A 71617-nucleotide genomic window follows, 5' to 3' on the forward strand; every position below is an offset into this window, starting at 1 on the left:
GTTCAAAAGTTATGGCCAAGGTTAAAGTTTTACAAAAGTCGTTCAAACTCCAAGGTCAAGGTCAAAGGGTCAAAATTATTGGTACCCAAAATGAAAGGCTTGTCACAAGGAACACACATGTATAATATGAAGCCCTAGCTCCAACCATTCAAAAGTTATGGTCAAGGTTATAATGTTTTTGGCGGACAGACAGACAGACGAACAGAGCAAAAACTATATGCCCCCGAATCTTTAATTTTTCCATTTTTAAACTGATTGTACCAAACTAAAGACATGCGCAAGGGACTGATGGAAACCATATATACACTTGCGTAATTTGCAAAATTTGAAGAAAAAAAATCTGAAGCGATTGTGATTCCCGTGCTGTACAAAAAACATTCGTGTAAGTTGTACCATTTTTAACCACCTGCATGGTTCTCGAGAAATCAAAAACATATATACTTGGTACACAAATGCACTCCTATTCTTCTTCTTGGTCAATGGTATTGTGATTCAGATGATTACAAATAAAAAACTTAAAACCTCAAATCTGACTGCAATTATTCGCTACATTGACAACTCTAATCTACATATTTCATCAAATAATACCTGGGCAGCATATTTTATGTTTACATTTGGTAATGAATAGAATTTAAAACTGTTATGAAGTTACACTTTTCAAGAGCATGAATTGGTTGTTCAGCAAGTTTCATACATTTCAATGTCCCTATCAATGAAATCTAAAACGAGAAAGCCATTTTTTAAACATACGTGTCATATACATATATTGGTAAACTTCAATCGCAGACTTCAGCAAATTAATATTGCATACTAATACCTCGAAAGAATTTTTAAAACAGAAACAGGTGCATTAAGTGCTGGAACAAAGTTGTGTGGTAACTACAGATTCTATAGAATATTAAACTCTCATTTCATGTTCTATCATTTCCTTAAGGTACGACCATTTGATTATGAAAGGGGAGGGGGATGGCAAATGTTGTTGAGTTAGATTATTTTTATTTGCAGGACAGAATATCTATTTCCAAGATGACCAGAGACAGGTTATTAATTTTCTTCCACTTTGTGGACAGATCGACAGATAATCTGCCCCCCCCCCCTTCAGAATCAAATGGTCGTCCCCTTATTATTTATTGCAGGAAATATAGCCTTATATAATGTAATGTCTAAAGTAAAATTCCAAAAGGGAAAAAAATAGCTTTTTGAATTTTATGAGTTCATTTGGCATGGTTATCCCAAATAAACTGATATTGAAATATTTGAAGTACGAGTTACTAATTTTTCTTCAAACACTTTTAAGACTACGACAATTTTCAAGCATCAAACTGATTTACACGTTCTAGACACGCCAAAACAAGACAATACTTTAAAAATAAGTATGTCTGGTGATAATGAACGAAAGTTTACTTTTCAGTATTTAGATGGAAGAAAATTCCCTTCTCTCGAAAGCAAGGAGAATAAGGAATTATTGATGAAGTGGTTAGTATAGCTTTGTTGCATGTTGCTAGAGACGCTGTGTATCACTGTATGATGACTCTCGGTGATCTTACCGTAGTCCGAAATATCTGACGTTTTCCAGGCTTTTTTCACGATTTTGATATTTTACGTGCAAGGAAAACGTCAGAACCGGCGCCATTACGAAAACTGGAAATTCGCCGCCTCCAACTGGAGGCGGCATTCTCGGGTTGATTTTCGATATTTGCGAACCGAATTAAATGCTGAATTCACAACCTATTAATAGTACAATGCCTTTAGTACTCGCCAACATCGTTTTTATGGGTTTGTTTATGAAATATAGTTTGGTGAAAACATTTTATCAAACGGTCGACTTTTCTTTTCATTTCGTGCATTTTAAAATCTTGCAAGATCTGTATCGAAATGTGGAGTGGTATTTTCTTTTCATCGATATTGGTGAGTACTAAAAGCATTGTGCTACTGATAAATTGTAAGTTCGACATTTAATTCAGTTCGCAAGTATCGAAAATCAAATCCGGTTGGAGACGGTGAAATTTCCAGTTTTTGTAATGGCGCCGGTTCTGACGTTTTCCTGGCACGTAAAATATCAAAATCTTGAAAAAAGCCTGGAAAACGTCAGATGTTTCGGACTAATCTTACCGGTGCATTGATTCTCTGCATTGTTAATAGAGTTTGATGAAAAAAGAATATGAATTAACTATGAACTAGAGTCTTTTGTAGGTCAATGAAAGGAAGAATTTGTGCCCAGATGTTTAGTTTTGACCAACCTTTTCAGTCGTATCAAAAGGATGACTTTGCAAAGGTAAAAAATAAAAAAAAAGATCAGCGAATCATATAGATTATGATGTTGTGATAAACAATGATAAACAATACGCAAGTTTCGAGATTATCTCCCTTGGTGTGCTCTTTTGTTACGGAGGGGAGTTAAATTTTGTTTCTGTGTAAGCAGGCAGGTGGGACAGTTATTTATATATTGGATATAATTACATCATCTATATACCATTATAACTGATTGTCGGGATGAACTTTTCAAATCGAAAATTACCGAATTAAAGTAAAGGCGTCAATTTTTTTCCTATGAGCAAAATATTGGAACAAAAGAAAATAAAAATCGGAACAAAATAAAGTATCAGTGGATAAGAACTTATCAAATGAGGGAAGATATATGACAATCTCTAATAAATACACATGCATGTGATCATTGTACGTCAGCATTCTGAATGACTTTTTCCCTTATAATAACTTCAAAGAGCCCAATAACCTTTTAGAAAAGGTTTGTACAATCAAAGAATTATTTTTCTTATAAAGGCTATGACGGTTCTTTCGTTTTCAAGTATCCTAATTAAAAGTAAATTTTGTAAATATGTATAGTAGAGCTTTATAAAACCATCAAAATGTTCAAATGTTTCTCTCTAAAACATTAAATGAATTGTAAAAGCCATAGCCATTGTTCATTTATTTATGCACATTTGTATACATTAACAACCTGTCCCACTTCCATGCTGATATGGATACTTTTTGCGCCTCTATCATAGGAGAGTTACAATTTCGAAACTCGCATATTATGTTATTAAATACATGCTGCTGTTGCAAAGTATGTCATTTAAATTATCATTGCATACCACATATGACCATATTACTCATTTTATTTATGAATGAACGATCTTATCACATCTTCATTTACTTAGTGACATCTTTATGTCTTTGGGCTTTGACATAACAAACACACTCATGATTAAATAGAATGTTCTATCATTAAAATGATACTGTTATAAAATGTGGATGCAGTTAAATGATAAAATTCATTCAGTGTGTTGGCAATGTAGCAAATTAAACAGGGGCAGATAATTCAAATCTATGCTTATACTAGCGAACAATGCAGATAGTTCCAAAGGTCAATATGGTGTGCAAATTTGAAGCGAGAAATAAAAAGTTACATAATTATGTTGATTTTTAGCTCACCTCGACAAAGTCGAGATGAGCTTATGCTATACCCCCGGCGTCAGCGTCGGCATTAGCGTCGGCGTCCCATTTAGAGTTTTAGGAGAAAGTCCCATTCCCAAGTAACTATTAGCCCTACCTGGACCAAACTTGCATGGATGATGCATCCAAAGGATGGACACTACCACACTTGCTTCGGATGCTGGATCTGACCTAGATTTTCCAGATGAGCAGATGAGCAGGTCCATTCCCAAGTAACTATAAGCCGTACCTGGACCAAACTTTCATTGATGATGCATCTAGGGATGGACACTAACCAACCTGCTTCGGATGCTGGATCTGACTTAGATTTTCAACATGAGTGAATTTCAGCCATATTTTAACCAAATTAGCATGGATGATGTATCTAGGGATGGACACTACCAGGCTTGCTTTGGATTCTGAATCTGACCTACATTATCCAGATGAATGACCAGGGTAATTATTTTGGTGTAGCTATATAATATTATGGCCTGTTATGATTAAACTTGCATAGATGGTGCATCTAAGGATGAAAACTTCCAGACTTGCTTTGGATGTTGGAACTGACCAAAATTTTCTTGATTACTTAACAGGTTAAAAGTTTTTTTAGCAGGTCTATTTCCAAGTAACTACAAGTCCTAATTAAACCAAACTTGTAAGGATATTGATCTTGGGATGTTCCCTAACTAGAAAAAAAATATGATGTGAAATTTGCCTTACTTATAGATAACATTCGTTGAGGTGAGCTTCGTAATCTTTGATTACCTATGTTTTTCTTTATATTGATTATTATTTTGGGTAGAAGACACATATATAAGCTAAAAAATGCTTGCTGTGATTACTTTACTAGAACTGCTTTCAGTGCAGCTTCATTTTTATTCTCCAAAGCCATGCCTTAGCAATGATTAATTGTTTTTTTTTTCAGGATTTTATGAAGGATCCAAATGTAATTTCAAATTTACGCATGATATCAGGGGACAAGTGGACAGTTGTAGGTAAATGCATTTTTAAATTTCTCTTGTAAAATATCTACACATCAATCATTTGTCAAATATAAAATCTTTTTATTGAAAAAATTGGATACATATTTTGGAAGAAAACAAACCAGGGTCGAAGTTTTACATATAAATTGACAGGAAAAATGTTTAAAATCTTCCCAAGAACAGAAAGATATTAATTGCAGAGCTGCCAACCCTTACGATTTTGGCATAAGGCTTATGGTTTGAGCATTGAAAATATGCCTTACAATTATTCTATTTATCCTTACAATACCCGTTTATGTCCGTTAAAAATTTGGAATACCGGTATTCTCCATCTTCTCAAGTCAAGGGTTTCTGATTCACTTCACTCCACATAATATGCAGAAACGTTTATGATAACGTTTATGTGGAGTGGATCAGAAACCTTTGACTTGGGAAGATGGGTATTCTCAAGTTTGTCCACCTTCAGTTTTCATTATTTAAGTAAAAATAATCATAGTCCTTACAGCACTTACTTGTATTGTCATTGTCCATTTTAATGAGAACAAAATGGAAAAATATCCAGCGACCGGGGGTCCAATTGGCGGGTCAACTTAGTCTTACGTTTTTTAATTTTATAAAGTTGGCAGCTCTGTAATTGGTAATTTTTATGTACTACAACTGACAATCCATGTAGATTCATTTACCTTGTCCAAATCATTGGCCACAATAGGAGTCAAACTTAAATAAAGGAATCAGATTAGCATGATGGCCCTTGGGCTTAATTCTTATTACATGTACTGCTATTAATTGGCTTTCTTCATCAAACTCCCTTTACTATAAATTTGTAATTTTTTGGATTTTCTCCCAGGAATTGCGGCTACCAGTGTAACTGCTGAGGTTGTACCATGCTCTGTCCTGTCCATGACTCTCTTTGACAGACTCACAGACAAAGGTGTAGTGAGGGAGTCAGGACACATCAGCAAATGTTTTGATGAGTTTTATGGAGAGTTCCAGATCTCAGATGAATTAAGAAAAGTAAGTAAATATTATTTAAAAAATAATCTTATTTATAATACAGTTGAACCTGGGTATCTCAAACACTGATATCTCAAATACCACGGATATGTGGAAGTGATTTGGAAGTCCCAAACACTTGTTCTTTAAGTATTTTACCCTGGATAATGGATATCTCGAATCCTTGGTTATCTCAAACTTTTTTCTCGGTCCCATTGAGTTCAAGATAACTTGGATGACTGTGTTGTCAAATTCTGCCTCAAGAAACTGTTTGTGAAAAGTAATGATATGATGTTTTTCCAAATTAAATTGACTCAAGTTTTGTTTTGAAGTACATGTAACTCAAAATTTTCGTTTTGTGTATAGGAATATAATGCACCAATGTTCTTCAGAATCTTTTAATCTAGATGATTAATAGAGTTGCAATGTAAGCAATTTACATTAAGCATTGATCTGCATTGCTGAAGTAGTTTGCTGCTTAATGTATTCATCTTTTACGTCTTGTTTGGATGACATTTAGCAGGATGATGGCAAACAAAGCCAAAATATTGTTCCTTAATATTCATGGTAGAATCATATACTACTATATCAAAAGTCTTTTACATACAAATTATGTTTTAAGTCTTTTTGATTGGCTCCTTTTTTCTACCTTAGTTTACATACCTATTTAAAATCGTCATTTTAATCGCTTTATTTCAGATGCTGTTAATTGATGATTCTGATAACTATTGTCTGTACAGTGATTCAGAGAGAGATGAATTTTTATTCCGAATATTTTTCCATCTTTGCCTGGGGGGTAGGTTTAATCAATTTGAAGATGAAATACAACCTTACTTGGATGTCACCAAACAGATCTACAAGGATTTGATCAGGTATCCTTTATTATTAGATCTTTGTTTACCCACTTTCCCTGTATTGAGTACGTACAGGCTAGTATAATGCATAATATGTCAATCATGAATGTATAAGTCAAAATTAATGAAAATTTTCTCAAAGTAATTTTCTATACTATACTAATCACATTTTGAAGAAAAACAAGCTAATTTACTGAAAGAAAGATTATTTTAGATATAATCCACAACAATTATAACAATATACAAGTTTGTGAACCTTGACCGTTGTCCCTTTCACCTGACCTTAAAATCAATATGGATATTGAAGTGAATCTGAAAACCATTTCATACAGTTGATAAACTTGTGACCTTCACCTTTCCCCATTGGCCTCAAAATCAATTATAATTTAATCTTTTTTTTAAAGTTAGAGAGATTGTTTACCTTAAATTTCATTGCAAAAGTTAAAAGAGAACAAAGTTATTATCTGGAATCCATTTTAAGCAATATTTGAATTTCTGTTCTTGGCCTTTGACCTTTTGACCTCAAAATCAATTGGGTTCATTTTAAGTCTTAGGAAGTAATGATATAAAATTCCTTTGCAAAAACTACAGAACTTTAAGAAATATGCAGAAACTAAAGTGACATTGAAATGACAGATTGACAGATGGGCCCAAATTAATATCCCTGCCTTTAGCCAAATTGGGGGACAACAATCTATGCTAGTGACATTTCTGTGAGATTGCTGTTTGTTCTAGAGATTTTACATGGAGTACAATTGATGCTCACTGATACATTAAAGAAAATCCCAACAAGAGGCCCAAGGGCCTTGAATCGCTCTTCTGATAAATTGTACAACCTATCACTTCTATTTGAAGCCTTTAAGTATCCTGCATGTATATTTAGATAAAGCCTTGAAATTCCAAATGTAGGTCATCATGACCTACATTTTAGGTAAAACATTCTGAGAACCTAAGATGATTCTAAACCAATTAGTACCTGAGAGTAGGTCATGGTGACCTATTTATCAGTTGTCATTCTCTGAGGACCCAAGATGCATCAACTAAGTTTGATGACTCTAAGCCAAATAGTAACTGAAATATTTATATAAAGCCATAAAATTTCATAAAGTAGGTCATTTTGACCGACTTTTCAGTTGACATACTCCAAGGACCCAAGACGCAACAACTGACAAAGTTTGATGATTCTAAACCAATTAATACCTGAAATAATATTTAGTCAGGTCACAGTGACCTACTTTTCAGTCAATGTACTCCAAGCACCCAAGATGCATCAACCAACAAAGTTTGATGACTCTAAGCAAATTAGTACCAAAAAATATTTAAATATAGCCATAAAATTCCAAAAGTAGGTCAGAGTGACCTACATTTAAGTCAACATACTCCGAGGACCAAGGAATAAAGCCATAAAATTTCAAAAATAGGTCACAGTGACCTACTTTTCAGTTGACTAACTATACGGACCCAAGATGCAACAACTGACAAAGTTTGATGATTCTAAGCCAATTAATACCTGAAATAATAATTAATCAGGTCACAGTGACCTACTTTTCAGTAGATGTACTCCGAGGACCCAAGATGCATCCACTGACAAAGTTTGATGATTCTAAGCCAAATAGTACCCAAAATATTTAAATATAGCCATAAAAATTCAAAAGTAGGTCATGGTGACCTACTTTTCAGTTGAAGATTTTTTGAGGACCCAAGATGCATCAACTTACAAAGGTTTTATCGGTAGGGGACAAATAACATCTTGTTAGTACCCTTATCCACATAGAATTAAGAAATTTTGTTTACTTAAAGTTAAAGCATGCTTATGGCCAATTGCAGGTGCAGTGCACAAGTAGACACTGATTTTCTTCATAATTGATTATAATTATTCAATTTTCTTTTAAAAGTGTTCAAAAGAATCCAGATACCAAAGATCTCAGTATTGTCTCCTGTGTGTTCAAGCTCATAGCAAAAGTGAGTGTTTAGAGACAATATAATAAAGAACTTCCTATCAATTAAGTACATTTGAATTTGCTTTAGTTATGGATAAATTAAAATTCTACAGGATTTTTGAAAGGGTTATCCTAGATAATGATTCATAAATACATGTATTAGAGTGGTATTTCATTTCCAAACTTACTCTGAACATTACATTAGTGAAACATGCCTTGGATTTATTTTCAATCTCCTTTCAGGATGGTGAAGAAATGTTTTACCCTGCAAAAGTGGACCACGAAAACACATTTTCATATCTTGTGGTTGACCCAATTAAAAGAACAGCAGCAGTGTTATATCACAACTTTGGTGCTAGTGAATTTGAGTGATATCTTAATTAAATTTACAACACAGGTGTCACACCTGATACCCATTCAAAGCAGCGGGAATCTCTCCATGTTCAGTGTGTCAAGGGAAATAACTTTGCTCTTTTTTTCAAATTGGTGTACAAGAGCTTAATCTGGAGTTAATATTCCTTCCTCTGATTAAGAACCTACACTCTAAGCCTCTATCTATAAAGGAAGACTGATGTTCTGCTTCTTAATAATGTCAACAAAAAATGTTTACAATCTGATGGTTGATAATAATTTATTGAAATAAAGCACAAAACCCTACACATGTATATGATTCTTCTTTCTTATTGCTGATTCTAAAATCATTTGTTTACATTTCTTTTCACTTTCTTCTATGAGTGAAAGGTCTTGTTTTGAGAGATGTTCAAATGACAGATCACAATTAAACTGTCCCTTAAAGCTCTCCAAAAATGGCCATAAAATATCTTGAACTTTGACCTCCAATCCGACTTCCTCAGTGATGGATGTGACCCCCTTGTCTTCTATTCCACAAGGTACAATATGTTTATACCAGTCTAAGTCTGTGTTACAGTTCAAAGATATCCCATGAGTTGTCACATAACGACTTCCATGTATTCCTGAAAAGAGGAAAAACAAATAATAGTAAATATTGCATTAGACATATTCTGCCTTTGTAACAGCAGTCCTAATATATTTGCTGAAGGACTGAGTAGTTTAAGTTGCAATCAGAACTTTGTTCAGCATTCAAAAATCACAAAGATGGAAGTGATTTTGATGAACCTTGCAATAGATCAGTCACTGAGAGTCAGGGATGAGACTAAAATCCATAATACTGAAAATGATGGATTTTTGTCATTTTTACAAACTATATGTTTTCATCATTTTTGTTCATATTTTGAGTTTTGCATTTAATTGTAGAAGATGAGTGTTTGCACAAAATTTATTTCATCCGGGTCACTAATTGCTGCTACATTGTGTACTAGAATTTTAAGACAGTCAAACCTCGTTATCTTAAACTCAATCGAGAATGGGACTGAGAAACAAGAGGCCCATGGGCCACAGCGCTCACCTAAGTAACTTTGGCCTTGCTGTTTTTCACCTGATTTCTCCCCCCCCCCCCCCCCGGTAGTACTTATTGTGACCCCGCCCTATCCCCAGGGGTCATGATTTGAACAATTTAGAATCTACACTACCCCAGAATGCTTCCACATACGTTTCAGCTTTTCTGGCCCAGTGGTTCTTGAGAAGAAGATTTTTAAAGATTTTTCCTATATATTTCAATGTAAAACTTGGATTCCCTATTGTGGCCCCGCCCTATCCCGGGGGGTCATGATTTGAACAATTTAGAATCTACACTACCCCAGTTTCAGCTTTTCTGGCCTAGTGGTTCTTGAGAAGAAGATTTTTAAAGATTTTTCCTATATATTTCAATGTAAAACTTGGATTCCCTATTGTGGCCCCGCCCTACCCCTGGGGGTCATGATTTGAACAATTTAGAATCTACACTACCCCAGCATGCTTCCAGATACGTTTCAGCTTTTCTGGCCTAGTGGTTCTTGAGAAGAAGATTTTTAAAGATTTTTCCTATATATTTCAATGTAAAACTTGGATTCCCTATTGTGGCCCCGCCCTACCACCGGGGGTCATGATTTTAAGAATTTAGAATCTACACTACCCCAGCATGCTTCCACATAAGTTTCAGCTTATCTGGAACAGTGGTTCTTGAGAAGAAGATTTTTAAAGATTTTTCCTATATATTTCAATGTAAAACTTGGATTCCCTATTGTGGCCTTGCCCTATCCCGGGGGGTCATGATTTGAACAATTTAGAATCTACACTACCCCAGCATGCTTCCACATAAGTTTCAGCTTTTCCGGCCCAGTGGTTCTTAAGAAGAAGATTTTTAAAGATTTTTCCTATATATTTCAATGTAAAATTTGGATTCCCTATTGTGGCCCCGCCCTACCCCCGGGGGTCATGATTTGAACAATTTAGAATCTACACTACCCCAGCATGCTTCCACATAAGTTTCAGCTTTTCTGGCCTAGTGGTTCTTGAGAAGAAGTTTTTTAAAGATTTTTCCAATATATTTCAATGTAAAACTTGGATTCCCTATTGTGGCCCTGCCCTATCCCCGGGGGTCATGATTTGAACAATTTAGAATCTACACTACCCCAGCATGCTTCCACATAAGTTTCAGCTTTTCTGGCCCAGTGGTTCTTAAGAAGAAGATTTTTAAAGATTTTTCCTATATATTTCAATGTAAAACTTGGATTCCCTATTGTGGCCCCGCCCTACCCCCGGGGGTCATGATTTGAACAATTTAGAATCTACACTACCTTAGGATGCTTCCAGATAAGTTTCAGCTTTCCTGGCCCAGTGGTTCTTGAGAAGAAGATTTTTTAATGATCCCACCCAATTTTTGTATTTTCTTAATTATCTCCCCTTTGAAGGGGACTTGGCCCTTCATTTTAACAATTTAAACTCCCCTTCACCCAAGGATGCTTTGTACCAAGTTTGGTCAAAATTGGCCCGGTGGTTCTTGAGAAGAAGTCAAAAATGTGAAAAGTTTACAGACGGACAGACAGACAGACAGACGGACGGACGACGGACAAAATGTGATCAGAAAAGCTCACTTGAGCCTTCGGCTCAGGTGAGCTAAAAACAGAGAGATATCCAAAGATTCAAGATATCAAGAGTAAAATACTTAAAGAATAAATGGTTGGGACTTGCAAATTACTTCATCATATCCATGGTATTTAAGAAGTTCAACTGTATAGTTATTTTATCTGTAAAATATCCAATTTTTTTTAGATCGAACTGATGCACTAGTTTTCATGCTGTTTACCACAATAATAAGATATAGTACAATGTCTTGCAACAGACCTAAGTTCTGAGAATATCTTGACAAATAATTATAACAACAATGCCCTGCAAAACAAGTGAGATATTTCAATCTGCACAAACTCTCATTCTGTTAAAAAAGAGAAATATAGTAATACTCATCTTTAGAGGTTAGGTAGCTCCAAATTTTTATGACTGTTTTTCATAATTTTCTTTAAAAATAATTACTTTTAGTCGTATAACAAAAATTAATTCTATGACTAGTACATGTAATAATCATTATCAGAAATGATGAATTTCAGTCTCCCCCAAATGTAGACGGTATTGATTATTGATGTTTTCACCTGATAGTTGCTTTGTGTAGTGACCATCAGAATTTCAAAGCAAATCAAAGATCTGTTTTAATCATGTTACTCAGATTGGCTTTACATATACATGTTCATTTACATAGTTTGAAACATTCATGCATTTTGCTTTAAATAGAACTGCATATTGTCGGTCTTCTCTTTCATTTTTAAATTAATAAATTACAGTACCTAATAAACAATCGATAGCTCTTTTTTTCGACCTACCTATTGCTCCTATTTTTCTATCTTCAATCCACACGCCTGTTTCTTGATCAGCATTTGCCTTTAAACCAAATTTTTTACAGGTATCAATCATGGTTTTCTCCAATGCACACACATACCACTTCATGCTAGGTTTAAAATGTTTTAAGTTTATAACTGGATAAGCAACCAATTGTCCAGGCCCATGGAATGTTATAAGTCCACCTCTGTCTGTTCGGACAAAGTCTGCTCCAGTGCAGAGTAATTTTTCCTCAATTTCTTCATCATAGTTTTTGCTTCTGATTCCTATCGTATACACAGGATCATGCTCAACTAACAACAAAGTATTATCTGCAGATGGTGTTCTTCCATGGAAAAAATCAAAATGTTTCTGTTTGTATTTGTTCTGGACCTGCTCTGCAGCTCTGAATCCCATACGACCAAGATTGACAACCTGGATGAGTCGTGATGCTCCATCCATGTTCATGGGCTGACTCCAGAACAATCCTTTGAACCTGAATCAAGAGGATGTTTAAATTTGATACATCAGATTTTAAATCCAAGGTCAAGAGGAAAGGAATAAGATATAAGTATTTACTAGCTTGTAAATTTCAGTACAGAAATCACAGTCATGATTATCTTTTACACTCTTAAGGACATATACAACATACCTTACCTAGATCTTCGTATAACTTATGTTCGTAGACAAAAAATCAGCATGCATTACCAGGGGTTTTAAAAAGATATCAATTGATTAAAATTCTTGTATAGTTTAAAGAAAAATATACAAAAATTACTAAACATATATTCTAGATGTTTTGTTCATCCAAACTTTTTTTACAAGTGTACAACAGCATATATATATAGACATTAAAATGTAGCACACAGTTCCTAGAAGTATCGGAACTCTTCAACTCCATGGAAAAAGACAATATAGTTCAAACTACGTAGCATATGTCCTTAAAGAATGTGAAATAAAGCTATTTACAAGTAACTTAGTAAGTTTTCTTTCTTGTTGTAGTGAAGTTAAAACGAAAATGAAAGTAGTAGGTAGTTAATTCAAGCTAACTCGTTCAATGAAATATAATTCAGGGTTGTTATTTTTCAAATATTGTTTAATCATATCCAATAATTTTTTTGTCTACCATTATTTCTTTTAAAAAGTAGATATAAAAAAATTAATCGTTTAAATGCCAGCAGTATTGTGTTATAATTATCGACGTTTGATACTTTTGAGTACGAGTTAGTTTTCTGAGAGAAACTGAACAGCCAATCAAAATCATCGTACGATTTAAACAGCGCCATTTTCGAAGGAATATAGCCGACAATGGCGACAGATTCCAAGCCTCTTGAGGCTTCAAAGAAAGAAGACGGTAGAACAATTAATCTGATTTTGTATTGTTTTATATATTTTGATGTTTGCATGTAAATGAAACAAAAATCTTAAATCGTCTCCTGCTGTAATATTGTCACAAAATGATGTTCTCTGCATCATTACATGTATGTGTTTTAACTTTTAGGTCTAGGCCTATCTTTTTATAAAAGTCATTTGTATGTCAATGTATGATTTTATGACCTTAATATTTTGGCATTTATCAGGTATCAAATGGTCACTGTCAGACTAGCTGATACATATATATTTAATTTTGGAGTGTTTGATATGAGAAATTAATCTGGACACCTTAAGTTGAATCTCTTTGCATTGAAGTGAACTTTTACTTCATAAAAAAACACCAAACAGATATCCTTGGAGAGTTTCAGGCAATGTTACTATGTCATTTTACCTGCTTCCCATGAGTTATTTTTTTATCGTTCTTTTATAGTATATAAAATTGGGGCAACTCGTGTACTTCAATTAAAGCACTCACCGATGACAAAAATGTCATACTACAAACATTTTATGAGGGGTATGTCATCTGCAAAATGTAGCAGAGCATATACATTATATCATGATAATTTAGTAAACTATATATTATAACATGTCTGGATACATCATCTTTTAGATTTTGAGGGATATATATGCTTGCATTTTAGTCCGTACTCTGTAATACTAATTATATTAATCATATGCTAATATTTATCGTATATGTATTTTAAATACCACACATATTTGAACCAAAAAATATCATAATATGGTGCATATTTATAGATCTGTCATTCTTTTATAATTAAGTGTGCTAGAGGAGTGCATGTTGCATCTAATCAGACACTAACGCTAAACAGAATGATTAAACATTACTGAAATTTATTTATTCTGTACTATCTGAGTGTTATTATATTCATTCACATTTTCCCAAGAATTGTAATTTACTACCTTAAAATATGGCTGTTAACCTTGTGATAATTTTGTATAAGGTCAGTTCAGGACTTACTACTTGGTAATTAAAACTCATAAATTCAGTAAGATTTAAAAGTACACATTCCAAACTTTACAACAAGTTAGTGATTGTTTCTATATCACTTGAAAAAGATTTTTTTATTATTATAGAGGATAGACCCATGCAGGTAGTTTTAGTAGGGGAAGCGACTCAAGAAAATGAAGATCTGCGACAAGCTCTCAAGGTGAAATTTTTGAAGCACATTCTGAAATGTGTTGGAAAATCATCTCTTTTCACGATTTTTTGTTTATTACCATTATGTAATAATGTTTATCCATATTCATGAGATCAATATTTGAGATTCTTATCCTTCTACCTCAAAATGAAAATAAGAGAGTTGAATCTTAATAATTAATTTGTTTTTAATTTGTAATTTGTTAAATGTTATAAATGTCATAAAATGTTGAAAATATATATAAAGAAAAGATCATGCATAGAGGATGTATGCAAGATGTCAAATAGGACCAGATCATGTTTTATATTTAATGTTGAATTCTTTTTCCTTCTTGTCAGTACATTGCTCATGTTAACTTTTTTTGTAGACTTTGGGTGTTAAGACCCGTTTATCTGAAACAGGGATGGACTTCATTCACATGGCTTCTGAAATTGAGACAGTGTTTGTTTTGTCTGAGTTTGGGGGAGATGTTTTTCACAATCTCTATAAAGCTGAGGCAAACATTGTGGGCCCCCCTGTGATACTGCTCTGTGCCAAAGAAAACAAGGTGACCAAAAAAAAAACCCCCACCTTTTGCTAGCCTTGTTTTACTTTAAAACTTATTTTTAGCTCACCTGAGCTGAAAGCTCAAGTGAGCTTTTCTGATCACCCGTTGTCTGTCGTCCATCCGTCTGTAAACTTTTCACATTTTCAACTACTTCTCAAGAAGCACTGGTCCAATTTTAACCGAGATTAGTACAAAGAATCCTTGGGTGAAGGGGAGTTTAAATTGTTAAAATAAAGGGCCAAGCCCCCTTCCAAGGGGAGATAATCAGGAAAAGACAAAAATAGGGTGGGTCATTAAAAAATGTTCTTCTCAAGAACCACTTCGCCAGAAAAGCTGAAACTTAAGTGGAAGCATCCTGGGGTAGTGTAGATTCTAAATTGTTCAAATCATGACCCCTGGGAGTAGGGCGGGGCCACAATAGGGAATCCAAGTTTTACATTGAAATATATTAATATAGGAAAAATCTTCTTCTTAAGAACCACTGAACCAGAAAAGCTGAAACTTATGTGGAAGCATCATGGTATAGTGTAGATTTTAAATTGTTCAAATCATGGGTAGGGTGGGGCCACAATAGGTACAGTGCCCACTGTGCAATCCGACAACTGTGCAATCCGGCACACTGGACTTTCCGACCTAATATTTTATTCCCAAAATTTTCTTTATAATTTATATAGAATAAAACACTGTATATTCCGACCACTGTACATTCCGAATTCCGGCGCTTTTTTGTCAACAGAACTAGATAATTACTTTATGATTTCACCTGAGTAATCCGACATAATTACACTGTACCGTAATTAGCCGCTGGCCAGGTAACGTGAATGTCTCGTTTGGTCACAAGATTGGTCTACTTAGAGAGTAGTTAATTACACGTACGAGTTTGAAAGTGTTTATGTAAGCAATTATAAACGAATAGTTTTTGAATTAAAAATTAGGCAATCATTTCTCTGTTGTTATATATATGTCCCTGTTGTTATCAATTTTATTCTCGCACTGAAAAAATAGCATCCACGCGACAGAAAATAAAAAAGTACGTGATGTTTAGATCGCCTTTACCTTACAGAATAAATAAGATTTTCAGCTTGAAATTAAAATCAAATATGCATTCACGGTCCTTCGTAGAACCATGTTATGAAAAAAAAAATGAGTACGTCGAACTACTGTGTAACACAATACACAATTTGAAAGGCAGCATCTTGTCGTATAGAAAACGCTTCATTTCCGGATTAATATACACTGAATCAAGCGAGGCTGTGTACATAAAAGATTCACCGAAAGCAAAAAATACCGTCTTCAGTTGCCCATTAAATTTAAAATATTACGTCTGTTTGATTAAAATTCAATCGCAATCACAGTTTTAGAGCTACGTCCCGTTTGTATGAAAAGTCGCGTGACGGTATTAATAGCACAGTCTATGTTGAGAAATAAACAATGGCAAAAATCTGTAGAAAAAAATAATACCACTGTGTAGAGAAGGTAGACGAAATATTTACTTTAATATCGACTGTCAGTAAGTAAAAATTAAACTGCAACATCTCGAAGCAATCAGCAGTTCCATGTTTTGGCCATTAAAAAAAAAAGAAAAACATCGTATATTACTACAAAGTACAGAGTTTACTAATGCTATATCACAAACGCTGTTTCTCAAAGAAATGCTAATCAGATTTATTTTATACAGCAAAGAAACACACAATTATGCAAACACTTTGACAATTAAATATAAGTGTATTCTTAACCTAACGAAAAATGATTTTTTTTTTTGTATGAAGTCGTCTGACACATATGATAATGCTCAGAAATATTCAACACTGGGTAATCCGACACACTGCCTAATCCGACATTGATTTTATTTCCCGCAGCATGTCGGATAAGACAGGTTTCACTGTATTACAAGGGGGAAATCAGATGAATAACAGCAGGGCCAAAGTTACTCAGGTGAGGGTTGTGGCCCATGGGCCTCTTGTTTACTTTTAAATTGATACATAGTGATAAGAAGTTAAGAATCACAAAGAATATTAATGAATATACAGTCAAACCTTGTTATTTCAAACTTGTCATTTTGATGTTTATTTTCTGTGGCCACTTTTGCAGGAGATACCATGTCATTCCAGACCCTTATACTGTACAGCTATGGAGGGAGTTATATTGTGCTTTACTGGGTTGGATAAACAAGAGGCTGTATGTATAATATTAAAGACAATACTCTTTTAGAAAAATATAGTTTGAATAATATGTCATTTCACGCAGTAGGTATTGAATGGTACACAATGCACTGTCATTGATAGTTAGAAAAAAAAAATTGGAAATTAAATTAATTGGAAAGCTTTTATAACTGAAGCAAGTAGTGTATAACTTAAGATCTACAAATTGGATTACTTTTCCAGAGGCCTTTAGCAGAAATAGTGCACCACATGGGAGGAAGTGTACGTAGAGATGTTTCCTCCAAAGTTACCCACCTCATTGCAGACTGCACAGATGGTCCTAAATATAGGGTGAGTACTTGTAATGTTGAGAAGACAATCTAATAATAATATTGAATTACAGGCAACCGCTGCAGGTTTTGTGATTCTGTTTATTTGTCTATACCATCAATTAAGTCCTGCATATATTGTGATTTTATATTTACAACTTGAGCTGCTAATTTTTCATGAAAATTGTCAACTACATAAATTACTTGTTCCTAAGTGTAGAATTTGAAAGAAAGAAAGCCCTCAGATTGAATCGAGTAGTGAGCATTTCTTTATCTCATTGTATGACATAGATGTAATTGTAAGAAAACATTTTCTATGTTTTAGCTTGCCAGTAGTTTAGAAATTCCCATTGTGAAAACAGACTGGATCTACAAAGTATGGGCAGACAGGGATGTCATTGGAATGAAGGCAGATGAAAAAATGGTATATTGATAAAGATATTAATCACTCATGTTTAATAACTTGATAACTTGAAAACTCTTTGTAGCAAATATTCAGGTAAAGGACTTGTCTTGATACTAATTAAAGTAAGTAAATTAAGTAAAAATTAAATTTTGATGGTGAATTAGGTGGAAAAAAATGGTAAGTCCTCAAAATCTGGAACATGTCAGGGGTAAAAAATATTTCAAATACAGTGGCTTCCATTTTATCGGATAGCGGTTTAACGAATATTTCGGCTATTTCAATATAATATCAGAGCACAAAACCATTTCTTATATATTTATTAATAATTTCACCTGATATTCTGATGAGAAAATATTGGAATTTCGTTTTATCCGATACAAAAATTTGGACTATCATAGTGTTTTTTGATAATCAGCACCTTGTTCACACCTCCAACTTCGTATGTGAAGCCTTTGTTTACACAGTTTGACACCAATTACCTTGACTGGCTTGAGTACGACAATGAGGGGATTAGTTACGCCTGGACGCACACAGGCACCTGTCAATAGTGGGCATAGTAAATAGATAAGTTTTGATTACAGTTTGTGGTGATCAGCTTGGGTTCAATGATGCACATGTTAATTATGACAATTATTTGCAATTTTTTCGGCGTGAAATTTTAATTATTGAACTGATTAGCTTGTGTATGACAATTTGCTTGGATAATGAAATAAACCTATTCAATCGTTTAACTTGGTCAATTGGCTTAATATTTATTCACTTTTCAGTGCAAAATTTATGGTAAAAATCACAAATGGTCCGTTCTATAAAAATACGTCTCAAAATTCATACCATCTTTCTCCACATGGCTCTCAAAATCTCTCTTCAGCAGACAAGAACGAGACTGGTAAACTCACACACAGTATAAAATACGTAACCGTATTAAAGAAACAAATAAAAACGAAATAATTACATATATTTAATATTTTTGTTTATTTTTAATTTACAATCTATCCAGGGAAAAATAGTTTACGGTTATTAGTCAAGCATTTAGTCTACTTCCGTTTCCAAAATGGCGACCATCGAAGAAGGAATGTAAACGTGCTGAAGAAAGATGGCAATAACTATCAAAGAATATATTCTATACGTCAATTTATTTGAAAAAAAATTTCATATTAAATTCATAAGTAAGTGAAATAAATTATTTTTAGTAAAGTCATTAAGTAAACATGTCAAAAGAAAACGAAAGTGCAAGTTTGAAATTTGCTACGATGTATTATCAATACATGTAGCTCTATACATCTATCTTTGGACTCGGTATGGAGCAATCGGCTATTCTAATTTTCGGCTATTTGGATAAAACTAGGCTGACAACTTGACTATTCGAAAAAACGGGAACCACTGTATCAGAGTTTGAAATATTCAAGGGGTATTTCAAATTCCATAATATAAGAGGTTTAAATATCTGCCTTTCTTCGATATACATGTACATATCCAACAATAAAATATTTCAGATAAGAAAGTTATCGTACATGTATAATAATCGTATACACATCAACCAGGTGTATTGTTCTTACAGGTGCAGCACAGGGTTCCTCCATTCTACAAATGCTGCTTGTGTTTTTATGGTTTTAGTGAAGAGGATAAAAAGCATATGGAAGAAGTCACTGCAGGAAATGGTTTGTAAACCTGTCATGTTCAAATAGAGAATATGTGCATATTTAGTTAGAAATCAGTTTAATCAGCTATCCCCAAAATATGACTTTCTTACAGATACTTAAGTTATTAAACATGGTCAAATGAAATCTCCATTTGATGCGTTCCTGACTTTTGCATGATGTGTTATTTTATTGTGGTCTTTTAGGTGGAATATTTGCTGAGATTGGTGATGAAGACTGTACCCATTTAGTTGTGGATGACCAGCAAACACCAGAGCTTCCTAAAGATATAGTGCTACCACATTTTATTGTCAGAGCAGAGGTAAGTCTTCAACTGCAATCTGGAGAAAAATGTTCCTTTGGGAAAAATATAACATGACAGTTATCAAGCTTACTCAGTTTTGTGAGTAGAATTTTAATTTACCTATTCATTTTTTAAAATTCTGTTCATTGTTTTATATTTATAGTGGTTTTGGGGGAGTATACAAATTGAGGCATGTTCTGATGAAAGATTTTATGAATATCAGAAGGTAAATTGGTAGTTCTTTTGTTGTTTTTATAATGTACATTAAAAATAATTCCTTTACAACTTATTAGTAATTCTTTTTAAATACAGAATATCCATCACATACATATACCTGTAGCAAAATCTTTTAGATGATGAACAGGGATGAGCACTTGTTATTGCAGTAAATATTTCATTTGATTATAATTGCTTTCAAGATAAAATATGTCATATGTGTATTTTACTTGTTTTTGATCTGCTCCACTACTCACAAACCCTTGGCCTATCTTGCTATCAAAAGTCAAGATTTTTGCCTCATATTTGTGTTAACATGTACTTATGGGTTGCATCATTGACCAAAATAAAGAGCATCGTAAAACAGAACTGTTCAAAGAATGTTCAATAAGCAGGCATCAAGTGATGTTTATTTTTTAGGATGCTAGTCTATATATCAAATTATATTTGAAAGTCAACTTAAAATTTGATGACGCTTAATTATTTATCATCTTTTGGATCATTGCTTACACGAGCATTTCACTCCCCATACCATAAAGGCATGTGAAATCTTAGACCATAGAAATTAAATATACTGACTTATTGGTCAATGGATATCTATAGTTTTGAATTGCAACTTAAGGAATAATCCCCATATTATGATAAACCAAAGTTTTAAGGAGAATGAAGCAGATCAGAAGAACTTGGCTAGCAAAGATGCATTTGAATTTTTGTTTCCATTTGAAAAGGAAACAAATGCTGAGTCAGTATTTACTCCTGGCCGATCTATATCTGGATCAAAATCACGGAAAAGAAAGAGGTTAAAGGAGAATATTGCACAGCTAGCTGCAGAGGGAGAGCTGGACTCCCCATTGTACAAACGACGGTCCAGCAGTGAATATAGTCGTATATCCATGAGTCCAAGTTCATTTCTGGATGCCTCACATACTCCAGACAAGTCAGATGCTATAGCTGGTAAGTTGTCAAACAGTTAATTTATTGGCATATGCAGTATGAAAAAAGTGATTAAAAATGTTTGTGAAAATGCTGCTCTGGGTTGTCCCTAAGATCCGGGGGCCAGGGAATTTCCCGCCTATAATGATGTTATCCGCCAACTACTCTAGTATTCCACCTCAACCCTTGTTAGGGGAGGAACCCCAGACCCCCTTCTACTTTTTTTAATGTCCCCTCCTATTTCAATTCTTAGGGACAACCCTGGCTGCTAGACTTTGAGGTTTGGAAAAATGTGTTCTGCTAACCTGACTTACCCAATTTGATTTGCCGAGTCTGTTCCAGAACCATGTTTTTAAAACCCTAAATGCATGTAACTCAGTTTTGATATGTACAGTTGAACTTCGTTATCTCAAAGTTCCATATCTTGAATACCATGGACATGTCGATGTGAGTTAAAAGAATACATTTTAACTACATAGATTATTCTTGCCTATTGCGCAAAAAAAAGAAAAAAGATCATTAGCTAATAAAACATTATAATTGAATTTTATTGCAAATAATGAAAATACGACCAATAAGTTCCCTTCCAAAAATTTCATCATGTTCATTGGACCAATCTCTTAAAATTTTTTCTTATATGACTGTAAAAAAAAAACTCCACATGGATGTAGATTTTTCTACTTCAAGGACTCATATACTAGCCTTTACAAGATAAAGGGAAAAACCCAGACTAAACATAACAAAACACACACAATTCTTACTTGATATGTGAATTCCTATGCCATTTGAATACATATGTAAATCAACAAATATGATTAAATCTTATATGAAGGTTTGTATTATTGCCTCAATCTATAATTTGTATATCTTAGTCTCAATTCTAATTTCTTGTATATCATTTTAACATGGTTGTTAATTTTCTCTTTATATAAAGAAACAGCTGAAAATGAAGAAAAATCCAAAGTTATGCCATCTAAGTTATCACCTAGACAACAGGTTGTCATGGAATTACTCCAAACAGAAAAGAACTACGTTGGCATCTTGCACACCATTTTAAATGTAAGAATTGTTTTATTTGATATAATTTAAAAAAAAAAAATGTAGTGAAGCGTAATTTTTAGCTCACCTCAACGAAGTTGGGGGAGCTGATGTAATACCCTCGGCGTCCCAGGTTAAGGTTTCTGGAGCAGTTTTCTTTTCAAGTACTTCTATGGCCTATATTAGTCAGAGATGCATGGAGGATGCTTCTAGTGTGTTTCATTGTACCAGTCAAGGTTTCAGATGCTGCAATTTCAGCTATAGAATGACCAGGTTAATGTTTTTGGAGCAGGTTAAAGTTTTTGGAGCGGGTTAAAGTTTTTGGAGCAGGTCTCATTTCCAAGTAACTATAAGCCCTATATTGACCAAACTTGCATGGATGATACATCTAAGGATGCACACTACTGAACTTGCTTCGGATGCTGGATCTGACCTACATTTTCAGGATGAGTGACTAGGTGAAGGTTTTTGGAGTAGATCTCATTTCCAAGTAACTATAAGCCCTATATTGACCAAACTTGCATGGATGATACATCTAAGGATGCACACTACTGGACTTGCTTCAGATGCTGGATCTGACCTATATTTTCCGGATGAGTGACCAGGTTAAGATTTTTGGAGCAGATCTCATTTCCAAGTAACTAAAAGCCCTATATTGACCAAACTTGCATGGATGATACATTTAAGGATGCACACTACTGGACTTGCTACAGATGCTGAATCTGACCTATGTTTTCCGGATGAGTGACCAGGTTAAAGTTTTTGGAGCAGATGTCATTTCCAAGTATCTATAAACCCTATATTGACCAAACTTGCATGGATGATACATATAAGGATGTTCACTACTGGACTTGCTACAGATGCTGAATCTGACCTATATTTTCCGGATGAGTGACCAGGTTAAGGTTTTTGGAGCAGATGTCATTTCCAAGTAACTATAAGCCCTATATTGACTAAACTTGCATGGATGATAGATCTAAGGATGCACACTACTGGACTTGCTTCGGATGCTGAATCTGACCTATATTTTCTGGATGAGTGACCAGGTTAAAGTTTTTGGTGCAGATGTCATTTCCAAGTATCTATAAACCCTATATTGACCAAACTTGCATGGATGATACATCTAAGGATTTACACTACTGGACTTACTTCGGATGCTGGATCTGACCTACATTTTCTGGATGAGTAACCAGATTAAAGTTTTTGGAGCAGATCTCATTTCCAAGTAACTATAAGGTCTATCTGAACCAAACTTGCATGGATGATGCATCAAGGGACGAACAATCTCAAAACTTGCTTCGGATGCTGGATTTGACTTACATTTTCTGAATGAGTGACTAGTTTTAAGTTTTCAGATAAGTCCATTCCCAAGTAACTGCAAGCCCTATCAGACCAAAATTGCATATAAAATGTTGCATCTAGGGATGCACACTCCTAGATTATTAGTTTAGTGTGGGACTTTGCCTTACTTAAAGACAACATTTGTTGAGGTGAGCTCTGTAATCTCTGATTACCTATGTTTTGAAATTTATAATAATAGAATAGACTATGACAGAACCTTTACCTGACTAGACTATATTGTACATGTATCCTGAGTCATGATCCATGTAATTGCAGGTTTTTAAATCAGAAATAGAAAAACCCAATCAATACCATGGTGCTATTCTGGCCCCACAAGATATCAAGCTGATATTTGGCAACATTCCCCCTATCTACAAAGTTCACTGTGAAATCAAAGAGGAGCTGACAGCTATGATGGAGAACTGGACAGAAGAATGCTTAGTGGGTCAGGTCATATCAAAACATGTAAGTAGGCCAGATTATCTCAAGAGGTCAGAGTTCAAAGTGTAATAAAATATGTTAATACCCAGCAAACATTGGGGAAAAGATCCTCTATTGGTTTTTATTTGAATGCTTTTGTTTTTCTGTCTTTGAATTCATGACTTGCAAAGTTGCAATTCAAATAGGGATGCTTGGAAATGACTTTTATACATGTAGATACAATGTTGTACTTTGCAGGCTGAAGCAATGCTGAAGGCATATCCTCCGTTTGTGAATTACTTCGAACAAACAAAAGAAACCATAGCTAAATGTGATAAAACAAACACAAGATTTCATGCTTTCCTCAAAGTAAGTAAAATTCAAACATAAACATACTGACTGGTAATATTTAAGTGATTCATTTATCATTGAATTTCTGTATTTGAAAATACTTCTCTCCCTGGGAGAGAACATTTATAGATTTAGCTTTCTGTTTGATCCTTTTCATTTTTAATGAAATATTAATTGAATTTAATTAAATGATTTCTGTTTATAACTGTTTGTTATGATAATTTGGTGCAGGGTACATGTACAAAACTCAATTAACCAGATTTTCTAAATTCAATTTGTATTAACTAACCATTCCTTTTAAAGTTTTCTTGTAAAGTTGAATGTTTCTGGGAACCTGTTAAATGGAATTTCATATCTTTATTGGTGCCAGTACATGTGAATTTTTATTTCCTCACTTCTTGGTCATCAGTAAGTTTGTCCTATACTGTAGGTGTGTCGGAGTAAACCCGAGTGTGGTCGTCAGAGTCTGACAGAGCTGTTGATTCGGCCTGTACAGAGACTACCCAGTGTTTCACTGCTGCTTGGAGGTAAGTCTGACTTGGCACATAATTACTGAACATTTAATTTGCAGCTAAAAATTCTGTTTGATACATGAATAAAGTTTTACATGTAAACATAAGTATGAGGATATTGAATTGTTAAAAAGAAAGCTACAGGGAACTTATACTGCCCATTATTTCTGTATACAAACTTTGATAGAAGGAAAAAAAGTCAAAATTTTGAACATTTTCCAATATGCCCCTGGTTTGGAAATAGGATAGAGCAAACACTCTTCAAACCTTTTTTGGATAAATGGGATTAAAAAGGGTCATTTACATTGAATATTTACATGTATACTGGTTCCACAGAAATTGGCTGGATTAGACAACATTCTAGATTATATAACATTTAAACAATGAAATTTACTAAAAGGGACTAAAAGATTTCATCATGATAGCCTAGATTCCAAATACACAACATCCAGATTAGACAAATTTTAATGCACAGTAAAACATGCTTATAATGAAGTGCCAGGGATGGGCAATTTTGCTTCATTATAAGCGTAATTCGTTATACATGTATGTACGTAGTGTTTGATATATTTTAAAGTCAAGGGGAATGAAAATCACTTCGCTATAAGCATCAATTCATTTTAAGCGTGTTGGATATAAGCGTGTTTTACTGTATATGCATTAAATTATAACTAGAAGAGATTTTTTTCCTTCCTTGATTTACATGTACATTAATGAAAAATTGGTGTTTTTTTTTTGAAAAGTGCTAAAAATATCCTTCACAGTACACTTGAGGGAATACCTATTAATAAGTGAAGAAGATGACTTTTAAATAAGATAAATATGATGTTGTTGTGAACTACTTCTTTAGATATAATAAAGAAAACCAGCAAAGATAATCCTGATTATGAGAGACTAGAAAATGCCATAGACCTTGTTAAAGAAATTATGACGTAAGTTAATTTTGTTCTTCAAAAATCATCTACAAACAGCTTATAACGTATTAACATATCATTGCTGTAGAAACAGACAGAAGTTTGTTTTTGTATGAAAACTAGTAAAATCTCTTCTTCTTTTTTATTTTCAGACATATCAATGAAGATAAAAGAAAAACAGAGAACCAGGTTGTGATGTTTGATATTATGAATGAAATCGATAACTGTCCTGTAAGTATCATATTGTGGAATTATGTACATGTGATGTATATCATAAAGTAAAAACAAACCTGCATAGCAGAAGGGGTAAGGGGGTGGATATGAATTACTGTAAAATTTGGTCTGCTTGTACCGTAAGTAGGTTGTATTTTTTTAAGGTTATGTATTGCAGGTTTTTTTTAGGACTTAAAATCAAGGGCCTGGGCCTTTCCATTTGGGAAAAAATAGTGTCATTTAGTTAAAATTGGGAAAAATATCATAATTCACATTTTTCGAGATAAATTCAAATAGGAGCCATTTCTTTATTTGCAAGGCATTTATTGACTTATTTACATTCAATAAATCTTTATTGAAAATCAGCTTAACTTAATTGTTTGCTGTTCTGATGTTTTATTTAATTTAAGTTTAATTTTTTCCTATTATATTTAGAATAATTGACATTAATGTCATGTTTTGAATTGTCTTTTGGGAATTTTCTTTGATGAAATTGGGAAAAACACACACTTTTTACCATTGGGAATGGGGCCTATTACAGGCCCCCTATGACCCCTAAAAAACCCTGTATTGTCAGAGGGATTTGTCATTGACCCTTTTATAAGTGGGTACAAATTTTAGGCAGAATCAGTTGTCAGATCAATGCTCTAATGCTTTTACCTGTGTTTTCACAATTCAGTTTTACCAATAAATGATAGATTTTTACAGTAAATCTAGTTTATTGACAGCATGAGATATATAAATAATTTAAAAAATAAATAATAAACTTTTGTCAGATAACTGTCGGAGTTGTTAAAAAAAAAATACATTTCGCCATCCAGAAAATTATCAACGTTTCTTTAACTGGCCTGTAAGTCAGACAGATTTTTGACCTATATAGGCGGGTATATAGGGTATCTTTAAAAGTCTGAGTGACCATTTTTCTGCTGTCACAGCTTGTGGATGACAGTTGTACCTATAGGTTCCTTTGTCGCATTTACACATAATAATCGCATGTTTTGTTGCAATCGTTTATGTACCAATCCCTTAATAGAGTCATATCTGAGCAAAATTTTAATACTCAAAAAACCAGCACACATATTTTTTGTTCTGAGAAGGTCAATTTTCTTTCTTTCGATGCAAACATAGGAATAATCAACAAATTACTGAAATAATGTCATAGACTTGCAGTTTCTACATCAGCTGATTTTGATTGCAGGCTACTCTTCTTTCCTCCCATCGTAGTTTTGTGAGCAAGGCTGATGTGATAGAACTTTCAGATGAACTATGTGGACGAAGTCTCCCCCTCTCTTTGTTCCTCTTTACAGATACTCTGGAGGTCTGTGGGCATTAATTTTCAATATCAGCAAGATATGAAAAAATGTAATGCTGATAACATTAAAATTTCCTGGCAGTACTTGTTACCTTTATAGTAGGGTAAAGTTTACTGATGATAGGTGAAACTGGATAAATTTTCAAAATGTTTAATTTCTCTATGAGAAATGAAAAAGTTTACACAATATCTTTGATTTTTTAAGACAAACCTATAACTCTTGTATGGGACTTTTTGTTAGATCTGTAAGCGTAGAACCAAATATGGCAGTACAGCAAAGAGCCCCGCCCTTCGGAGGAGTCCCCAGAAGCCATACAAACATCTGGGTCTTCTACAGCTGAAGTCAGTCAAACGGGTTATTAACTATAGGGAATCAGAAGGTAATGAACTGTCATGGTTACATTTATCTGAAATTTTCTTCGATATTGGCTCAAAAATATTTAAAAGTGACTTGATATTTAGTTGCTTTGTGAGTGACACAAGAAAATTTCCATATTGCTGACTGGGATACAAAAATTTGTTTCGTTTCGTGTGAAAATTTAACTATAATTAAACATGTATAAGAATCCTGTTCATTGCATGCATCATAATGATCTCTTAACATTGAAATAAAATTTAATTCACGTGAAAAGTTTTAATGATCCAAACACCTACAGTATATCAGCAAACCACTCTACATACATGTACATGTATATTGTTTTCTGGTACATGTAGAGTTGTATATATAAAAAGATTTACTTGTCATACTTTATACTTTTGTAGAATTCTTACAGCTTCAATCTGTGTAAAGGAAGCTGGTGTCTTTCATTTCAGATTGTCAGAACAGTTTTGGGATCATCTGTAGGTCTCATACAGATGACAAGGACAAGTTATACAGCTTCATGATTGACGAGACAGACTTCAATAAATTCCACTTTCTGACCTCATTAGCCAGGTCTATTGCCCAGACCAGGTGTCTGGCTGATCATGTAAGTTTTCTAAGCAATCACAGGGCTCTGTATTTGTATTGTTTAAAATTGTAAGGATATTTCAAAAGAGAGGCAAGACAATCTACAGTTTAGTATTATGAATCTTTGTTATTTTACCAGAACTTTTTTTTTCAGAGTAAAGCAATGGTTGTAAATCACAACAAATATTTGCTCTGACTTCCTTTTACAAAGACTGTTTATTGCCATTATTTTTTTGCTGACTTTTGGGATTAAATTATTATGAAACCTGTCTAATCCAACATGCACTGGGACACAAATTTTGTGCTTGAATAGACAGGATGTCAAACTGAATAGTGTAAAGAAATGGGGAAAAAGTAAAGTGGGAAAGAAATTTTAGGTTGGAATTTATGGGAGACAGGTTGCAAAGGTGTTGGATTAGATACATGTAGTTCCTTCTGTCATACAGAAATTTACTGTTTTATTTAAAAAAAAAGAGAGATTAAATATGATTACCTAAAATCTATCCTGATTCAACATTCTGTTTAAAACAGGAAGGTTTGATAGCCACAGTGGAGGGAAGAGATCTACAAATCAATACCAGTGTTCTGGGTAGGAGCACTTTCAGCAGGGCTGCTAAGTGAGTTTCTTAAAATATATGAATATATATAGATTAGAGAAAATTAGAACAGTATAGTATAAATTTAGCAATTAAATTATAATCTAGCCTTTAAAACTGTGTAATAATGGTGCAAAATTGAAATATTGATGGAGAAAAATGAATTTAAAAAGCACACCAATGTTGCTTTGCAACAGGCAGTTAAAACAAGGGAACATACTTAAGAAAATATGATTTCAAAATAGAAATTCTTTTCCCTCCAAAAAATCAACATTTGAATGTTATATTCAACAGACTGGGCAAGAGAGTGAGTAGGGCATTTTCCTTCAACAAAACACCGAGTCGATTAAAGCGAGCAGTGTCCACTGTTCTCAGTCCATTCTCCCATGAAAACAACCACAACACAATTAATGTGATGGGAACACCACGTCGTGGTGGTGATCTCTTCAACCGCAGACAGGCCAGCTGTATGGACCTCACGGTGAGTACTTGTAAATGAAGAGAGCGTAAGCAAAGCAGTTTATTGTGGAATCATAATTGTTTTTGAGGGACTAATTTATGTGGGTCACCCTTAACCAAAAAATGTCATCAATATAAACAGTAACTTTGTTGACATATTAGTTTTATGGAATCTTCTGTTTATACAAGCTACTCATGAAATTAAGAAGAAACCATCAAATTTTGATTGCTTATAAAGATTGATCCCCAGGTATTAAAATGATTCCATAGTAATTATATATGATGAATGACCTTTGATTGATATTAATTTAATGAGTGTTTTTTCTGTGACAGGACTCTATATCACTGTTGAGCAGTTACCCCAGTGCTACTACACTTTATCATGAGGATGACACAGTCAGTCTCGGGGCATTCTCCCTCCAAACCCCCATGGAACATTCCAGTGTGAACGACCACAACAGTAAACTCATGAAGCCTCCCAGTTAGGAGGCAGTGAAGATAATTCTCAGTGCCTAAAGTGTACAATCTTGACTCAAATGCAGAAAGTATTATATCAAAATTCCATTGTGATTTTAGAAGGGTACACATACACATTTCAAACCACTATTTAAAAAGGATAGCTGTCTAGTCTTTATCTACATATATATTGTAGTACCGGAATCAATAGGAATATATTTCAACTTTTCATACAAAGGAATTGTTTCTTTGATACATGACTGTAAGTACATGTGAAGTGTTTTCCAGAGGAATGTGATCTTAAACTAAAAGTGCTATTTATAATGTACATATGCACTGGGTGCTGTCGTGTAAAGAAGACAGTAAGAAGATGGAAAGAATTTGAAGTGTCTGCTTTTATGCATAATTCAATGAAAGCTTTACTCTTTCTCATATAGATCTGATTAAAATGTTTGTGTTTTAGTTTTAATGGGGCAAACAAAATACTTTATTTGAATTTTACTTTTGATATTTATTGTTATTTATACCTTTTTTCTCCTAATTGTATTAGATATTAGCTAGATGACATAAAAATATTTCACTATCCAAACTTCCTGTAAAACTTGGTATTTAACACCCTAAATATTCTAGTATTTCTTTTTTACTTTTCTCACTTTACAAATATAAGGTTACATGAACTTTTACCATTGGATTATGAACAGTCGCATGAAAATACTTAAGTACAAATGTTGTACTTGTGTAAGGAGCATTTGAAAGCAGGCATCCTAAAAGTTCAAGTTTTCCACAGTGTTGAGAAAATATGTTGTACTTCATAGTTTGACAAAAAGTTAGAATTTCTTTTAGCATCAAGAATACAAAATATGAAAGAAGTGTAATTTAACCAGTACTTAACTGAATGTCGGATAGGAAAGTAAATTTGTGTGTTCTTTGGTGCAGGTGTCTTGGTATATTGTACTGTTTCAGTTATTCCATTTTTACAGAAATGAAATTCTTTAGTCTGGGGTTCTAAGTTTTGTCTTATTTTTATTTTTTACTTAAGAAGAGTATCTTACACCTTACACTACCTTTTTTTGTTCATTCTTTCATAGAATTCATTCTCCTTTAAGGAAGCTCTAACACTGCACACTAAAGAGTTCTACTTGTGGGGTAGTTTTATGCAGTTAGAGTGATCTGCCCTTAGAAGTAAGGAAGAAAAAATGATTATTTACTGTTAATTGCACAATTTGTAATAGATTAAGATATTCTTAGCATTATATTAGATCAAGAATAAGTAATTGAAATCATTATTTCCATTAACTTTCCCGATCTGAGGAAACAACAGAATTTCTGTTCACGAATAGTCCATTGTCTTTGAACATTTTTCCTGCAAAAATAAGGCAGGTACCCTCTGCTGAAAATGAACTAAATAATCTCAATATGCACACTTATATATGATAGATTTTTCTCCAAGTCCAAAAAAGCACTTTTAGTAAGCGTTTAGAGCTTCCTTAATTGGTCCAGCATACATAGAGGATGGTTACTCCTAACATTTAAACCCAGATGCCTTTGATTTTAAAATACATGTGATATCGATCAATTTTTACCCTCCATGATACCATATTTAGTTTTTTTTTTGTATATTGTATGATACTTGTAAATTATGTATAAACATAAGTGTGTGTAGTCAACAAGTAGTATTACAGAGAAGGTTGTGTATAATCAGTGTAGTGCCATAGCACACCGTACTGAAATTAAAATGTGCGAAAATGCCTCTTCATTAGTTTATTCTTAATTTACTGCATGCCATAATAAATTCATATATACCCCGTAATCATAGCTAATATTAAATCAACCGTAACTGACTATTTTTGCAGCATGCTTTTGTCATAGGTTTGTTGCCCAAGTAACGGCATTATTTAACTTTGATTATAATTATGCCCTGCTATGATAAAAGGGAGCATATTGGTTTGCACATGTTGGTCAGTCAATAAACCAAGTGTTCTTGAAAAGTCTTTGCTTGACAGACATAAAACTTCATACCCCCCCCCCCCCCCCCCCAAAGTATGATACAGTTAAACCTCAGTGTCTCGTACTTGAGGGGGCCAAGATTAAACTTCGAGATATCCGAGGATTCAAGAAAAAAAAAAACAGAAAAAAAGTAGTTTGGGCTGCCACAGTGCCATATGAAGGTCAACTATAGTTAATTTTTGCATAATAATAATTTAATTTTATTATGTACATACCGTACCCATCAGCACAATATCCTTGTTGTATGTTGTGCTTCTTGGTAAACTGCATCCTTTTATTTTATTTAGATGATCGAAAGTTGTTGATAACTGTACATTTATAATTTTATCGCTCTTGACCATGAAAAGAAACAGTTACACAGCAATTTCAAGCTTTTGTAGCCTTTTACTCCGACAGCAAATCGTATTTAAAACATTTGCATTATTTCTTGTCATGTATGTTTCGGTTTTACATAATTTCTTTATGTTTCTTGATCAGTTATAACGGTGAATTCTTATTAAGAGATAATTCAGTGTTGAATATACTAATGTTAATTTCATTTTCTGGAACATCAAACACATCAAATGAATATTTCATGATTAAGTTTTAATTCAGTCAAACTTGTTAAATTAAGTGCTCCAAAATGCTTTTCGGTAATGAACGGATGATAAAGTCTATCGATTTGCCGATCAAATGTACAGTTGAACTTCGGTGTCTTGAATACCATGGATATGTCGAAGTGATTCGGAAGTCCCAACTACTCATTCTTTAAGTATTTTACACTCAATATCTCGGATATCTCGAAGTTTTTTTTCGGTCCCATCGAGTTCGAGATAACGAGATTTGACTGTACTTTCAATACAGGAGTCACAAGTCCAATCTAAAATGTCAGGAAAGTTGGACGGTACAGAGCTGATACTCCAGTAGTTGTTCTGACATGGCCAATACATCCAAATGTGTAAATAAAAAAATAGGTCAAATTTTCCTGATTTCTTATGGGACTAGGGCTGTGTCCTCGCAAAAGTAGACCATGCTGATGACCTACTTTTTGAATATCGTCAAATCTTTTCATCTCGGACACTCTCTGACACCTAGGGTCATCAAACCTCAGCTGATGCTTGTATGTGTTGAGGTTTCAATGTGACAATCTATAAAATATAAACATTATTCAAATTAAGAATTTTATGGCAACATACACTGTATGTACATTGTATGTTGTGTCTTCAATCATCAAAACTTAATCCAGTTAATGTAGCTTAAGATAAAAATTCATTGCGACCCAAAAGTAGGTCACGATAGTTTCAGTTTGTAACTTTTTGACTTGCTTAATACGATTAAGTATGATACCCATCTTCTAAATTATAAGGTCTAGGTTCACTAGGTGAACCTTGATAGTTAATCTTCCTTGGAACCTGTACCTATTTTGAGATATTCACAATGATTGTTGAAGGGATTTGTGATTTTGTTGTATGTTCTTAGATTTACCCGTAATAAAGTATAGCATTTCTTATCCCCGGGGCCCATTCTTTTATTGAAGGTTGGCAGGAGAGATGGAAGCCACATAGAACTGGCATTGCTAACATCAAGAATATTTTAAGGGTTTGGCAAATTCAAACAGAATAAACACTTAAGCTACGGAGATTCCCAAAGTTACAGTTTGTATTATTGCATTATTAAAACCGATCTACTCTCTTTGGTAACCGGCTAAGGTAGGTACATGTACTTTTGTTTTCTAACACGTTCGTAATAGTAGTTTTGTTTCGTGAAAATGCTCCAAAGTAAAGCATTAACCAAACATGCGTTCAGGGTGCATGTTATAATATTTCGTCAGAAGTAGACAATGTACCGGTTCTAGCTGATAAAGAACTTTAGTACATGAATACCCCGTTACAATTGTATAGAATACACGTATCCAAAAGGCTTACAAGAGGGAGGGGAACCTCGTAAGAAAGCAATTCCTGAAAATTCATCATAATACACGTATTTGTGTTTGAAGAATTTACATTCTTATTTTTTATTACTTAAATAAGACAAAGAAAAACCATGAACCCTATCATTTGTTAAGATTGTTTGTGTCAACAAGGCTTTAAGTTATGTGGGATTATGATAGACTAATAAAAAGAACATTTATTATGCAAAATGTAATTTTTACCTCACCTGAGCCAAAGGCTTTAGTGAATGTCCGGCGTCCGTGTGTCATGTGTTGTAAACTTTCCACATTTTCATCTTCCTCAGAACCACTAGCTGAGCCAATTTCAACCAAACTTGCCACAAAACATCCTTGGGTAAAGGAGATTCAAGTTCGTTCAAATTAAGGGCCATCGCCCTCTTTCAAAGGGAGATAATCAATAATAAGTGAAAATTTAATGATATCTTTTAAAGATCTTAAGAACCATTGGGCCCAGTATGTAATACATAGTGTAGATATAAGCTTGTTCAAATCCTAACCCTGAGGGTAGGGTTAGACCACAATGGGCGATCAAAGTTTTTCATTTCAGGAATATGTAACAGGAAAGGAAAAAATGCGACTGACCAGAACTTGATTGAACCCGGGGCCCCGAATTTCCAGTCAGATGTTCTGGCAGGTCTTTTAACCTGTCACTTCCAGGACATGGAAGGGCACCAAATGCAAACAGAAAAGGAGAAAAATGCGATGGACCAGACCCGGATTTGAACCCAGACCCCCTGAATCTCTAGTCAGGTGCTCTACCAACTGAGCTATCTGGCCATGGGGAACGAACCAGTCTGATCGCAGCATTCCTCCCTCCCTAAAGGTCTTTGGCCCCAAAGACATCAACCCAAGGTCTTCCCTGGAAGGTCTTTCACTGTCACTTCTAGGGTATGGCACGGCACCAAATGTAACAGGAGAGGAGAAAATGCGACGTACCAAACCGCAGTTCGAACCCCGGTCTGGTCCGTCGCATTTTTCTCCTCTCCTGTTACAAACAAACATTGCATAGGGAAAATCTTTAAGAATCTTCCGGTTCAAGAACAGCAAAGGCACGATTAGTCATTTTTATATGACAGCATCCTCAGGTAGTGTAGATTCAAGTTTGTACAAATCATGACTTCCGGGGAAGGGTTTTGGCATCAATACATGTATGTGATCTAAGTTTTATATAGGAATAAATAGGGAAAAATCTGATGAAGAACAACATGGTCACTGACTCAGGTGAACGAATTGGCCAATGGACGTCTTGTTTTCGAAAGGGCGAATGCCACAGAATTTTACAATCATCATCAGATAAAACACGCTATTTCGGATTTTGAGTATCACTTAAAGCGTTGTCAGTGATGACATCTACTTTTTCGTTATTCGGCGGGAAAAATTGATCAAGAAAGTACGGTTGCTGTCCCTGTCCGTCTGTCTGTCATATCACTACATGTATCTTCTTTCTCAAACTAACATTTTACACAGGAGCCTTTCAACGTTTGGAATATGAGATGTCCCATAATAGATGTGCAATAAGGTTTGAAAGAGCTAGGTTCACTTTATGCATAAAATGGCCCTGTAGATATACCAATTTATTGACTAACAATTTATGTTCCATTTTAAACATCAAGATAAAGTAGAGACTTGGTGCTTTCATTTCCTATTAAAATTTTTCTCCTTAAAGTCCAGGTCTTGGAAAACAAGCTTAATGGAATAGCAATGTTCTTGAATTTTAAGGAAAACATGTATATTTAAGTGCTTTCAGAGAAGAAAAATAATATGAGCGCACCCTCTGATCTAAAAAATAAAATATGTTTTGTAATCCTCAGAAACGGTTCTATCAGTAAATAATTGCATATTTTAGATCAGAGATTGCGCTCTATATTAAATATCGAAAAATAGCTTTAAAAATTGGCTGTTTTTGTAGAATTGTTCAGGATATGAGAAAAATGACGTATTTCATGACGTCATAATGCATTGACTAGCCAGAAAATTACGTCATTTTTCGTGGATTCGCAATCGCCAAATGTTTAAATGAAATTTAATGCATTGTCAACTAAAACTAAGCAGTTTCAGTTTTTCAGAAATTCACAGGGCCAAAAAAGGCCCTAAGTGAACCTTGTTCTTTCATTTTCATATGGGTACCAATAAGGAGCTAAAGATTGAAAACACCTTTCTTTAAACTCTTGTCGTGCTTTGTCATTAAGTTTGAGTTTCAGTGCTGATCACGGCATGAGTCTTTTCTTTTCTGAATATTGAAAATTCCAAATCTTTTTTAAAAATATGCTGGTATTTTACAAACCGAAACTTTGTAATCCCTGATTACACATTGGTTGAATGTACAAGAACTCCTTTTATACACAATTTATGATTAATTAAATTCTTTAACTATACTTTCACTTTCTAAAGAAAGTACGTGGATATTGTTGGTTTCCTGGTCCGTCTGACAGTTACACTTTCTTCTTCCTCAATCACCTAATTCTTGCTGTAGCCAATATTCATCTTTTGGAATATCATTGGTGGTGTCCTGTAGATGTGCAGTAAGGTTTTGGAATTTTCATTTTCACCTTGGAAGTCGAAAAATGACTTTTTCCACAAAAATCCTGATTCCCCAAACTCCTCATATATTTTACACAGTATCCAAATTGACTGGTGTTCGGTAGATGTGAAGCAAGATTTTGGAATTCCTGTATATGTGCAGTAAGGTTTGGAATTTCAAAATTCTCCCTCAGGGACATTTGGGGATCGAAAAACATTTTTTCTACTAAAACTATGTTTCCAGAACTTCTTTTACATTTCATGCAATAACCAAATCATCTTTAAGAATATTGTTATGATTTCATTTTCATGCAGGAGACCAATAATGGGGGGGGGGGGGTTGTTAAAAACTTGACAAAACTCCTTTTTAATCAGAATTTATGCTTCTTTAAATTCGTTATTTTCGTTTTAATTTCATTTTGGTAATAATTTATCATATGAAATACTAACATAAGGAGCACATCATTATTTATGCCATAATGATTCCAAACTTTAATGATCTTTCTGTGTATTCTTAGAGACCTGAGAAGGAATCAAATCGGTATATTTTTTTAACATTCCAGGTTTTTCAAAAACCACCAAGACAGTAAAACGAGACATCAACGAACTCAGGAGTTCATATGTACACAAATACTGAGCAGCATCCTCGAGACCTGTAATGAATGAATTCTTTAACAGTTTCTTAGCATGAAGAGTCTTATTTCAGCACTATTTTATTGTCAAGACCAAAGTTAATTAAAGGTGTACATTTACATTGACCTTGGTATCTTTTCACAATTCTTGTTTACTCCGAAACATCAGCATAGGCAATCTATCGACTCGTACCGGGATTCATAGTAAAAAAAATGAAGTGATAATTTTTGCATTTCCCCCCGTAGTTTGACTTTACTACATCAATGTAACAAAGTGTTTCTCTTCAGACTTTACAAGTTCGTATATGCTGAAATTTATATGGAATGTTAATATCTTGAAAAAATATATACTAGTATACATTTTTTAGCACAGTATGCAGATGATTTAAGTTACCTACAATATATATATATATATATATATATATATATATATATATATATATATATATATATATATATATATATATATATATATATATATATATATATATATATATATATATATATATATATACATTCATTTCAGATTTATTTTACATACCTGCAGAACTACATAGCTCTCCGAAAAAAATATATTGACAGATCATCCCATTTTTTTTCAGACCAGCAAGCTACAGATCTGCATCTACATTTTACATAAGTCAATATATATGTGCATTGATAGAAAAATTATGAACAGTCATTGCGGTTAAGGGGTGGGATGGGGTATATAAAGGTGTTTATTATATGATTGAATAATTCCCATCTCTCTGATTGGCTGAGATCCGACAATGTTAGAAAAATACTACGTTATATTGACCTGCACGTGACCTTCCAGGTCAATATAAGGAATTATTTATTCTTCACTGGACCAAAAATAGATAGGGAAATTCCAAATTGATGCACATAGTTTTGGAAAGTTATTTCACTTGCACCAGACTTCCTCTCATATGAACATAACATTAACCCTCTCCCCACCTTTTGAGAATGTAAAGTTTTAATTTAAATTTTAAGGATAAAAAATTTCAATGAAAGCCCCCCCCCCATCCCCTCGTTTATGGACCTTTACATCCCATCAAATAAAATTTTGAGTTTGGAGAATTCTTTTCCTTTTTGGGGGGGTGTCATTTTTTTCCTTTTACTGCCCCCTTTTTTCAAAATCAATCCTATATAAGTGCCTGACATTTATTTTTTCTACATTGCACCTAAACTAGAATTAAAAATTCTAAAATAATACAACTGGTTTTTTTTTAACCCCGTTTCTCTCATTATGTTCGGCTAGTACTTCAGTAGATGTGAACAAGTAAGATGGCATGGATTGCCTTTAATGAGTGTGTGTCATTTAATCATTGAATGATATAATAAAACAATTATTGCTGTTTTTTCGGTCAATACGATGATTTAGCCACCTTCGAAGTACAATATTCACCTCGCCCTTCGGGCTCGGTGAATATTGTACTCCTCAGGTGTCTAAATCATCGTATTGACCTCAAAAACCAGCAATAACTGTATATGAGATATGACTAAGTAGATTTTCCCTTTGCTTCATTTTCCGGATAATAGGGGGGAGGGGGTATATTTCTTAAATGCCGAGGCTCCTTATATAACCGTAATTTGAAAACATATAAGCAAAGCCACAACTCAAGTTTCCAATGGACCTGGGTAAGCTAATGATCAAAAACATTTTAAACAAAGGTGAGTGGCCGTGTACGGGACAAACAATGGGGATGGGAAGCACAAATGTATAAAGCCAAATGATACAAGTAGAAAGAATATTACTTTCTCAGCGTGTCGTAAACTAAGGCTATATCAAGATGATCAGCATGCGGTGTTTATTGTAAATACTGGTATAAACCAGAAAATTGACTCGTTCGCAAATAATGTGAGAGTTTATACATTTGAAACCTCAAAAACAGAGTCCCTATCAATCGTATAGATCTGGGACAAAGACAAGTCCTCAATATCGAAAGATGAGGGCTCTCTCTCTACCTCATCTCCCCTTTATCTACACCTTTGACGATGCATATACCTGTACTCGTATATCCTGTCATTGTATGCATGAATGTTACATCTTCTCCTTGAAGAATGAATTAAAAAAATACAATGATATATTTGCTAAGTATAGAACTTTCTTCTGAGTGTCTGATGAAAGGTTTTATCATATGAAACGTAAAGTTTTCCGAAGGTTGTAACTTCATTTTACGTTCCGTCAGTTGTCATTTTGTTTGATGGATTTGTTTGACATATTCCTAAATTCTTCTGACAGCATCATTGAAAATATTGCTTTTATTTTTTCTGAAGACATGAGAAACAAGTGTATTGACCTTGGTAAACCACACCAATTGCTTTCCAATAGAATTCCTCGGATTCTACAAGTATCTGATGTGTCTAATGGAAAATTCCAAAGATTAAAAGTTTCAGAAAAATAAGCATTTTGTAAAGTCATTGAGTCATTTTGTCAAGTGTCTCATTAAGAATGCCCTGAAATTACCTTTTAAAGTTTTGAAAACTTAGTAATCTTTAATTGTTATATTTTTGGTCTCCCGGTTTTATAGAAAAGGGGGATATTAATTTGGGTCTGTCTGTTCGTCCGTCCGTTTGTCTGTGTGTAATACTTTCGTTTCCGAACGATATCCCAAAAGGCCTTTGAGCTTTTGCAATAAAGTGTTGTAGCCTAAGAAAGACTCCTATTGATTTTGAGGTCAAAAGATCAAAGGCCAAGTTCATAAATTCATACATTGCAAATAACAGTTTCCAGAAAACTTTAGTTTTTTTTGAGTTTTTCTCAATAAAATTTAATATCACTACATCCGATGGCCTTAAAAAGACCATTTCTAATTTGAGGTGAAAAGGTCAAAGGTCAAGGTAAGAAACTTATACATTTTGTCTGTGTGTAACACTTTCGTTTCCGGACGATGTTTTAAATGTATTTGAGATTGTGCAATGAAATTTCACATCACAACTTCTTATGGCATAAAAAGATCCCTTTTGATTATGAGGTCAAAAGGTGAAAGATCAAGGTCAGAAATTCATATATTGCAAAAAATGTTTTCCAGATGATAACTTAGTTCTCCTTGAATTTTTTTTCAATGAAGTTATACGTCATAACTCTTTGTAAATTAAAGGACACCCCTTTTGATTTTAGGTCAAAAGGTCAGGTCAAGGTCAGAAATTCATACAATCCAAAAACGGTTTCCAGATGATAACTTTAGTTTTCCTCAAGCTTCTTCTATGAAATTTTATATCACAACTCCCAATAACTTTAACCTCTTTTGATTTATAGGTCAAAAGGTCAAGGCAAAAAATTCATAGCTTGCATAAAATGCTTTCCTGTAATAACTAGTTTTTTGAGGTTTACAATTATTTTTATGCATTAGTCAATATAGCATAAGAAAAAGAATCCTATTAATTTTGAGGTGAAAAGGTCAAAGACCAAGGTCAGAAATTTATATACTGCAAACACGCATTTCATGGGATCACTTAAGTTCTCTCTAAGCTTTTGCAAAGAAACTTAAGTCATAAATTTATTTTACTCGAAATAGATCCTTATCGACTTTAAGGCCAAATGCTGTAGGTCAATGTTATTTTTTTCTCTCCATCTACATATTTCTTCACTTCTTCCACCCCTTCTTTTTTTCTTAAACGGGGGACAATTGTCTGAACTAACGTGTTTTTCTTTTGGACAAGTTACCTCGTAAAATAAGAAATATTTACAACTGTACAATTCGGATATAGAGGTGAATTTTCTAATTTACTTGCATGAAAAAGAAACTTCTCCTAAAAGCTAGGCTAATGTTTTCTGTTTTACATCAGGTCGAAATGCATTATACATTATGCAAAGAAAACATGTTAAAAGAATTCAAAACTGAAGCTCAACATTGCATATATATTTTTTTCTTCAAAATAAAGTCTATATTAATGAGCACGTATTTGATATTTGAGTCAGAACAAATATCATACACATATAATTCTCTTAAAAATATATCGGCAAAAGTAAAGATTGCAATTTGGCTTGAAAGTTCACTTAAACATATGTATATTGTAGTTACATTTTTGATAGCAATTTTCCCTTTTCTACAATATTTTGTTATAACACTGTTCCAATTTAGAATCTCAAAGTAATTTCTATAATATATAAATCAGAATTGCAGACAATATTATTAATATGTCACAATATTCATATTTATTGCTTCCTCAACTGTATACCGGTAGGTTTATTTTCCGAATACCAAGAGCCCACACACAAATATCCCTTTATATAACCTGCATTGGAGGGGGAGGGGGTCCTGAACCGCCCATGTATATTCCGGCGCATGCCATGTATTGAACTAGATTACCCAATCATTTTTCGCTCAGCAGGAGAGAAAAGAGAAATGGCCGTGACTTTATGCCGGTACAGTAAGAAAACGTGGTCATTTGCTATCACGTTAGCCGTCAAGTATGCAGCGACTGGAAGTTGCAGTGTGTATGTTTTTGTTGGTGTTTCCAGGATCACTGCAGGCTCTGCAAGGTAAATATACGATTGGTGTTGTTTATTATAGGTAATTGAATTATGTAACAAAATAGTGCATGTAATACTTTACAGACAGGATTCCTGTGGGCATTTAGATTGTTATATGAAAAAAAAAATATTGTGATAATATTGTTAGGATTTTTTCGTTTGTAAAATTCTTTTAAGATCTTAAAAAAGAGGAAATTACTTAGTTATATATAGTTTACACTGACTGATCCTACGCTACGACAACTTTTCAATTGTTGGCATTTTTTAATTGTGAAGGACAATTAATTGTCAGTAATTTTACAAATTTATATTAATAAATACACCTTTAGACCCTGTTTTCTATGAGATGAATTGGTTATTTACGAATTGTTGGTAATTAGATACTTTCTCATTAAATTAATCATTCGAGTGAGTGCCGCATAATTATACATAAAAAAAAACTTTCAACCAAAAAAAAAAAAAAAAATAAAATAAAATAAAAATAAATAAAATTGACAAATAGCGCAGATTAGGGTTTTTACAATTAAGGATGTTCCAGATTTTTTTTTTTTTTACATCATCCAAATAATCCAACACAAAAAAAAGAAAAAAAGAAAATAAAGTAATGCTATTTCGTATTCCTCAAAATTTTGCTGCTTTTTAAAGAGCTCTACTAGTTGAAAAGCTGTTTTTAGCTGTTCAAAGCTGTTTCTGTTTGTATGTAGATATTTTTATTGCTCCTCATCCTTTTGGTTTTGGTCCGATTTCAATAAAAGTTGATACAAGTTAGAACTACTTCCAAATATACGGAATTATATTCATCTGTCTTTGTTTTAGATTAACGGTGTTGTCATGCTCACTTAGAAATAGAAATTTGCATAATGTTTATTCAAAATGCTACTCCTACAGTATTAATCCGAATTCAATGAAACTTGGAACAGGAATAGACACACATAAGATGTTATTCTATAATTTTTGTTTTGATGAAGGATGCTACATATACCTTATTACTAAAGATAAAAATTTGTGCAAATTCATTCAAAACGTGAATCATCTTACAGTTCAATAAAACTTGGTACAAAAGTTGACTAAACTAAAATACATAATGATTTCAACAAACGCTGTTGACATGGTAACTAAAAAAGAAAATTTTATAAAATTCATTCTAAACGCTACTCCCTCTATAGTTCCAGATGTTAATAAAACTTGGTACTCAAATAGAGTACACAAAGATTCACAATTATTTTTTTCCAGTTTTTGATGTTGGTGTCCTCAAATTATGTTACCATCATTAGTAGAGATAGAATGTTCAGAGAAAATCTTTCAAGGCGTTCTCTTTATATGGGTTTTCTTCAACTTGATTAATTTGTTTAATAGAAATATTACTCTAAAGTACACGACTCTGGTTGTTGGTTTTTGATTTCAAGATTAAGTAGCAAGGTTGACCATTATGAAAAGTATAATAACTGAAATTCTTTCAAATTGCTTATTGTCGTACAGTTTGTGTTTGATTTCAATCAAACTTTGGACAAGTTCAAAATGCAGTAATTCTGTAAATGTAAAATTAAAAAGAAATACAAGGACTTTGGGTACAAGTTTTGCTCGTACTACTTAAAATACAAACCGAGGAGCTACTGTCTCGTCAGAGACCTCTTGTTCAATTATACAAACAATTACAGTTGTAGTGAATTTTGACTATGAAGTATTATCTATCACGAGTTTAATGATGCTTTTTAGATTGTCGTTATTTTCAGAATTGGGTACATCCTTGAAATACGAGTACAAAATTTCAAACAAAAGTTATTTGGGGGGGGGGGGGGAAGGGGGAACAAAGTTCCTGAAATTATTACTACTTCCCATCAACCTAACCATCAATTAATTTTAGATTTCAATAAACATTTTCCCATCTTTTAGAGAAAAAGGAAAAGAACACATCTTAAAAAAAAAAATCATGTTACATTTTAAATTTTTCTTTGGAGCTTAATCACGTAACAATTAAGAATCGATTCTCACACATTTTGTAATTAATATTTACAAGTACATTTCAGAAACAAAGATACAAAGAAAATACATGTATATTAAGGTGTAATGAAATATTGCTAGACTAAACATTATAATCAAAAGAACTTATATTAATAGCTACATGTAAGTATTTGAAACGTTTAATTATAAATATGATATATCAACATTGGGATTTTTGTGGACGGTATACGTGACAAGAATAATGAAGAAATGTAATATACTGTTATATATAATATCCAATAACAGTAGCCAGAAAGTCTACATAGAACGGAGGTTTTGCATTTGTAGTGTATAATAAAAAAACCAGTACTTCTACTAATTAGAATAATTAATGTCTTTTTCTTCTAACGAGGACAACACGCAGGAATATCCATTGTCAATATCCTATGTACAGACAAGTTAGGTTACAATAAGAGAGAGAATTTTGCAGTTTAGATAGTATTTTTCACATAAAGTTTAAAGCATTATTTTATCACATTTGATTACCATATTGGCGAAGCCAATGAAGTTAGAAGTGTTGGATCCCAATACACGAAAAAGTCTGACCAAATACATATCTAATTCCAATGTATATCTCGTAAACTTAAAACTAGAAACCATGTAGTTTTACGCACCTTTGTCATGTACATGTAAGCAACTACTAGATTTATAATTCAGTGACGAATAATTCAATTGTTAAAAAATATTTTATTCACAGACGCCCATTAAAAATTCCGAATTTAAAGTTTACCGGGTAACTCATATTCTAGATAAACACAGCAAATGTTAAATGAAATACATACGTGATGTCATAATCCCAATCCCCTACCCCCCAACCGTTGCCAATCAACAATCAATATCTATGAAGTTTGTTTTCGTAAAAAGACGGAGTTTCATAAGAAAAATATATCAGACACGAAAGCTTGAGTTGAATCTAGCTTTAGGAGATGCTATACCAGAGACTAGAGACGATAATTTGAGTTTCTTAAGAAAATACTAACTAGAGACGACAACTTGAGTTTAATCTTAAGAGATGATCATCTATACTAGAGACGATAAACGAGTTTCTCAAGAAACAACTTTTATTTCTAGAGACGACAGCTTGAGTTCCTTCAGAAATTAGGAACTTAAGTAGAGATGAGAACACATGTTCCTAAAAAAAGTTTACTATTTAACTATGGCCATATAATCTTGGGTTACCAGGTGATTTACTACAGAAACGACTGTTGGAGTTCTTGTACAGTTGAAATCCATGAGTGACGTTTGCTAGAGGCGACAGTGTAATGTTTCAACAACGTTCACTAAAGCATACTCCATACAGTATCAATTCTCTGGGACTACTTTCCATACGAAAATAAATTTCATATGGAGTTGTAGCTTAACGTAATACTGAGCTGTCTGGAGCTTGTCACTAAAGGCGACGTGAAAAGTCAAAGAGGATCGCTATGGATGAAAGTTTGACTACCCAGACAGACTTTTGCTAGAGACGACAATGTATTATTTCGAAGATTACTTGTGGTAACGTTACAAACTTGCGTGTTTGATTGATTTTCTTAAATATGGATTAGTGTTCCTTCAAAATTCCAAAAAGACGACAGTTTGACATCTGAAAGTTTTTACAAGAGTAGAGAAGGCACTTGGGTCTCTTTGAAAAGATTCACTAAAGTTGGCCAAGGTCCCTGATGAGTTCCCTCGGCACAGAGACCTTGAGAAGTTAACTTGAGTCGACATTTGGGCTCCAGGATGTTGAACAGCGTTAAATGTTTGTTTTCTCAGAGACATTCAGTAGACACATCAGCTTGACACCCCGGGATGTTCTCTACAAATCAGTGAAATCTCTATTTGAGAAATAAATATTAGCGGTCTATCTCCGGAGAGGTTCTTCGTAGGGACAGTTGACATCTTTGACAGAATCACCGAAGACGTCAGTCTAATGTTCCTGAACTGATTATAAAATAGGAGCCTTAATTTGAGGTCCCAAGGGACTTACTAGAGGCTATACAGATTAGCGTCGCAGAGAGGGTCAATAGAACCATAGAGAGATCAGTACAGGTACTGGCGCCTCTAAGAGGTTTAATAGAGATAGTTTTGGGATCTGTAGGTACTGGCGCCTCTAAGAGGTTTAATAGAGATAGTTTGAGGGATCTGTAGGTACTGGCGCCTCTAAGAGGTTTAATAGAGATAGTTTTGGGATCTGTAGGTACTGGCGCCTCTGAGAGGTTTAATAGAGATGGTTTTGGGATCTGTAGGTACTAGGGCCTCTAAGAGGTTTAATAGAGATAGTTTGAGGGATCTGTAGGTACTGGTGCCTCTAAGAGGTTTAATAGAGATAGTTTGAGGGAACTGTAGATACTGGCGCCTCTGAGAGGTTTAATAGAGATGGTTTTGGGATCTGTAGGTACTAGGGCCTCTAAGAGTTTTAATAGAGATAGTTTGAAGGATCTGTAGGTACTGGCGCCTCTAAGAGTTTTAATAGAGATAGTTTGAGAGTTTGTGGGTACTGGCGCCTCTAAGAGGTTTAATAGAGATAGTTTGAGGAATCTGTAGGTACTGGCGCCTCTAAGAGGTTTAATAGAGATGGTTTGAGGGATCGTTAGGTAGTACTGGCACCTCTAAGAGGTTTAATAGAGATAGTTTGAGGGATCTGTAAGTACTGGCGCCTCTAAGAGGTTTAATAGAGATAGTTTGAGGGATCAGTAGGTATTGCATGGCGCCTCTGAGAGGTTTAATAGAGATAGTATGAGGTGCTTGAGAGGCTTATAAAAACACAGCTAGATTTGTGTATGAGCGTTTGACGAGAATTAAACTATAGTTTGACTTGCCGTATAGTGCTTACTAGAGACGACAGTAGTGTTTTCTTATACATTAGAGTTTATTTTAATTGATACTACTTAAGAGATACGTTTAGCCATATTCTGACATATTAGGGTGATTAAATAGAGAAGTCTATGAGAGATTCAATACAGTCGACAGTTTGTTTGCTCAGAGAAGTTCTCCAAGTATTAGAGGGATGGGGGGGGGGGGTACTATAGAGTCAACACTTTGTCTGCATAGAGAGATTCTCTATTCATAACAGTTGACGTCATTAAAATTAGAACTCAGAATCGGCTCCCTTGGAGGTTCACAAGAGCAGAACCACCTACATTGCCTTTACATGTATAAACCATTGCTATTGACATAAGTAAATGGCAGAAGGAGAGCCCGAATTGATGAGTGTCTTAATCATCTAAATGTTTGAAACTGCACAAGAGAGCAGTTTAGAAAATGAAGTCTTAGTTACTACCTCTTTTGAAGCAATTACACATCTCATCGGACCAAGGAACAAATTTACTAATTGACGCAATCATAATTCGTTAGCTTTACGTTAAAGCTTAACTATACGTTAGCTCTATGTTAAAACTAAAGAAATCAAATTTAAAATTTGCACAAAAGATATCGCCAAAGGTTTATACATATTCTTGAAAACCAATATATATCAAGAAGGAAAAAAAACACTCATCAAGTTGTTTATGCTTCTCCCCTTTATTGACATTCTCACCTCACAAATCAATTATAAACAAGCGCCACTTATACTAGCACCACTCCGAATATTTGTACCTAAATTGCACAGCCCTGTCAAAATGCTCGAAACACTTCATACGCTCCTTAGCAAGTTAAGTTTGTTGCATTTTGATATTGACTGACAATTTTAAGAATTTTTCAAAGAATGACTAAATTTTGCAAGCTCGTGTAATCAAAACAATACACCCCCCAAAAGTGCATATGCCCGCAGGGATTATCTAGTATTATCTGAGAAAATACTGCGGCTGACCCCAATAATTAGCAGACGTACCCAATTACTGGGTTAATCATGTCAAGGCGCTGGAATTCTTGTGAAACGTCTGCTCGACTTTTTTTGAATTAAAGGCAATAAGATGAATGGGAAATAGAGAGAAAATTCCTGACGCATGACTGACGCAGACGTCTTTGACTTAAGTTCTATATGACGTCGCAGACGAATTGAGAAAAAAGAACATCAAGCCTTTAGTTAAAACAATAAAAACTTCAAATCGTTAACCAACAATAAACCTATGATTAAAGAAATTGATATGCTCAAATATATACATACAATATAATCATTATCTTTTTATGCGTATCATTTAAAATATATTCCTACCCAGGTGAAGAAGGGCAAAAACTGCGAGTTTTGGAACGAAAGTTGTTTGAGATGATACAAGCTGAATATCCGGAATTTTCTGAGTCGACAGGACTGACCGGAAATGACGGGAGGGCAGAGTCCTTCACATTCCAAGCATTTGAAAGGCGGAAAGTGAGAATATTAGACTGATAGAGAGGGTTAGATAATTTTAAACATGGATAAATTTAAAAAAAAAATAATCCGATGAATTTAATCAATGTTGATATTAGTGATAGCATCTGAGACATGTTGATTTTACATTAGCATGCATAATGCAGTCATATTTCTATACACTAGTTTTTTCAACTTATTTATTTTCAGCAATTAGATTTATTTCTATGAATAGATAATAGACTGTCCTTCCTTTTATACCTTTTCATTAAAAAAAAAAAACTTAAAAGAATTCTTAATTTTGTCAATTATATTAACTTTGCATTTATATCTATCAGCGCGCGCGCTCTTTGATTTCTTTTACATAAGAATTGGTTTATCTGTAAATCCTGGAAAAACTCGAGAAATCAGTTTATCTGTAAATCACGGAAAAACTCGAGAAATCCAAGGGCACAGATAGAAATCATTCAAGCATTCTCTACGTAAATTATGCAGTGACATCCTCTTGATAGCACCTTGACCTTTAAAAGTCGCATTTAAAAGATTTAGATAGAGATTCGAATTTTTAGACTTGAAGAGTAAGGATTATACTTGAATGCATTTGTTTCATTATTTTTATCTGTCTGGACTCGATAACCGACTTTTATTTTTATATTAACAGAATCAGAATTTAGAGCTGTTGAACCAGATTAATACCATCAACAAAAAACTACTCACTCATAATGAACTGCAAGATTTAAAAATCTTACGCAACCACGTGCAGACGTATGTGGAAGGCTATAGATTCAGAGAGTAAGTCTTCGTCCTAAGAATTCATTCCAATTTCTTAACCCGAAAAAACTGAAGAAGGACAATTATATTCTTAAAAGGAATTAAAGAAATAAATTTAAAAAAAAGCACGAATGTAATTTAAAGGAAATTGATTCGTGTTTTGTAGATGGGGAAATTTGAATCCTATAAATTTTCTTGAGGCACCTTTGAAACACCGCAATTGGATTTCGAAATCTATGACTTCAGATCCCCAGAAATATCTTTCAAGACTTCGAGCCATTCCACAACAAGTATGGCAAGGGGTTCTGTTCAGGAATTCATATCACTTTTATATCCTAGTCTTTCAATACGAGTAAACTTTATATACCTTTTTTTTAATAAAACTGTTTTAGTCCATTGATGCTTTTTTTATTGTTATCTACATAGATCAAAGAGCAGATTCAACTTATGAAGAGTGCCATTCAACTAAACCGGACCAATCACATCAATTCAATGGTAACCGCTCAAAAGTCTCATGCTCACAAATTAATCTACCAAGTGTCTAGTTTATTCCGAAAAAAGTAATTGCATAATTGTTACAATTTCGTTGTACCTATACATATATACGTAAGCACATCATTCGAAATGTTTCTGGCGCTTGATTTTTTTATGCCCCGTATCGAAGATTCGGGGGTATATAGTTTTTGCACTGTCCATCTGTCTGTCTGTTTGTCTGTCCGCAAAAACTTTAACCTTGTCCATAACTTTTGATTGGTTGGAGCTATGGCTTTCATATATCAGACGTGTATTTCTTGTGACAAGACCTTTCTTTGGGTACCACCATATTTGACATTTTGACCTTGACCTTGGAGTTTGACCCAGTTTTGCAAAATTTTACTAAACTTTAACCTTGGTCATAACTTTTGAAAAATTGGTGCTAGGGCTTTCATACTTCACATGTGTAATCCTTGTGACAAGACCTTCCTTTGGATACCAACAACTTTGACCTTCACCTTGGAGTTTGACCTACTTTTGAAAAACTTTAACCTTGGTCATAACTTATGAACGGTTGGTGCTAGGGCTTTCATACTTCACATATGTCATCTTTGTGACAAGACCTTTATTTGAATACCAACAACTTTGACCCTTTGATCTTGACCTTGGAGTTTGACCTACTTTTGGAAAACTGTAACCTTGGCCATAACTTTTGGACGGTTGGTTCTAGGGCTTTCATACTTCACATATGTAATCCTTGTGACAAGACCTTTCTTTGGATACCAACAACCTTGACCCTTTGACCTTGACCTTGGAGTTTGTCCTACTTTTGGAAAACTGTAACCTTGGTCATAACTTTTGAACGATTGGTGCTTCGGCTTTCATATTCCACATGCGTATTTCTTGGGCACCATTAATTTTGACCATTTGACCTTGACCTTGATGTTTGACATACTTTTGAAAAACCTTTAACCTTTTCCATATCTATTCAATGGTTGTTGCTAGGGCTTTCATATTTCACAGGTTTATTCCTCGAGACAAGACCTTACTTTGGGTACCAACATACTTGATTTGCATTTGAGAAAGTTTAAACTTTGCTTTAAGTTGCCATACGGGGGCATCAGTGTTTCACAAACACATCTTGTTTAAATATGATTTTTTTATACATATACACTGTACATACATATATTTATTTTTACATACAGAAAGAATCGTTTAACAAAACCTTGCAAACTACATGACTGTAATTAAAATTCGACTTTTAATTCAATTCCTCTACGAAACGATGTATTGAGTGTATTGTATATAGAGATGTAATGTTGATTAAGTTGAAAACGTTAATAGTGACCATTTTCATAGCTGCAGATTTGTAGCTCACTAGTCTGTAAACATAGGTATATATGGGCATCCATCCTACTTTTTTTTCAAAAGAATGAGCCAGAGGTATACATCTACCAATTCCACTGTTCATAAATAAGATCCATGCTACGTGTGATTCATTTTGATTTATTTTTATATATCTAGGATGGTATGCTGGAAATGATATGGTCTGAAATATTTTACGTATACAGACACCAAAGACATGAAAATTTCAATGCCTCTTCGTCACAAAACTCCTCAAGGTATAACATACATTGTATATGATCGTCTATAACTCATTCTTTTCATTGTCGGAAATAGGAGAGAAAATGGATAATTGCTCTAATTGCCAATTCTTGGCTTTGGCGAGCAATATTTCTATCCAGATTCATATGTATACGCCTGTAACATCAATTATTTGATTCTTGCTATACATAAAATTCTTCGGAATTGTTTTAAAAATTCTGAACTATGTGTACCGTGCATACAAGAGTAGATAAAAGTCAGTGTTTGAATTTGTATGTGTCTTACAGGTATTTTCCTTTTTATATTTATAAGTTGATAAAAGGAAACCCAGTCAGATCGTCACAATTATAAAGTTTCTTTTATGTTGACATAGCAGCCAGTTACTTGTTTGGAATACAAGTACAGAGAACATAGTGGAGACTCTTAATAAATTGGCAGAATTTATTGATTCGGTTAGTATATAATTGTACTTAGTTTATACTTCACTTCAGCATGAAATCTACTAGAAAATTTTGAATATAATTGCTCTGCCCAAGTCAACCAGAGCAAGGGAACCAGAGATATGCTAGGAAATTTTTGAACTGGAGATTAAATATGTCTAAAATTAGCAGGGAAATGAGTTGTTTAAAACTCATCGTTATTTGAGTCCCTTTATCCACAGCTTCATTGATAGTTGATTAAAGTTTATTCAAGTAATTATCTTAATCTTCCAAACAAGCTGTGAAATGAAATGATTTTAAGAGATTATATTTTATATTGAATTGTTACAAAGATAGATGTATTTTTATATTGGTTTAATTTGAACATACATGTTTATATGTTTAATTAAATTATTCCCGCAAGAGCCAGAAAATGTGACGGCATTTTCTGATTCCAAGTTTCTTTGGAACGTACTTGTAGAGAAATTAAAATCTTAAAGTATATGTTTGGCCAAAACAAGATAAATAATTATATATTTATTCCCATATCAATTTGCAAGCACTTAATTTATGTTGATAAATTTATTCTATAAATCTTGACTGGTTGGTTAACTATACATAGATCCTAGGTTTTGCATTGCAATAAAAGTGCACGAGGACTTTTTCAAAACAATAATTATGTATGTACAGAAACGGTATTAAGATTTGCAGAATGATAAAGCATAGTTTAGTTTGTATAAACTTCCCTGAGCTTCTTGTCTATAAAGGAATACCTCCCGGCCAGTCGTAGGAATATAGGAGTTAGTTCCCTACCTGGTGGACTGGAGTATTATCAGGCCTGTCTGGACTACCACTTGGGAACTCGACTCTCACCACAGGAGATTCACGATCTAGGACATAATGAAATCAAAAGAATAGAAAAACTTATGAAGAAGGTACAAACTATAAAAGCTTCTCTTTTAAGATGATTTGCTAAGTATTTCTGTGTAGTAATAGATGTAAATGTGTTAAGTAGGAGAATATTGTTCAAGAGAAAAGATGATGAAATATACTGTAAATCACCTTATTTTTGCGAGATAGGTATTTGGTATTTATAAGCGAGACAAAATGTTCCCGAATTCTGAGCTTTAAACTCTATACTAATGAAAATATACGCGAGAATATAATTTTCGCGAGCAGACTGTCTCGCGTACGCGAAAATAAAGTTCTCGCGAGTAAAAAGTGATTAACAGAATTTGAAGTTATATGAAATTCTAGTTTGAAAACGTCGTTCCAATAACACAGAGTTGGGTTCCTACCATATCTATCATTTATAGCGATTAAAACTTGGCAAATACAATGAATGTTCTTAAGGCATGTTTGAATAAAGAAAAAAGAATCATAATACTACATCACATCATATTTACTGCATTGCGAACATGCCATACCGGAAATCAATTTTAGGTGATGAGGCAAGTCGGATTTACGGGGAAAATATCAGAATTTGCCTGGTTCCTCAACAAAAAGAATCTACATGAAGACACAAAGGTATGGTAGATCAGATCACTCTATTAACATTCGATGACACAGATAATGAAGATAGTAACATAATGTGGAAATGTCCATTTGAAGATTTGTTAAGTATTTAATACACTATGTTTATTACTTGTAGTGGAACGTATTCCAAAGTTACAGAAGAGCCATTAACAGCGCCCGTGACTCGTTATGGAGCTCATTCCAGAGAATTCCACTTACACCACTAAAGTTTGTATTAATTAATTATTAATACTTCTATACGCATTGTATAAACACAAGTACATGTCAATTACAGAAAGCCACTCTACACACTCTGCAACTCTGTGAAAACATTTGCCTCCAAAAGTGCAATTATTCCGTATAGAAGTTATGAAACAGAGATGAATCATACTGAAGATGCTGAAAATTAGTTTTCAAAAACGCCCATCAAACTTGCAAAAAAGTGCTCTATAGAAAGTATTTTCTTTTCAATCTCCCCAAAACCAAATTTATTGTTTTCAAAACATTCGAAGCTAATTTAAAATTCAAATTATTAATAAGTAACAAAAATTAAAGAAAAATCGCATTTAAACACCATGGATGTGCCTTTATCTTTAAAAGACGGAAAACGATCGAATTAAGAAGCATCCCATTCATATAGATTCAAACTGATTTGAAATAAACTAAAAGTATAAAAGGAAGCTCTAAACAAGACACTCTACTAATAATATGCAGTTAGAGTGATCTGCCCTTAGATGTAAGATAAAATTAATGGTAGTCGATCTGCATGACATAATTTGTAATGGTTAAATATTCTTAAAATCGTATGTGGTGAGAATAATGTTAAGCAGTTGAATATACATGTACATGTATTATTAACTTGCCTTTTCCCAACGTACATGTAATTTCTGAAAAAAATAGGTACCTCATCTTTGATCATTTTTCTTGAGGAAATGTATACAGGTACCCTATGTCGAAAATGAAGTAGAAAAACTCAAAATTGAACTAGATAAACTAAATATGTACACCTTTATATGAAATAATTTTCATCTTTATATGACATGATTTCTCAAAGTCCAAAAATATTTTTCACCAGTTTTATTCCCCCTTAGGAGTTTAAAAAGAATTGGTGGGCAAGTCATGTAATACAAAGTGTGTATCCCCGGCTCCTCGCCTGTATATGTCTATTCTTTTATTTTCACTTTATTTACAGTGTTGCAAGATGAGGGCTTATATATACAAAACATGTTAACTTATAATGTATTTTTTTTTGTGTAATAAACTATTGTCGACCTATTACAGTGCAACCACAAAAAGAAATTCAGTTTTACTGCAAAGAACGAGATGAAATACCTCTTTTATTGACTTTTAATTAAAACTTTTTTTGGGATTTTGTGAACAATTACTTTTTTAATTTTATAATTTCAGAATAGTTACTTATAACAATTCAAGGATACCAGCAAGAGGCCATTATACCAATAATGTGTTTTATATAAATGTACACTACGAAAATAGGTGAGATAATTAAAATTTGTCTGCTCTGTGTAAAGAACCAGTTTGTCAAAAATAAATGATTGTGGAAATCCATATTATTGTATTGATACACACAGATATTATACAGACACTTGTCAAAGTATCAATTTATCAAATCACTTTTAAATGAGGGTAGTGAACTCCACTAACATAAAGACTTGATACTAAATTGTCAAAGTGTTGGCATTGTATTTTCCCATGACTCTATCCAAAAAAGTGATACATTATTAATATGTATTAAGGACAAATACCCATTTACCGTAAGATAGACTTGTTTCGTGTTTTCAGGACAACCTCTAATGTTCTTCCTCTGGCTTTTCACGAAGCTTATCCGGGCCATCATTTTCAGGTAATATCGACTTGAGCAATGTATTTTTTCTTCTTTTAAGATTTTATTATTCAGATAAATTGATTAAACATTGAACTCTATTTAACATCATTTCAGGAATGTTACAAAAGGCAGCAAACCCTCCCGTTATATCGCCGTCATCTCCTCTTCCGCCGACGATATGCCATACCCTTTACATACCCAACTTATGCAGCATATAGTGAGGTTAATAAAAAAGCACTGCTGATCATTTTGTTAAAGTTCTCTGTCACATTAAAGGCATTATTTACCCAGCTTGCATTTAGTACAAATGTATACACATGTATTATGGTATGTAAATGAGAAAAAGCCTACAGGGAATACATGTATATTCTGTGTAAAAATTGTAGTTAGTATGCAAATATTCGAGAAAAAAATATAACTAAAGTAAAAGTATCTTTGTTCATGCATGTATTCCAATTAAATTAACAATTATTTTCTCAAAGGGTTGGGCGCTGTATGCAGAGCAGTTAGGGATGGAGATGGGATTTTATAAAACTCCTTTAGAAACGTAAGAATCTTTTCTTTTTAGATGGTGTAATTTTTTAATAATGCAATTAAGCAAGACAAGAAACAACATCTTATGAAATAGACTTTATTGTCAAAAGTACTAATTCTAGTGTTATTCAGGTTTCAGAAATATTTATCAGAAATCTTCAGAGCGTGTCGACTGGTTGTAGATACGGGAATCCACGCTTTTGGGTGAGTACATGTACATATATTTACATTTCCAAATATTTTTCCTTAAGATTTTTTGCAAATTAGAAAATGTTCTCATGAACTACCGCGGGATGAGTAAGAATATATTTCCACTGTGATGTGGTTGAAGTCAAAAATATAGTGCAAACTTTTTTTCTTCTAAAATGATCATTGAATGACAAAAATATGCGGCAAGTCATCAGAAAAATAATTAATATAAGATATGAATTTAATTTTTAAGAATTCATGAGGTACATGAACTACAACGCTTCACGCCTGCATATTTATGATGAGGCGCTAACGCCTCATGGAACTCGACACACCTCGGCCGATTCGTACTTCATCTCTAAATGTTTGATGAAGGTGACGGAATCAGCCGAGGTTTGGACTATGCCAGTGTGAAGCGTCGTAGTTCATGTCCTCATGAATTCTCAAAAATTAAAAAATAAATTCATCTCTTGAGTATATTTCAATTAATTTTCAGGGAGAGAGCCACAAGCACTAGTTTCTGTAATAAATTTTTGACCCATAGTACAATAATAACTACTATGGGTCAAAAAATTTATTACAGAAACAAGTGCCTGTGGAGAGAGCAGGAAAAATACAAATTACGAATTATTTGATTGTTAAGCATGTTTTCTTTTCATTAGAAAGGACAGAATTTTTTTGTTTAATTGTTGTCTGATTTTCAGAGATATTGGTACTTGTTAATAAAACAACATCTCTGACGCATTTTTGACGTCAAGAAAATAACTGTATAAGAATAATGTATTTTCGCATCAATTTTCAAAATGTCTTTTCAAACAATGTTTGGCTTCTGTCATCTTGAAAGATTCTGTATTTCAGATGGACGAAAGAAAAAGCTGTTGATTTCATGAGGAAATACACAAACGCTCCGTATGGAGAGGTAGCTCGAGAAGTGGACAGGTATATCACCTGGCCTGGACAATCCTGTGCATATAAAGTAGGGGAACTGAAAATTAGAGAACTTCGATCCCGAGCAGAAAATATGTTGGGTAAATACTCATAGCTACATCTGCATTTTACAAATAATATTATATGTACACTCATTTATCATTCCAATAATATTTTATAAGTGCATTCCATGTTGAACATATGTATTTTCGAAATTTGTAGGTAAAAAGTTTGACGTCAAAGAGTTTCACCACCAGATACTGAAAACTGGACCTATTAGCTTGGACATTCTGGAGGAAATCATAAATGACTGGATAATACAAAAAATGTCCCCCATTATACCAGATCCAATGTTATCTCCACAATCAATATCAGGAGGGACTTCTGTATTTAGCAATTTTATACTCAAATCATTGTTATTGTTGCTTATTGTTTCTTTATGGACGATGTTTTTATGACCTTAGTGTATAGTTATTTTTTTACAATTTACTTTCGCTCTAGTTTAGTCTGGACAGAGCCACTTTTTTGGGCGGAGTTAAATTACCCACGGTGAGGCTAAAATGTAGGTGATAGAACTAAAAGATAAATCTAGATCTTTTTACTTGTATTATATAGAACAGATCGATATAAAATTTAGGTGAATCAGAAATAAATGATAACTGCAAGCCTTTCATTCATATTTGAACACTAAAAAAATACTCCGCCCAATCAACTTATAAAGTGCTCTGAATTAAAAAACAAAAACAAAAACAAAAAACAAAAGAACTAAAGGAAAATGTTTATCTCTTAGATATAATATGTGCAATAAACTGTCACTTAAGATTGTATATGGCTTTTCCTTTATACAATTTTTTTTAATAAAGAAAATGTTTGTTTTTACGAGCACACAGTTTTTGACCAGACTATGAGTACATTATGTAGCTAATTTAACATTAGATTAGCTCAGCATAAGGTGGCATTCTTCAGAATCAACTAGTTATTTATTTGCATTTGAGGTATACCTAATTATTAAAAAATTAAAGACGCATTTTTGCGAATGTAACAATATTGAATTTAAATAAAATTGCGATTAATTAAAAAATATCACCGCGGTGGATATTTATGCCCGAGTAAAAAAAGCACTCTTTTTTCCGCCAACTTCATTCTTGTAAGATACTTGACACCGGAATATTTTTAAGCAAAAAAAAAAAAGAAGATTCAGGGGTATATTTTTTGCTTTGTCCATCTGTCTTTAATCTTAACTTTGCTTTAACCTTGCCCATAACTTTCGATTGGTTGGAGCTATAGTTTTCATATTTCATTTGTGTATTTCTTGTGACAAGATTTTTCTTTGGGTACCAACATATTTGATTTTTGACCTTGACCTTGGAGTTTGACCAACTTTTGCAACATTTTACCAAAGTTTCATCTTCGCTAGCCAAGGGTTTCTGATCCGATACTCTCCTCACAAACCCTTAGCCTACGGTGCTATGAAAAGTCGGGATTTTTTTCTCGAGTTCTGATTTGATTCAATTGATATGGTTCGACCAATCAGCGAATGGTTTTGTAAATGACGATATCTCCGTTCTGGATGTATCTGGACTCTTCAGTCTTGTGAATGAAAAGCACTAGTAAACAACATTCCGTAAGATAATGTGTCATTCTTTAAATGGCTAAGTTGTCATCCACCTTTGCACATAATGTGATCAAAAATCTGTTTTTGCAGATATATATTTGTACCTTACATAACAAATAAACATTGCTTGATACCTGCCTGTTAATTATTCTCCTTAAATACTACGCTTTTTATTTCTGTCGATGGTGCATTCTGTGCGCAATTGTAAGATTCGAGATCAAGTGACGTAAACAATGCCGACTTTTCATACATAGACCAAGGGTTCATGATTGTATGTTGTTTTACGTCCTGTTCGAGAATTTTTCATCCATATAGAGGTGTCACCATATACCAGTGAAGGGCTTCAATTTTAAACCTTTACTCGGCACTCAGGGCCATTGAGCAGTGAAGGTTCTTTATCGTGCCAACGCCTACCGTGACACTGGGCCTCGGCTTTTAACTGTTTTAGGTCTCATCCAAGGGTGTCATGAGTAGAGTAGCGGATCAGAAACCTTTGGCTAGCGAAAATGCCAAAGTTTAACCTTGGCAATTTTTGAACGGCTGGTGCTACGGCTTTCATACTTCACAAGTTTATTCCTTGTAATAAGATCTTTCTTTGCGTACCAACAATTTTTGACCTTGACCTTGGAGTTTCACCTACTTTTGAAAAACTTTAATCTTGACCATAACTTTTTAATGATTGGAGCTAGGGCTTTCATATTATTCATGTGTATTCCTTGTTACAGTACCTTCCCTTGAGAACCAACAATTTTGACCCTTTGATCTTGCCGTTTGACTTTCTTTTGGAAAACTTTAACTTTGGTTATAATTTTTGAACGGTTAGGGCTAGGGCTTTTATATTTCTTAGATGTATTCCCTAAGACAAGATCGTTCTTTGGATACCAACACTTTTGATCTCTTGACCTTGACATTGGAATTTGACTTGCATTCGATAAACTTTAACCTTCGCCGTGAGCTCGTGTACGGAGGCTTTTATCTTTCATAAACACATTTTTGTTACTATTTTTAGTCAAAAGGAGTTATTAGAGACTTTAACCTACGAATTTGGGTAAGGGAAGTTACACAACTTGACATTTTAATACACCCAGTATGTCAGTCAGATTAAAGCGATCTGACGACTTGTGCTTCGGTAGATAGAAAAAAATTATATGAATATATAAAAAACATCGCCGGAAAAAAACATAAGAAAGATCCTGATTTAATTAATTCTCTTCCTTCTCTGAGAAACAGGAATGGTTCAAGTGATTGTTCTCTATTCAATGACAGAATGGAGAAAGTTGGAAAAGTCCTAATATGCAAGGTCAAGTATGATTTCATTAATGCTAAAATTAGTAAATATAACAAGATATCATACAAAACATAATTAATTGTACAATAGAAGTAGCGAAATGATTTCAAACTGTTTGGATACTTGAAGTGATATTATTTAAACATATATCTATAGTTCTGTGAAAGAATATAATTATTTTGCCACTTTCTTTGGCCCAAAAAACTATAAAGGTGTGATAGTGCCCTTTTTCTTCGGTTTCGGTACACTACACTTTGTACTGATATATTCTAACAAGGCCTTTATGATTCCCAACCCAAAGAGTAGACTTGTACAGAGATAGTCTATATGGAAATTTTCCTTCTTTCTCTGTCATCAGATACATTAGAAACTTCCCTTCAGGACTCAGCAAATGGACACAGTTGTTGTAATGGTCAGTGAGGAGAACGTTACAGTGGAGGTCACTTGCTACATCAGTAGGCCTAAAGTCCGCTGCCAGGTTCTGTCCACGGTACACGGACTTTTGAGAACCAGAAGAGGACAAAATTATCACTTCACCTTTGGAAGTACTCGTCCAGTTCACAACGCAGATGTCAGTGTTGCTGCTCTGCGAAACACGGACTGGCAGAGTGAATAACCTTGTCTGACCATCCCCATGGAATTCGTACTCACTGATGACGTCACCAGTCCACGAGATATGCCTAAGCAAATTTCTGCTGTGGGACTCCAGTTTATAAAGTTCTGTTTCAGTGTCCCTTAGGGTCACCAGAAATCCACCACCTAGACACTGACAGATTCCTCCCGGCGACAAAGGAAGTGTTCTGACAACTGTGGAAACAGATCCTTCTGGGGATAAGAACCTGATAGAATTGTCCGTAAAATCAGTGAAATAAATTTCATCTTTATCAGTCACACAGATATCAGTGGGATAGATATTGTGTTTCTCCATTTTCTCACCTTGTTTGTTGATTTCTTCAATGTACTCTGATTTTAATTTCCTTATATAACACAGATCGTCGCTGAACGCTTTTAATAAAACTATTCGCTCATCTCCATAGTTAAAAGAGGATGTTTCCGTCACGCTGACGTCATCTATATCCAAAGTCTTTCCAGCAATTGACTCTAACAAGTCATCACTGATGTTCCCTTTACTGTATCTTACTGATTGTTCGCAGTTATTGATATCACCGACATTGTCAGACAGTAGCTGTGTCAGTTCTTTATGGTTGGTTACCAAGCTCAGATCAGACATGGCTCTGTTGTTTTCCTCCATGAATTCCATGATATCAACTATACCGTTCTTCTTCCTGAGTAGCTGAGATTGGACAAGATTCACTTGTCCATTCTTTTTTGACAGATTGTCTTTCAATGTTTGTTCTTGTCGTTCCTTGATTTCTGCCAGCCTGGACATTAGTTCATTCCAGTGTTTCTGTAGCCTTTTTATCTCACATTCATGACGTTTTTCATTTTTTGCGATTTGTTTTAACATCTTCTCCATCTTCGCATCAATCCTTGGCAGTTCATCTTCCTTAATCCGTCTGAACAGTTGACTTAGACCTTTTCGTATTTGGCTAGCTGATGTAGATAAAGGGTTCCAGTCATGATCTTTGTGAGCTATTTTCGCACAGACAGCGCAAATAAACTCATCACAATCTTCACAAATCAAATGAAGAGGTAGACTGTGTGCTTCACACATTGGAATATGTTCTTGAGGAGAGCCCAATGGGTATTTTACTTTACTTGCCGCCATATTTGTCATGTTGCCTGCAAAAGAGTGATCTAATTTTTTTTTGAAATAGATTTTAGATAAGGTATACTTCAGTAAAATTGGAGTTTACACAGACTTAAAATCCGCAGGACATGCAATAAAATATGAACAACGGGTGTACGTACATTATCACACGTCCTTGGTATAAGATAACCTTTAAACTAGATATACCTACGTGAATATAAAAGGTAATTGATTTCGATGCATCATTTCTTTAATGTGCTAGTATTTGAAAAACATATTGAATATATTCAAAGTTTAATAATTTACCGTATATTTTGTGTTATAATATAAAAAAAACCATGCATGGCTTTATATGTTGCTTATTACATGTTATTGATGACCGTTAAAAATTTTCCAAAAGTTTCCTCATTTTATTGTCTTTAACAGTTACTTAAAGGTCGTCACTTACAACGTTCAGCTGAACTTGAATTACACTTGATTTCCCCCTTTCTCTTCTGAAGTTTTATTTGTCTTGCTTAATCTTTTCTTCCTTTGACTACTTTTGATTGTTTTCTGGACATTCATTCATTATCTTCCTTACATTCTTAGATAATAGAGACTATAATCATTAGATTATGGAATGCCAGCTCCTTTATCTGACTATATACTTCTCCGAGTGTTGCATGTAAGATGACATCGAGCATTCTGGTCATCATCAACCTTCAATGTATTCAACTGAGATTATTCTCTCTCCTTCTTGTACTTTAAATCCCTTTCATTTTTTTTGTATACTAGATGAAATCCCGCGCAAGCGCGGGGAATTGAATTCATACACTACCGACAGAAAATATGCTTACTGACAGCCTACAGGCTTATAGCAGGAACCTATATATTAGTATATAGGTCCCTGCTTATAGCAGGAACAAATACTTTGTTCAAAATCCCGCATAATGTAGATTTACCTATCCAACCAACCCCCCCCCCCCGTTTTTTTGTTTGTTTGTTTTTTTTGTTTGTTTTTTTTTTAAACTTGAAAAATAACAATTTCATTAATTGACGTTTATTATGAAACCTGTTATACTATGTTATGGATATTGTACTTCAGATGCTCTTATTTCATTTCCGTCAAGGATAAAAGCAACGAATATGCACATGATTGGGGGGGGGGGGGGGGTTAAAAATTCACAGGTACTTTGGTCTTGGTTTATAAACATGTTTGTACCTTATTGATATGTAAAAATGTACTTTACTTTTTTCACCTATCAATAAGGTACATACATATTTATAAACCAAGAACCAAGTACCTGTGTAAAAATTAGCTTTTAACGCCCTATGAACTATGAATAGGCTGAGTATTTGATACAAAAGACTAAGCTGCAATAATGTAGCCCTTTCCGATTTTTTTTTTTTTTTTTGATCTGATTTTTTCTGGCCTCTCTCTCTCTTTGCCCCCCCCCCCCTCCTCAAAAAAGGAGAGGGCTACATTATTGCAGCTATAAAAGATTGTATTCAGAAATGAACTGTGCATTGATTAAAGCGCAAAATTTTACATCTTTAATTGTATTTGAACAATACCTTATTCATTAATTTTCTCTTTTCATGTAAGCAAGTTTATTACGAAGTACAAATTGCCACGATGCTCTCAGTAAGGAATATATACAAATTTTACCGATAAATTTATTAGGAAAACCTACTACATACATGTATATGTAATAGTCTTTCGATATAGAATTGTATTCACAACTTACAGCATTATTAGTGATTTACCATTATTTCAATTATGACCATTTACACAAAAGCTTTTTTTATGGTCATGTAGCTATAATCGCCTCGTTTTTTTCTTAACATCGGGCTCGATGCTATATGATGTTCTAGAAGCTTCCGTCAATATAAAGATCAGTGAATGACGAAACTATTTTGCACATTTCCCTTCTTAATCGGTTATCACAACTTATTTCTTTTATATCATTTAAATCGAGTATTGATTGAATAATTCAGTGATGACGTTTTATGTAATAAATGAACGATTGCTTGTTGTCAGTTTCATTAAAAATTGCCAGTAACTTAGATCCGCCAACCGGAAACGCCACCGTACTCACGTTTTAGCTATTTCATGGCTGTTTATAGAAAATGAAAGTAGACTTTTAATTTAATGTACGATACTTACTATGCGAGTGAAATCTAAATATAGTTTACGGACATCAGCATGTATCTAGTGTATTGTTAGGGGAGTAAGTAAGAACTCTGGTGCACCCGTTTCGGAGTTTATTTGCAAAATTTATTAATTTATAAGTATAGATGATGCTATAATTGCTTCCACTGTCGCATAACGTTGTCAAAGATATCAGTTCATAGCTTATGAAGTCAAATCCTTAAAAAATGCACCTTGGCTTACAACGGCTGTTTTCCATATTACCAGTTTTTCTTATGGTTATTTTTGTCTCTACATATTCTTACTTATCTCAACACAATCGCCAATCAGTCTCTAGTTCCCTTATTGTCACGGGGTGGGATTTAATTCATTTATCCATTTCCACGAGTATTTGAAAATCTGGTGATGTTTTCAGCCTGATTTCAATTGAGAAAATTTTCTCCCCCCTTATGAAAGGAGTTGTAAATAAGAGCAATTAACTTTTTGTCACTGGTTTTTAAATTAGAACTTAATACTAATGAATTGATTAGGAAAAAATTGTTAGGATTTGATAGACATTAATTTCTCCAGAATTTTATATCGATGGCGGTAAATTTAGATATACATGTAATATTTGAGCAATATGGACCTTTTACACATACAGACACAACTCGTAATTGAAGGCTGATTAAACGATTTTAAATTTCATGAACATACAATTTTTGAAACAAACTATAACTTGTACAAAAATTTCAAATTTTTTATTAAAACTTTTCCTTAAATATGCTACAATTTTGACACAAGCTAGCATCATGAGTATTGGTACATGTATTTGAGTTTTGTCAGCGCATCTAATATTATCGGTTGAGACTGTTCTAACTCTTTGCAACCTTTGACGCATAAGATTCGCATAGAACCCAGAGAAATTCGCTTTTAAGGCAATGATTACTTACTTTTTTCGGGGGGAGGGGGGTGTTAATTTCTTAAAAATCACAAACCGAAAATTAAAGTAATTCAAGCATGCTCAAACGAAGGACCAATCTAAAACAGACAGAAGACATGTATTATATATTTCAACTCAGATATCCAATACTCAGTTTGTTCATTCTTTATTTGAGTAATGACACATGTTTTACATCTAAAGCAATTCGCATAAAATGAATGACTAGTCTGTACAACTGACATAATAAATAGATACAACCTGTTTACAAAAGAAGAAAAATACATTGCATAATTCATAATTCAGACTTTGGTAATATTATTTTTATGTAGAATAAAAGATTTCATTTCATGTAAACTTTTTTAATGTATCATTTTTACACAAAAATGCTAAATTTCTGCACGCCACTGCAAGTTAGCTTTGGTTTTTTCAACGAAAAATCCCCTCTTGTTGCCCAGGTAATTGTCTAACTCAGACTGGGATTCAAATAAATGCACATGGAAAGGACTTCCTCTCACGTGACGTCCTGACCATTTGACCCCTATGACGTATTCCCCAGGTTCTTCCGGGTCATATGAACACAATACAGTTCTATCATTCTCCTCTTCCCTTTGAATGTTAACTTTAAATGCACCTTTTCAAAAAATAAGATGTTAGCAAACTTTATACATTGCCTCATAACTGAAGAATCGATGATGGAGAAATAATGAATAATTGTTTTTTCTATGTTCTATAATTAGAATCCGCAATTGTTTTTTGATAAATCATGAAATTCCTTTTATAAAGTTTACTGAATACGTAAGCCATTCAAGATGGGCTTAGGAAAGCTTAATATATTTGGAGACCTACCTCTTGGTCCTCTGATCCTGACCGCTAACTGACCGGCGCCCGCGCCTACTGTCTCTACCAGAAATTTACTCTCAAATGTTTGGACTAATCCATCCTGCACTCCTGGTCCATAAACTTTCACTTTTCGTGGATCAGGGGGCTCCCCCACAGGAATTTTAAAGGGGCTGCCTAGGTGAGTAAATAACTACGTGTTACAAATGTACCATGAATCCCCATAGTATTCAAGAAATACCTCCTGCTGACATTTCGGAAAACGTGGAATGTAAAAAGTAGAATTTTCAGTTAAGTTGTTGCATTCATCTACGATAAATAATTCAACTTTTGAATAAATGACTTTTTTTTTTGGTTTATACTGTATGAATGGTTATTTTTACTTCAGTGATATAATAACATACCTGGTACATGTTCGTGATCATAAGTAATTTCCAGTCGGTGTCGACATGCCTCCCTTGGATACATGTGTACTTTATAAATACCATTACGTTGGTTGAAAACATCGCATCTTGCTTCCCTTAATTCACCATGACAATTAACCTTGATCTCCCCTATATAAGGACAATATAATGCAAGACATATTCCCATTTACTTTAGAAACAATATAAATTGTAGTAATTAAAGGCAAAACATACCAAATCCAGCTTCTGTTGTATCTATATCAATGCGTAATTCCTGGCCGACATAACCTCCTCTGAGACCTTGACCTGTAACCTTAACTTTGTCACTTGCCCCTTTACTTGAAACTGTGATCTTGAATGGACATTTGGGAACAAGTTGATCGGACCAGTAAACGAATAAAACGTAAGCACCTGAAAAAGGTAAATCTCTGTATTACATCGGAGAAATACAAAATGATTCAGTCAAATTTGTATCTGTGGCATTTTTGCCAACTTTGTGTAGCCATTGGAATAGAAGACTATTCTTCCATTTTTTTAATATGTAAAATCATGTTATACATAAAATGCATGCTGATCAGAATTAAATTATGTGTTAATCTTGCACATACATGTATTTGTTTTGGATGAAACGATTGTTTTATGGTTTCCCAGATTTTCCCTATGGTATACGTAATAAAAAAGTCTAACAAATTTAAGTTGTGGAAAAAGTCCAAGCCCGGGGGTTGTATATCGGGGATGGAGGGTGGGTCCTGTCCACGAGTACATGTAATGAGTTACCTGGATTTGGAGCACTATATGTGCATTTGTATCTGTCATACTTCATAGGTTTAATATTCACATCGACATCTCTTTTTACACCTTTCAATAAAGCCCGGGGAGTCCCTGAAGATAAAAAAAAAAATGATTTACACACTAATCATGAGAGAGAGACAGAGAGAGAGAGAGTTATCTTAAAATTAAATCCAATACCTGGTCCAGCCTGTCTGCCATTAATGAGAAATTCTGCCGGAACTAATGCGCGCGCCGATTCTCTACCTTTGCCCTCGATGACAACCTTAGTGTGGTCAATCGGAAGTATGGGACCTGGACAGTAGGAAAGAATTGGCGAAGAATCTAGAGGTACATCAGACCAATATATATGAATGTAATGGTCACCTATAATAAGTGGAAAAAGATAAGCGTAATTCCCTGCACAAGATCTAGAACTCTAGATACGGTAGTTATGTTATTCATGATTCGTCCTATATGATGAAAACAAAATTTAACCTTCTTCCACGGCAGTAAAAGCGACCTCAACTTCCTCCTTTTTCATTGTCCGCAGATCTACTTTCAGTTTTCCCCTTGGAGATAATACAGCTGCTGACATTCTACCTGTAGAAAACAAAACTTTTCGACAAAGTGCTCATATACATGCAAGTTGCCGACACCACCTTAAACAACTGTCAAATGATAACACTAATTTTTATACCATTCTGGGAATTACATAACAAAAATACAATCTCTGTCTTTCTTTAAAAACAAGGAAGGAGAGGGGATACCTAACCTGGACCAGCCGCACTTATGTCGTATCTAAGGCAGGTCTCCTCCCCACATACCAACGCTAAAGCACCATTCTCGTCCATCAAGTCAGTCAAATCAGAAATTAGTGTCACTCTTGACCTGTCTGTGATTTTAGCGTAGAAAGGACTACCTAAAAGAAATATTTATATGGCATGGAGTATGACCCAGAAACGCTCTACAGTCTATATCAAACAACATTGTAACAAGGTTTCGTTTTTTTTTTTATTTCTATAGTTGTTTGCATGCAGCCAGTAATAAATTAGTTTTTACCTGGAACTGCCCTGTCATCCCATAACACTGTTATTTTATAGGTTCCTGCCCTGGTTGGGACGTAGGAAAAGACATATGTGGAGGATCCAGCCTCTCGCCATGTCGTGTCCACTTCTTTCCCTTCATCTAGTAAAGGGTAGTTTAATGAAATGGTTAAAAAGAACACTACAACCTCCTGTATTTTTTTCTTACCGAACTATTCAGTATTATTTACAGAGACAGCTCAACTAAAGACCCACTTTCTACGACCACGTGAATATTTCCTGCCAGTTCCCCTGTGTTCACTTGAAACATACATTCTTTTCCCTTCATTCCTCGAGTCAAACCTTCCCCCGTCACCAGAATCTGTCCAGGGTCCAGAATATCAATGCTTTTTGGAGACCCTGTTGAAATGTATAATAACTGGAATTGTAACTGTCGTACTATAACAGCAGTCAAAGAAGACACAAAACGATTTTAAATTTTATATCTTTTTTCATGGTTGAAAATATATCCATACATTACACTACCTGTTATTTCTGTATTGTTGAATTTGCTATACACGAAGAACATTCCAGAATTCTGAGGGATGAATTCTATTGTTTTCACTCCACTGTATTCTGTTTCCTTCACCTCACAATCGACCTCTTTACCAACATTGCGCACGGCAGCCTCGATTTCACCTATACCTGCTTCGCTGAAGTTTACTGCATTCAAGAAAGCAATCATTCATTATACGTGTATGTGTACTTGACAAAATAAAATTTATATATATTTGAAGAATGATGAGCTTAAGGTGTTGTGTCAACTTTGACCTGTAAAGACAGCCTCCTCTCCAACAATTCCTTTCTGTGGCCCAGATAACCAAGCCTTCTGAGGATCATAAACATCAAAGGAAATGGGACTACTGGAAATTTCTTCCCCTTGACAGAATACATGGACGATCCAAAGACCTACAAAAGGAGAAAGATGGAAAATGAAAGGTTGTTTGAATATTGAAAACAACCACGATCAATTCGAAGATATCTCATACTGGTATCTGAATGAAAAAATGACGTGTTATAATAAAATTTTCTCACCCACTGATTTTGGTCGGAAGTTGGCGGTGAATACACCGTTTTCATAGAGAGTAGTCAACGGCTTTACTTCATCATTCGGTGAGCAACATTCAATAGATACTTCAGTGCTTTCAGAATCTGAAACAACCTGTATCAACAATGTAAACTCAAATGGTGCTCAAACAGACAGTAGTGACAAATCCAAATATGCATTTTACCGTAAATTCAGAATACTAAACACCTACTTCAATTTCGTTCGTTGATCCAACCATGCATGAAGATGACGGTGTTCGAAGCTTAACCTTTGACAGATCAGCCTTTACACTGAAATTCACAGGGCAGGCAACTAAGGGGGTCTCATTGTACGAAACAGTTAACTGAAAAAAGAAAAAAGTGTCATGCTGATACATGTATGTTTGATACTTTTTTTTTTTTTACAATCAAACGTAGTTTTAAAGAGTCGTATCAAATTTCTACCGCGTATGAACCAGGATCCACAGGTGTGAAGCGGCAATCCGCAAACTTATCCTTCCAAGTGACATCACAGTTTTGATTTCCTCTGGGACCTTTGATTTTAACGTTAGTGAGTTCTTTCTTGACATCCTTATCCGCCATTATAAGTTTGAAATGTGTCTGTAAGAAAAGAATTTAGAGTGAAAGATCAAGCTGAATTTTTCGCAAAAAAGGTCTGATATAGGGACTATTTTTTTCATCGGCGAGAGTTGAGTAAACTGGTTTCGGCGTACCTGCACTCCTGTAAGAAGGCTGTCAAAGTCCCCTTGAATCGTCAATTTCTCGCTGTCAGATTTTACTGGAGTCGCATATCGAAATCTGTTCAAGTAAGTCATAATACTCAGGTGGTCAATCTTAGAATCCGCTATTTCTGATGCACTTAGGATTGGATCCACACCCATTCTCTTTCCAGCGTCTATTGCTATTAAATTTTATTCAAAACTAAGTAGTTTTTGACAAAATCAATTCAATTAACAAACAATCATATCTCATAAATTTAATTAAGTTGCATCTGTCTAATACGACATTGATTGGCATAACATTTATCCTCCTTAACCTTTACCGATATCTGATGTTTAAGTTGCCCGGTCTGAGTGGGTGAAGAAGCATCTGAAAGCCATTATACCGGTATACACTAGTATATGTCAAAATTTCTTATGGGATGGTTAATTTTACTTCGGGCACTACTGCCTGTCTGTCTGTCACAAAATGGTTTTCTTGGTCATAATTATGAAAGTTTTTTCTTTGATTTGACTGAATTTAACTTAAAATGCTATATCCATGAATTAAAGGTGATTCGTCATTTTTACACAACTACTCAGCGTCAAGTTTACAAGTTTTCCCCCCAAGTTTTACTATATTCAATTTAGATGTTTTATACAATTTAAGGACAAAATGTTCAGAAATGAACAGGAATATGTCTTAGAATATAAATTGTTTGTATATATAGAATTTAAAGCATTACATGTACGAGAGGGAATAAGAATTTTGCAAACTCTTTTCCTGTGATCAGGTCTTCTCTGTTTTAAATTTCGATTTAACACTCAATCAAACGTTATTTTCTTACAGAAAATCTTATTTTCAGGATGATATCAAAATCTTCAAGAATATGTTTACTTACCCATTTGAATATTATTTATTTTGTCATCTCTGTTAATATCCGGCCAGTTTTGAATTGTTCCTCCGAGTGACGTCACAACTGCACATAGATTATAACCATCGTTCCAATCAGTCTGCAGTAAAGGGAAAATCAATACGATTATTAAACTCATTGAACATTCACAGAAACGCTGCAAAAATATCTTTAAAAAAGTAATAAAGAAAATAAAATACAAATAAATAATATTGGTTTAAACAAACAAAAATGGATGAGAAAACAAAAATTAGATCATATTTCTAATTTGTATGCAAAATTTGTGCGATTTATGACATAGTGAAGTGTAAATTAGCAACTATGATTCTTTTAAATACATATGTAAAACCAAATAGATGTCTATCTTAATGCCCAATCATACCAAGTCACCATTTAATAACTTTGATGTCACCTCATTAAGAAGGCTAGACAACATTTAGCATGATTGTTTAGACACATTGGCTTTTGACCTTGATTAAGATCATAATGTTACATATCTTTAAAAATAAATTTAGAACCAATTTCCATTAGGCATTATAGCTAGGAGATGACTTCAATTTTTCATTGCCAGGACCTGGTGACATCGACCTCTGATCTTGCCTTGAATAAAGATCATTTGGGTTGTCCTAAAGAATTAAAATAGCAAGGGAAATTTAAAAACGTAGAAGGGGATCTGGGCTTCCTCCCTTAATAGAGGGATGAGGGGGAATACCAGAGTAACCAGGATATTACATGTACGTCATTAGAGACGGGGAAATTCCCCAGCCCTCGGGTCTTAAGGAAACCATGATCAATTATACACACCTTTATGCATTGCATATAAAAAGATATCAATTAAGCTTACATTATGTATTTCAATTAAGGTGTGAAAGTTATAACCCTCATATTATTTCAATATCATTTTGTTCAGGTTCTTTGACCTCTAAGATATAGCACTGATTCAAAATGAATAAAAAATCTTGGTAATGAGTAACAGCATACTAAGATATGAATCTCCTTTAAATGGGAGACACTTGTAATTACATGTAACCATTAAGTGTGAAAAATAACCTATCCACACGTTTCAGTTACTATATTTATGATCCTACTTTAAAAGACTACATACATGTATAAAATAACAAAATCTTCTATGTATTTTTTGTGAAAAAGCCTAATTGTACCGTAAGGTTGGTAATTTGTGTTGTCCTTAACTGCTTGCAAACCCAGTTTAAGGTGTCATAATATCCAGGGGATTCTGACCTCACAAAATAGGAGAGGTATGTCATGGCAGATAACTCATCCAGAGCCTCGCTGGCAAAGTCCTCTGGGCTGATAACTCGAGGGATGTTAAGATGTTCTTTGGCTAGAACCATCGCTGTTCGACAATTCTCGACCCTTAAGACAAAAGTCCCATTGTTACCTTTCCTTTCAAATTGATCGATACAGTTTAAGACACCAAATCGGACAGTAAACTTACGCATCTTTGCTGTGTAGTTCTCTCCATTTAGGGGATGTACCGGGCCGAAGGTAGTCCACAAGAGCACTAAAATAAATAAGTAAAAAAGATAACATTAAACCTCCCAAAAAAGTATTGCATCAACTGATGTCATTTCTTATCTTACTGTAGAGGAATTCCACTGCTCCAGTCTGATGTGAAGTTTGAAATCTCAAGATCCGGAAGTATGAGCCGGAACCAGTTCATCATCAGCTTTTTGGGTGGGACCTTGGTCTTCCGGGAGGAAATTTGGTAACGAACAATAAGATGCCATATTAACCCAAGAATCAACTTTCCATTACCGTTAACTATGTCGTCATTTCCTATAGAAAAGTATTATACATGCAATTGGGCATTTTTCTTAAAATTAAAAAAATCGAGTTTATCTACAGTAAACCAATTTTTATTCGCGTGCGAGAAATATCCACGAGTTTCGCGACCTTCTTTAACTCGCTAAAATTTTAATCGCCGCGAAACATTTATTTTGCTTTGTATTTGGAGAGAATGTTTCCTCAATCGCGAAAATTAATCGTCGCAGATTGATTTAAACTTACGAATCGCGAATAAAAGATGACGCGAAAAATAGTTGGTTTACAGTATTTTTTTAAAAAAAGATGATACATGTACGTGATTTAGATGAAAAGTCGATGGGCAATCAGACATGTACTTGCACTGTTGTCTTGTTTTTTAAGCCCTAAATGACTTAATATCACTACATGCAGATTAATTATTAATGAAGAGACAGTACAATTTCCATGCGATTAGAAAAGTTCTTGACTTCTGTTTGAAAGTTTAAACAGAATTACACATGTATTATTCTTTTTACACTTTTAGTGATAACGCGAAAGTCATTATAAATTGCTTGATAATTTAAAGAAAAACCCAAGACCTCTTCGCATACTGATACCATTTTGATCCAAAATTTAAAAAAAAGAGATTCAGCAGCGCTTTCATATTAAGCTGCAAAAAAATCTAAATATTCTTCCATCTGGAAGGTGACGTGTGCTTTTAATGTAAACTGAATTGAC

General features: G+C 34.0%; 6 protein-coding genes and 1 non-coding gene across 8 annotated transcripts in view; 3 read left to right on the forward strand and 4 right to left on the reverse strand.

The window, feature by feature from the left end:
* The first annotated feature begins 1307 nt into the window (after nt 1-1307).
* On the forward strand, nt 1308-8857 carry LOC133202912 (cilia- and flagella-associated protein 300-like). Its single transcript, XM_061338776.1, has 7 exons — nt 1308-1476; nt 2194-2275; nt 4361-4430; nt 5266-5432; nt 6111-6283; nt 8161-8227; nt 8449-8857. Exons 1-7 carry the CDS (start codon nt 1376-1378, stop codon nt 8575-8577), a joined length of 789 nt encoding a protein of 262 aa, XP_061194760.1. The 5' UTR covers nt 1308-1375; the 3' UTR covers nt 8578-8857.
* On the reverse strand, nt 8811-12469 carry LOC133202913 (putative lipoyltransferase 2, mitochondrial). The gene is made up of 2 exons (XM_061338777.1): nt 11979-12469; nt 8811-9179 (listed from the first exon to the last, which is right to left on the reverse strand). Exons 1-2 carry the CDS (start codon nt 12439-12441, stop codon nt 8860-8862), a joined length of 783 nt encoding a protein of 260 aa, XP_061194761.1. The 5' UTR covers nt 12442-12469; the 3' UTR covers nt 8811-8859.
* A 774-nt stretch (nt 12470-13243) lies between these two features.
* LOC133202911 (protein ECT2-like) lies at nt 13244-31337 on the forward strand. 2 transcript variants are annotated; one of them, XM_061338774.1, is made up of 23 exons: nt 13244-13327; nt 13778-13861; nt 14443-14516; nt 14875-15054; nt 17146-17232; nt 17439-17546; nt 17850-17948; nt 19489-19588; nt 19774-19889; nt 20035-20097; nt 20816-21041; nt 21955-22079; nt 23676-23864; nt 24078-24188; nt 24601-24697; nt 25533-25614; nt 25749-25827; nt 27008-27127; nt 27363-27501; nt 27935-28089; nt 28602-28687; nt 28961-29147; nt 29459-31337. In XM_061338774.1, exons 1-23 carry the CDS (start codon nt 13282-13284, stop codon nt 29609-29611), a joined length of 2706 nt encoding a protein of 901 aa, XP_061194758.1. In that variant the 5' UTR covers nt 13244-13281; the 3' UTR covers nt 29612-31337. The 2 variants fall into 2 exon arrangements, with proteins under 2 accessions (XP_061194758.1, XP_061194759.1); XM_061338775.1 differs by lacking the exon at nt 13778-13861 and having other exon boundaries at nt 13250-13327.
* A 2885-nt stretch (nt 31338-34222) lies between these two features.
* Nucleotides 34223-34295, reverse strand: Trnas-aga (transfer RNA serine (anticodon AGA)). Its single transcript has one exon. It is a non-coding gene; the product is annotated as a tRNA-Ser (tRNA).
* A 6733-nt stretch (nt 34296-41028) lies between these two features.
* Nucleotides 41029-56499, forward strand: LOC133202556 (uncharacterized). The gene is made up of 17 exons (XM_061338393.1): nt 41029-41159; nt 47291-47439; nt 48080-48210; nt 48356-48479; nt 48616-48684; nt 50188-50285; nt 50642-50720; nt 51455-51622; nt 52131-52214; nt 52339-52430; nt 53610-53696; nt 54003-54063; nt 54160-54267; nt 54528-54592; nt 54712-54783; nt 55627-55796; nt 55918-56499. The coding sequence occupies exons 1-17, from the start codon at nt 41090-41092 to the stop codon at nt 56151-56153; spliced, it is 1863 nt and encodes a 620-aa protein (XP_061194377.1). The 5' UTR covers nt 41029-41089; the 3' UTR covers nt 56154-56499.
* Nucleotides 56500-58845: 2346 nt separating this feature from the next.
* Nucleotides 58846-60327, reverse strand: LOC133202878 (uncharacterized). Its single transcript, XM_061338750.1, has one exon. The coding sequence runs from the start codon at nt 60325-60327 to the stop codon at nt 58846-58848; it is 1482 nt and encodes a 493-aa protein (XP_061194734.1).
* Nucleotides 60328-63581: 3254 nt separating this feature from the next.
* Nucleotides 63582-71617, reverse strand: part of LOC133202464 (filamin-A-like) — a 9626-nt gene continuing 1590 nt past the window's right edge. The window contains exons 2-21 of the mRNA XM_061338292.1: nt 70717-70912; nt 70572-70637; nt 70276-70489; nt 69104-69215; nt 68217-68404; nt 67948-68103; nt 67716-67847; nt 67492-67618; nt 67228-67365; nt 66943-67119; nt 66673-66816; nt 66434-66559; nt 66147-66293; nt 65870-65974; nt 65573-65758; nt 65381-65485; nt 64838-65014; nt 64604-64753; nt 64209-64376; nt 63582-63993 (exon numbers count right to left, since the gene is read on the reverse strand). Of these exons, the coding sequence (XP_061194276.1) occupies nt 63749-63993; nt 64209-64376; nt 64604-64753; nt 64838-65014; nt 65381-65485; nt 65573-65758; nt 65870-65974; nt 66147-66293; nt 66434-66559; nt 66673-66816; nt 66943-67119; nt 67228-67365; nt 67492-67618; nt 67716-67847; nt 67948-68103; nt 68217-68404; nt 69104-69215; nt 70276-70489; nt 70572-70637; nt 70717-70912 (3059 nt within the window). The 3' untranslated portion in view covers nt 63582-63748. The remainder of the gene's footprint in view (nt 63994-64208; nt 64377-64603; nt 64754-64837; nt 65015-65380; nt 65486-65572; nt 65759-65869; nt 65975-66146; nt 66294-66433; nt 66560-66672; nt 66817-66942; nt 67120-67227; nt 67366-67491; nt 67619-67715; nt 67848-67947; nt 68104-68216; nt 68405-69103; nt 69216-70275; nt 70490-70571; nt 70638-70716; nt 70913-71617) is intronic.

Source organism: Saccostrea echinata, unplaced genomic scaffold, assembly GCF_033153115.1.
Source record: "Saccostrea echinata isolate AGI-Se365-2 ecotype Australia unplaced genomic scaffold, CSIRO_AGI_Sech_v1 ptg000047l, whole genome shotgun sequence".
Classification (NCBI taxonomy): domain Eukaryota; kingdom Metazoa; phylum Mollusca; class Bivalvia; order Ostreida; family Ostreidae; genus Saccostrea; species Saccostrea echinata.

What these genes read in the sequence shown, in the direction of transcription:
- LOC133202912 (XM_061338776.1), top strand. Translation starts at nt 1,376, where the DNA reads ATGTCTGGTGATAATGAACGAAAGTTTACTTTTCAGTATTTAGATGGA. An exon ending in GGACAAGTGGACAGTTGTAG is followed by an intron (nt 4,431 to 5,265) that starts GTAAATGCATTT and finishes ATTTTCTCCCAG; the next exon opens with GAATTGCGGCTACCAGTGTA. An exon ending in ATCTACAAGGATTTGATCAG is followed by an intron (nt 6,284 to 8,160) that starts GTATCCTTTATT and finishes TTCTTTTAAAAG; the next exon opens with TGTTCAAAAGAATCCAGATA.
- LOC133202913 (XM_061338777.1), bottom strand. Translation starts at nt 12,441, where the DNA reads ATGAACATGGATGGAGCATCACGACTCATCCAGGTTGTCAATCTTGGT. An exon ending in TAGAAAAATAGGAGCAATAG is followed by an intron (nt 9,180 to 11,978) that starts GTAGGTCGAAAA and finishes TCCTCTTTTCAG; the next exon opens with GAATACATGGAAGTCGTTAT.
- LOC133202911 (XM_061338774.1), top strand. Translation starts at nt 13,282, where the DNA reads ATGGCGACAGATTCCAAGCCTCTTGAGGCTTCAAAGAAAGAAGACG. An exon ending in TGTTTCACTGCTGCTTGGAG is followed by an intron (nt 24,698 to 25,532) that starts GTAAGTCTGACT and finishes CTACTTCTTTAG; the next exon opens with ATATAATAAAGAAAACCAGC. An exon ending in ATGAAATCGATAACTGTCCT is followed by an intron (nt 25,828 to 27,007) that starts GTAAGTATCATA and finishes TTTTGATTGCAG; the next exon opens with GCTACTCTTCTTTCCTCCCA.
- LOC133202556 (XM_061338393.1), top strand. Translation starts at nt 41,090, where the DNA reads ATGCAGCGACTGGAAGTTGCAGTGTGTATGTTTTTGTTGGTGTTTCCA. An exon ending in TCGTCACAAAACTCCTCAAG is followed by an intron (nt 50,286 to 50,641) that starts GTATAACATACA and finishes ATGTTGACATAG; the next exon opens with CAGCCAGTTACTTGTTTGGA. An exon ending in ATTCCACTTACACCACTAAA is followed by an intron (nt 52,431 to 53,609) that starts GTTTGTATTAAT and finishes TTATAATTTCAG; the next exon opens with AATAGTTACTTATAACAATT.
- LOC133202878 (XM_061338750.1), bottom strand. Translation starts at nt 60,327, where the DNA reads ATGGCGGCAAGTAAAGTAAAATACCCATTGGGCTCTCCTCAAGAACAT.